Raw genomic sequence first — 72,089 nt, 5'->3', positions numbered from 1 at the left:
AGCTACTCACTGAAATTATGATAAAGCCATCACACATTGACCTTTGAAGCAACACCATTTCCGTCATGAGTGAACGCAGATTATAAGTCAGAATTCACAGCTTGATGTATCTTATACCATCTCTATTTTTAGAGAATTTTTTCTGTGATTTCCCTTGTTTTTTCTTTTGTTTTTGTTGTTGTTGTCTTTTTTTTTGCTATTTGTTTACTAACAGCGTTTTCAAACTTGCTAATTTGTTAGCACAGTGTAGGAAGTTTTTAATTTAAAGTTGAAGTGCTGTAAATAAAATGTAAAGAGAAAAAAAAAAACCTGGCATTTTTGTTTTTTTTTTTAAGGTATTTGAATGCATGTTTTCCATAAACATAGAAAGAACAAAATGCTAACTTTTTTTTTTTTTTGGTGGATCCTGAATATTTTTCCTTTCATTTTTCCCTGGAGAAAGTCTGCATAGACACAGAAATAATACTTTGATTAATTGCAATCTTGTTTTATAAATGTTTTTCAGTTACCAGTGAGTGAAAGCAATGGATACTATTAACAGGAACTAAGGAAGTGGCAAGCCACTCCAGTACTCTTGCCTGGAGAATCCCATGGACGGAGGAGCCTGGTAGGACTGCAGTCCACGGGGTTGAAAAGAGTTGGACACAACTGAGCGACTTCACTTTCACTTTCATACATTAAAGTTTCTTCAAAGTAGACTAGCTTTTGAGTAAAAAGATGTCAAAATCAAATCAGGATACTAGCTGCATCACGGAACAAAGTTATGGATTTGCAGGGTTGGTTCAGCAGCCTGCACATGGCATCACCCGGGCGAGTTTTGTCTGTTTATCCTGCTCTGCCATCTTTATCATGTGGCTCTTGGCCTCATTGCCACATGATGGCTGCTGCACTTCCAGGCATCACACACACATTCCAAGAAGGAAGAAAGGGGTAAAGTGTAAAGAGTTGGCAGAAATATGCCGAGTCTGATCCTCTTGGTACATAGTAAGATGGAGAATCTACCCATTATTATTTTTATGCTTTTTTAAAAAATTTCCTCATATAGATTTGTTCTTATGACTGTTAGTTGCAGTCTGGGGATGTGTGAGAAGAAGGGAATAAAAAAAGGTGGAGTGAACAGTCTGAGGAAGCAAGACACCGAATATACCACGGTCAGGCTCCACTTACATAGACTTGTTTCCTCCTTTTTTTAAAAAAAAAAAAAAATTTATTTATTTAGCTGCCCCTGGTCTTAGCTGTGGCTTGCGGGGTCTAGTTCCCTGACCATGGATGGAACCTGGGCCCCCTGCAGCGGGAATGGAGAATCTTGGCCACTGGGCCACCAGGAAAGTCCCCGTATTTGTCGATCTGGTTGTCCAGGATGATTGGTGTGTGTGCATACACGTGTAAGCCAAGACACATTGATGAGAGGGTAGAAATGTGTAGACGTGGGGGCGACGGTTAATTTTCCCAGTCAACGGAGCTGGATCGTGGCGTACCCAGAGATTCGGGTGACGCTGTTTCTGGGTGAATGGATCAAGAAGCTGTGGTGCATATATACAATGGAGGGGTACTCAGCCATAAACAGGAACACAGCTGAGTCAGTCGTAATGAGGTGGATGGCCCTAGAGCCTGTTAGCCAGGGCGAGTTAAGTCAGAAAGAGAAAGACAGATATCGTACGTTAGCACATGTATATGGAATCTTTCTAGATTCCATATACTGAGAAACCGAAAAGCAGAGACATTACTTTGCCAACTAAGGTCCGTCTAGTCAAGGCTGTGGTTTTCCCTGTGGTCATGTATGGATGTGAGAGTTGGACTGTGAAGAAGGCTGAGCACCGAAGAATTGATGCTTTTGAACTGTGGTGTTGGAGAAGACTCTTGAGAGTCCCTGGGACTGCAAGGAGATCCAACCAGTCCATTCTGAAGGAGATCAACCCTGGGTGTTCTTTGGAAGGAATGATGCTAAAGCTGAAACTCCAGTACTTTGGACACCTCATGCAAAGAAATGACTTATTGGAAAAAACTCTGATGCTGGGAGGGATTGGGGGCAGGAGGAGAAGGGGACAACAGAGGATGAGATGGCTGGATAACATCACCAACTGGATGGACGTGGGTCTGAGTGAACTCCTGGAGTTGGTGATGGACAGGGAGGCCTGGCATGCTGCGATTCATAGGGTCGCAAAGAGTCGGACACGACTGAGCAACTGAACTGACTGAACTGAAGTGACTTAGCATGCACACACATATCTCATGAAATATCCAGGACAGATTTATACTGAAAAAACCATCTTCATTTATCTGAAATTGATGTTTAACCAAGCACCCTGCATTTTGTATATACAGAAGGCAACCCTTGTTGTTGGAAGTCTTGATGTGCTTAAAACGGGTGAAAAGTTCAATCAGCAGCTGTGCAGAGTGCTATGGATGACCTCACAAAGTGCCATGAGGTTACTCTTTTGCCCTCAAGGAGTGTTTGGCCCATGCGATTGGTGGAAATGAAGAAAGAAGTCAGCTCCATGAGTTCATCGAACCAGAGCCTCAGGCTGCTGGGGCTCCTGGATCATGGGGAACAGCACTGCAAGGTAAGCATCCCAGAGGGCTTCCTGGAGGAGGTGGCATTTCAGCTGAATTTTGCAGATGGGGTAACAGCTCAGGGGGAGAAACGAAAGGTGAAGAGGTTGGACGCAGAGCCTGTAGCTTGTCTAGGCTACAGAAAGGACAGAAACAGCTGGGACTGGGGAGAACAGCTAAAGTATCACAGTGACAATTCAGCTGTGAAATCAGTGTCTGGAAGAGCGGGGGAGGGAGCTTTGAGGATGGAGAGAGAAGCCAGAGGAGAGAAATCCTGAAGTGAGGCTTGTGGGAAGCAGGCGGCCGTTTGGGTGCATGAGAGGACGTCACGATGAGGTGTGGGTTTTAAGTGACAGAGGGCGGTTGGAGGAAGAGGGAAGTTTCCCAAGAAAGCTTGGGACGCTGAAGTGTGGACGCTTCCTATTATTCCTAGTGCTGACGTTCTATGGAAAGGAGTTCCATTGACAGACAGCTCACAAATCCAATTTGTTCACAAGTCCAACAAAGTTAGCCAGGGTACCCAACTAACACAATTGGCTACATAGTACGTATTCAAACAAATCAGTTCAGTTCAGATCAGTCGCACCGCTCAGGCGTGTCCAACTCTTTGCGACCCATGAATCGCAGCACGCCAGCCCTCCCTGTCCATCACCAACTCCCGGAGTTCACTTAAACTCACGTCCATCGAGTCCATGATGCCATCCAGCCATCTCATCCTCGGTCGTCCCCTTCTCCTCCTGCCCCCAATCCCTCCCAGCATCAGAGTCTTTTCCAATGAGTCAGCTCTTCCCATCAGGTGGCCAAAGTACTGGAGTTTCAGCTTTAGCATCATTCCTTCCAAAGAATACCCAGGACTGATCTCCTTTAGAATGGACTGGTTGGATCTCCTTTAATAATAATATATACAAATGAAAAACACAATAAACAAAGAAAATGTGTTTAATCTTATAGCACAGTGCCCTGAGAAGTACAGTAGTATCATTTACGTTGTGTTTCCCTGGCGGCAAGGTTCCCCTGCCGAGTCAGAAGGTAAAGAGTTCGCCTGCAGTGCAGGTTCGATCCCTGGGTGGGGAAGATCCCCTGGAGAAGGAAAGGGCAACCCACTCCAGTATTCTTGCCTGGAGAATTCCATGGACCAGGGAGACTGGTGGGCTACAGTCCATGGGGTCGGAAAGAGTCCAACACGACTGAGCGACTTTCACTTTCACCAGAGACATCGCTGCAGCTTTTACACTCACTACCAGACACCTTGTGCTTTGAAATACAGATACTGAACTCCCGTCCCCTACGCAGGACTGTGCAGAAAAGCACACAGAAGCCCAACCCTTGTAGAGGACGCCGCGACAATACATGCTAGATACGTGAACTAAGTTCCAGCATTGGACGTGCAGACACACCTTTGCATCTTTTCAAAGTTCCAAACTTGAAGGTCCGTGTGTACAGGACCGTCCGTGTGTACTGACCGTACTCCCAGGTCAAACGAGGAGCTGGGCTCTCAGAGCCCGTGGTCCTAACATTGTCATCACCCAATCAACCCATAACCTCACTTCTGTCTAAAGACACCTCATTTAATATGAGCTTGATTCCTTGACAGTGAAATCACAGCCAACGTTCGTGCCTGAAGGACACCTTTCTTTTTTTTTTTTTTAAATTAATGTATTTCTCATTGGAGGCTTCCTGCTTTACAACACTGTACTGGTCTCTGCGGTTCATCAGGATGAATCAGCCGGAGGTAGGCATACGTCCCCTCGCTCTTGAACCTCCCTTCCACCTCCCACCTCCCACCTCCACACCACCCCTCTAGGTTGTCACAGAGCTCTGGGTTTGAGCTCCCTGCATGAATAATGCTTTCCTAATGCACATATTTTCGCCAGAAGGCACATCACAGCTGCCTCATGCTTAGAAACATCAGACAACAGCTTAGCAACTATAGTTGGGGACCATCTTGAACAGTGAAATCACTGCAAAAAAGCAGTGCAAAAAGAATTGCAAAAAAAAAAAAAAACCCACTAAAAGCAAAAGAAACGTGCTTCTGAGTCTACTTCGGAAAAGACACTTGTTTGTAACATGAAAGCTGAAACGAAAAGGCCCAGCTTTGTCTCGCTGGACTTCAGCTAGAAACGTGTGTGTGTGTCAGGTTGCGAGAACTTTTCACCACCGTACTCACACCCATACGTGACTGTGAAAGTTACATCGTCTTGACGTTGGGGTCACAGGTCAGTGTTACCAAGGATGAGAACATTTGGCAATGCAGACTCCAGAAACTCATGAGGACCAGCTGGGTTTTGCCTTTAGACCTGGCTCACAAGAGGTGATGGATGGAGATGAAATTCCAGAAGCCCTGACTGTTCGGCGGGCGGTCATTGCTGCCTGTGTAAAGAGAATCACAGGCTGGAAAATCGCAGCGTACGATTTTGCCGAGTGCGTTTCTTTAGGCACGAGCTTCCCTGGTGGCTCAGACGGTAAAGAATCTGCCTGCCAATGCAGGAGACCCAGCTTTGATCCCTGAGTCGGGAAGGTCCCCTGGAGAAGGGAGCGGCAGCCCACTCCGGTATTCTTGCCTGGAGAATCCCATGGACAGAGGAGCCTGGCGGGGCTACAGTCCCCGAGTCGCAAAGCGTCGGACAGGACTGAGTGCCTTTCAGTTTCTTGAGGCTCAGCACATCCGTGGTCTGCCCCAGTGAGGGGCAGAGTCACCCCCGGGCAGAGTTATGCCACTGAGCTCTGGCCAACGCTGAGCCCACCCCTATCCAGATGGCACATCTCTCTTTTGCGTCTCCAGCCTTGCCTCACCCTGCCGGTGGTTCTTCTCCTCGCTTAACCCCGCTCCCTAGCAGTTGACCCCCAGCTGCCTCCCGGGGCTACTGAGCAATCCCCTCAGAGCTCGGGGAGTCCTGTCTCCGCTCCCCTCGGCTCTCACTTCCCCAGGGCCCCTGTGTCCAGTGCCCCTGTGTCCAGGGCCCCTGTGTGACTGGAACACAAGCTTGTGTGCCCGACAAACAGTGAGGCTGAGCACACTGAAACGCCAGCGTCTGCAGTAGAGAAAGGTCTATCGCAGGGCCGCTCAAGGAGATAGGTGTCTCATGCCCCAGACTCCCAACTGGCAAGCTTCTCATTGCGCTGGCTTCTCCTGCAGAGAACAGGCTCAGTAGCTATGGAGCAAGGTTGCCCCGTGGCCTGTGGGATCTTCCCAGAAGTGAAGTGAAAGTTGCTCACTTGTGTCCGACTCTTTGTAACCCCATGGACTTGGTCCATGGAATTCTCCAGGCCAGAATCCTGGAGTGGGTAGCCTATCCTTTCTCCAGGGGATCTTCCCGACCCAGGAATAGAACCAGGGTCTCCCGCATTGCAGGCAGATTCTTAATCAACTGAGCCACCAGGGAATCTCAGCTTCCTGGAATCTTCCCAGACCAGGCATCAAACCCGTGTCCCCTGCATGAACAGGTAGCACTCTTTACCCCTGGGCCACCAGGGAAGCCCAGTGTGAGTCTTGAAGAAGGTCCAGAAATCACATAAAGGACAAGGTGATGAGGTCAGTAAAGGTAGACCAGATTGGAAAGATAGCAGGGAGAAGACTATATGTATCTAACAGCTTTATTCATGCATCCATGCTGCAAATAATCTGTTGAGCACACACAGAACAGAGTTAATTAAAGTGTAGGGAGAAGACGTCACTCACGCCAAGCCGGAGAGAAGAACACAGACGCCACGCTCAATCATGTCAAGCTCCGCAGGAAGGTAGCTGAATCCAGGAAGCGGGAAAGACAGAGAGACAGCCAGCCAGAGAACCAGACCGCATCCCAGATGCACAGGAAGTCAGGACACACTTGGATCTCCCGCTCACATCCGGGCAGAAAGGAGACACCTCGGCTCTGCGTGCAGCTGCTCTGCGTCAGAAGGCGAGAGTGTCCTGAGCCACAGTCACTTTTCCACCTGGCAAGCCTGGGTCTTTTTGCCGGGCCCTGAGTGTGTCTTATGCAATGAATGACTCTCAGTGTGCGTCCTGGGGTCATCAGCCCGGTGAGTCACGTCTGAGTCCTTCCCCGTATTTCCAAAGCTCTGTTTCCTGAGACGAAAGCTACCTTGGGCTCTCCCCTCCTCGCCAGCATCAGCGGAAGTGTTAGTCACTTCAGTGGTGTCTGACTCTTTGCAACCCCATGGACTGTAGCCCCACCAGGCTCCTCTGTCTGTGGGAGTCTCCAGGCAAGAATACTGGAGTGGGTTGCCATTTCCTTCTCCAGGGGACCTTCCCGACCCAGGGGTCGAACCCAGGTCTGCATCGGCAGACAGATTCTTTACTAGCTGGCTGAATTCCCAGAATCAATACCAAGTTCCAGACCCATCCTCTGTCCAGAGCGTGTTCCAGGGCACTCTCCTAAGGATGCGGCTGGCTCTCGTGGGCTGAGCTCTGACCTGAAAAAGGGCAGGGCATCTTGGAACGGTGTTGGGAAGCACCATCTCTGGGAAGGCCATGCCAGTTCTCGTCCCGTTCAGCCAAAGTCTGAGCCGGCACTCTGACCTGGCCGCCATCTGGGTGTCCTTAATGACAACGCCAGATTCTGCCAACCCGGATCCCTCTTGTTGTGGCTTCTTGTGTCCATGAGATGGACTTGCTTTGGTAACAAAATGCTCACCCACACGTGCTAAATTGCCTTTTCTGGGGCCATTGCAATCACATTCGGGGTGATCTCCCTGCCCCACATGGAACCAAAGAGAGGTGGCCAGCTGGTACCACACTGCGTTCCGAATTAGTGGTGTGCTTGCTCCAAGGAGAAATTCCTCCTTCAGGAATGAGTTTTTTCAAACTTTTGTCAAACAACAGCAATTAATATTTTGGAATGATTGTGCTCCCTCTCAAAAACAACAGCCTTGTTTAACTGTGTCTTTGTTGGTGGTGTTCTGACTCTTTGTGACCCCATGGACTGAAGCGCGCCAGGCTTCCCTGTCCATCACCAACTCCCAGAGCTTACTCAGAATCATGTCCATCGAGTCGGTGATGCCATCCAACCATCTCATCCTCTGTCGTCCCCTTACCCAGCATCACGGTCTTTCCAAATGAGTCAGCTCTTCACATCAGGTGGCCAAAGGATTGGAGTTCCAGCTTCAACATCAGTCCTTCCAATGAACACCCAGGACTGATCTCCTTGAGGATGGACTGGTTGGATCTCCCTGCAGTCCAAGAGTCTTCTCCAACACCACAGTTCAAAAGCATCCATTCTTTGTGCTCAGCTTTCTTTATAGTCCAACTCTCACATCCATACATGACCACTGGAAGAACCATAGCTTTGATGGATAGACCTTTGTCGGAAAAGTGATGTCTCTGCTTTTTCATATGCTGTCTAGGTTGGTCATAGCTTTTCTTCCAAGGAGCGAGCATCTTTTAATTTCGTGGCTGCAGTCACCGTCTGCAGTAATTTTGGAGCTGGAGCCCTTGAGTTAGTAATTGCTCACATGTGAGAAAGCCTTTGTAATAAGTCAAGAAAGTCTAACCCCATCCCTTCAAAAATAAAGGTAAGGAATAAAGCTTATGCATGGAAGAAGCCTGCCAATTACAAGAATTTCTAGGGTCAGGAGTACCTATTGGAGTTCAGAGGGAAATGGTTTATATCTGTACTTCCATCATGCTTTTGAGAATTTCTCTGAAAAAATAAAGTTTATGTTTTCCTACTCTTCCTTTCAAAGTAAACAAGTTCCTCCATGATCAAGGCAGGCTACACAAGACTTGAAATCATTGCCTTCAGAACTTCAATTACCAGCCTGTTGAAAATTTTTTGTATAAATGAATAAAAGACCCGTCGCTGTATGTAACCACCTATTTCTAGAACCAGTGCAATGAGAAATACCCTTTGAATTTATTCTGGGAAGTGATTCAGCTTAATGCAGATTACGTCAGGAGAATGAGTTCATATTTGCATAGGTGTTTTGGAAGAGCTGTTCATTTTACAGTTAGATGCTGATAGCCAGAGAGGCCTGATAGAAATAATTAACAGGGACCATATGCCTGTTTGTTTCTCTGCTTTACGGGAAGGCCAAGACACTCTCGTTTTTTTTTTTTTTTTTAAATTAATTAATTTTTTTCTCTTTTTTAACAACAGAAAGATGTTAGGAACTTCACATCTTGGAAAATGTTACGTGATCATTTATGCATTATGAAAAGTCACTTTGTACCTTCCTAGAAAGGTGAGAGAAAACTTCAAGGAAAGTGTCAGTGTATGTTTTATTGAGCTCAATTTGTTCTGTTTTGGATCAGCACCTTACTTGTAATCCATCTGCCCTTATTTATTTATTTTTTTCCCTGCAATGTACTCTGACATATAAATAGGAGCTGGCAAGTCTTTCTTCAGGGCAGGGCCAGAGAGTTGGCATTTTGTGTTTTGCAGGCTATCTGAAAGGCTTCCCTGGTGGCTGAGAAGATTAAAAAACCCACCCGCTACTGCAGAAGACCCGAGTTTGATCCCTGGGTTGGGAAGATCCCCTTGAGAAGGGAATGGCAACCCACTCCAGTGTTCTTGCCTGGAGCATCCCATGGAGAGAGGAGCCTGGTGGGCTACAGGCCACGGTGTCATAAAGAGTCAGACATGACTGAGCGACTAGTGATTTAGCAAAGGCTAAATCTGAGCTCTGTCTTAGCTACTTGTGATGAAGCGTGAAAGCTATACGGAGAATATGGAAACTGACAGGGACCAGATTTCTTGTCAGAGATGTGCCTTTCTCGGTCCATGAAGAGGAGAATGACTCTCATCACTGGAGATAAGATACCGAGATAAGTCTGCACTAACGGCCCTTGCTAAAAATAACCCTCACGTTCTGTGACTTTCCTCAGCATATTTCCTACTCATGTGCCATAATTTATCACCCTTTTGTCAAAACGGAACATAAAGTCCCAAAGTTTAACTCCTTTTTGTGTTCATTCCTATTCTGTGAAGGCCTCCATCTGCATACATGAATCTTCCTACTGTTAAGCTAGCTTTGATCAGTTTAATTCACATGCCTCGATACAGCACCTATAAGGGTAGAGGGAACTTCACTCTTCATCTACCGATCCAGTGGGCACAACCATGTTGTCTTATAGTAAAACTTCATTTACAAAAATAGATGACACACTGGAACTGGCCTCCAGGCTGATCTAAATAGTGAGCATCTGTGTCATCATCCCTCTTCAGTTTTGCGCTGTGTGGGAGGAGAGGAGGCCTGGTGAGTGACTTTATTTTGATGGCACTCTTTTACAGTTAAAATTGGAAGCAGCCTTGCTCTAGTAGGTACTGAACATGCTAAAGTCTGCCCCTGCCTCAAATTGGTCCTCCTTAGATGCAAAAATCCCCACCGCCAGAGTGGAAGTATTTGATCCACTTCCTCCTGACGCGTTGTGACAGGTGGTGATGTTAAAAAGTCATAATCTTTATTGCATGTCTTCCTGAGGAGAGTCAAGCCTCTGTGAGGATGAGGACAGCCTGTTCTATTAACCTCTGTATACTCAAACCCAAGCCCAGGGACTCTGTAAAGAAGACCTTCAAATATTCATCGACCTTGACTCTGGCATTGTGTTTATTAATCTGAACTGCTGTTTTTGCAGACTGAAAGTGCTTCCAGACTATTACTTTCCTAGGGTTCAACCCAAAATCAAAGACAGTTTTGAAATTAAGAAAATGACAACTATCGTGACGTGCATCCCAGCAATCTCGGGAAATGGTTAGAACAGTGTTCTCCAAACTTAAAATTTTTAAGTCCCTTCTTTTATCTGTTTATTTATTTGGCTGCACCGGGACTTTGCTGTGTCATGAGTGATCTTTAGATGCAGCGTGTGGGATCTAAATCCCTGACCAGAGATCAAACCCAGGCCCCTGACATTGGAAGTCTGGAGTCTTAGCCACCAGACCACCAGGGAAGTCCCATTCTCCAAACTTTTGTGCTCACATGCCACCATGGAGAAGCAAGAAAAGCCCCAGGAGTTTATCTGTTTTTTTTTTTTTCAGATTTTTATTTTTAATAATGTGTATAGCATCAAATATAATGTATATCACTTCATGGCAAATAGATGGGGAAACAATGGAAACAAGGACAGACTTTATTTTCTTGGGCTCCAGAATCACTGCAGATGGTGATTGCACCCATGAAATTAAAAGTCACTTGCTCCTTGGAAGAAAAGCTATGACCAACCTAGACAGCATATTAAAAAGCAGAGACAATACTTTGCCAACAAAGGTCCATCTAGTCAAGGCTATGGTTTTTCCAGTGGTCGTGTATGGCTGTGAGATTTGGACTATAAAGAAAGCTGAATGCCGAAGAATTGATGCTTTTGAACTGTGGTGTTGGAGAAGACTCTTGAGAGTCCCTTGGACTGCAAGGAGATCCCATCAGTCCATCCCAAAGGAGATCAGTCCAGAATGTTCATTGGAAGGACTGATGCTGAAGTTGAAACTCCAATCCTCTGGCCACCTGATGTGAAGAACTGACTCATTTGAAAAGACCCCGATGCTGGGAAAGATTGAAGACAGGAAGAGAAGGGGATGACAGAGGATGAGATGGTTGGATGGCATCATTGACTAGATGGACATGAGTTTGAGTAGACTGCGGGACTTGGTGATGGACAGGCAAGCCTGGGGTGCTGCGATTCATGGGGTCGCAAAGAGTCGGACACGACTGAGCAGCTGAAGGACCATACGCGTCAGCCCATGCCCTCCTCTCCAGACACCGTGTACCTTCATGGGGAGAACCATTCACCACTGTGCACGCAGGTGAGGCTTTTAAGTAGCCTTCTTGAAAATTCAGAGTCTCATCCAGAGGAGGGGCTCAGATTTGGTCAGACTTCATTAGAGCCTTTGCTTTTAATTTGAGAGTGTGCTGAGCTGAGCAGGGCATCATGTCTGCAGCTGCACTTTTTGTGGTTGGCTTCAGCTTGGTGTTCTTTGTTAATCAAGGCCAGTCCTGCTGTCTCCTCAGCAATCTTTAGGGCCCTCATGCATTTCGTGAGGGCTGGCTTCACTAACAGCAGGTAGCATCATCACTGAGTTCTCTCATCTGGGTGCCTGTAGCTGGCAAAGGGCTGGAAATAAAGACAAATGAGTCGCACTGCCGTCCCTGACCCAGGGATGTCCCCAGGTCATCTGTGGAACTTCAGGACATTGGGTGCATAATCTGGATTTAAGCCGACAGTAAGCTCCACTTACCTGACTTTCCCGGTGGTTCAGGTGGTTCAATCTGCCTGCAATGCAGGAGTTCAGTTCCGTCCAGTCCAACTGTTCAGCCGTGTCCGACTCTTTGTGACCCCATGAACTGCAGCATGCCAGGGCTCCATGTCCACCAACTCCCAGAGCTTGCTCAAAACTCAAGCCCATTGAGTCAGTGATGCCATCCAACCATCTCATCCTCTGTTGTCCCCTTCTCCTCCTGCCTTCAGTCTTTCCCAGCATCAGGGTCTTTTCCCGTGAGTCTGTTCTTCGCATCAGGTGGCCAAAGTATCAGAGCTTCAGGGCTGATCTCCTTTAGGATGGACTGGTTTGATCTCCTTGCAGTCCAAGGGACTCTCAAGAGTCTTCTCCAACACCACAGTTCAAAGGCATCAATTCTTTAGCGCTCACCTTTCTTTTTGGTCCAGCTCTCACATCCATACATGCAGGAGACCTGGGTTCAATCCCTGGGGGTGGCTAACACTTTTCACTTTCTAAGCTCCACTTAGAACCTACTCGTTAGATACAAAATGGAAATGCTACCATTTCTTCCCATTCACCCCGGAATAGCTTTGCAGACACCCTGAGCTGGGAACACTCAGAAAGCTCCTGGATCAGAGCATATTTATTTATAACTCAAGCAACGACGGAAGTATCATAAACAGAGCATCTCGTGGGAGCAGAGTGTCGGGACTGAATCAACACACCCCCGTCTGCTGGTGAGATGCTACATTCCCAGGTTCCCTGATGAGCAGAGGTGCGTGTGGGCATCCTTTTAACCACTTCAGCTTGAAAGCTGTCCCTTACAGAGACTGGCTTGTGCTGTCTTAAATCATGGAGTGTCAGCGATAGGATGTGGAGTTTATTTACACAAGCTCTGAAGGAGACCGCTGAGCCTGGCGTCGTGGCCCACACGACTCCGCACGTTGTGCAGAGAGTCTCTGATTCCTGAGAAGGGCCCCGTGTCTAGAAAAAGTTGAGGCTCAGCATCTGGACAGACCGGCCAGCTGCAAGCAAGCCATGTCTCAGGCAGATCGAAACCCAACAAGCAAAGTCTTGTTCTGTAGTAATAGGTTCTTCTCTGTTACATGTTAACTCTGTACGAATAACAAAATTACAAAGACTTTATGGCAAAGTACAGAATATTTGAACAGAGCTGAAATGTGTGTAGACTCGTGGCTACTGCACAAATAATGGATTTTATTTTCTGGGTTGGAGGTATGCACTGGTTCCAAGTCCTTCATTCACCCATATAATTTTTTTGCCTATTGATTCATTTCTACGATGGGCATCAGTTTTTTTTTTTGCTAAAAATTCCTTCCTTTATTACAAGAGGTGTCAGTGCTACCCAGGTCGCTCAGATGGTAAAGAATCCCTCTGCCAATACAGGAGACAGAGGTTCGATCCCTGGGTTGGGAAGGTCCCCTGGAGGAGGGCACGGCAACGCACTCCAGTGTCCTTGTCTGGAGAATCCCATGGACAGAGGAGCCCGGCGGGCTGCAGTCCATGGGGTCGCACGACTGAGCATAGTTTATGAGCACGAGGCGTGCAGACTTGTACTTGAGCTCTGCGCTGCCCTCTGCAAGGCTCTGCACGGTTGCGTGGTCTTGGTTTATCGACATGTCTCTCAACAGATGTTCTGGGGTTCCACGGGAAACCTGGCTTCGGCTCTGGACCTCCTTTCAGATGATGTGATATAAACACGGGTGTGCCTGCCCGTGTGGAAATGAAACCAAACTGTCAACTTACAGCAGAGTTGCCTCACGGCCAATTAGTTACGTGGTACAGATGTTTGCGGCAAAGATGTTTGCAGCCAAGAGGCTTGCGCCAAAGATGTTTATGACACAGAAGCTTAAATACATGGTTCTTGTGTTGCTTAGTTACTCAATCGTGTCCAACTCTTTGCGACCCCGTGGACTGTAGCCTGCCACACTCCTCTGTCCATGGAATTTCCCAGGCAAGAATACTGAAGTGGTTTATCATTGCCTTATCTAGGGGATCTTCCCAACCCAGGAATCGAACTAGCTAGCACCTCCCACATTGACGGGCAGATTCTTTACCACTAGCGGCACCTGGGAAGCTTGTAAATACCCGCTGTTGCTGCTGCTGCTAAGTCACTTCAGTTGTGTCCAACTCTGCGCGACCCCATAGACTGCCTGGGATTCCAGGCAAGAACACTGGAGTGGGTTGCCATTTCCTTCTCCAGTGCATGAAAGTGAAAAGTGAAATTGACGTCGCTCAGTCGTGTCCGACTCTTCACGACTCCATGGACTGCAGCCCACCAGGCTCCTCCAGCCACGGGATTTTCCAGGCAAGAGGACTGGAGTGGGGCGCCATCGCCTTCTCCGAGGACCAGGTAATCTGCATCTGCTCAATGAATGAAAGAATTCCATACAGTAAGTGGGAGAGCTGAGACTGCACCTCTAGTCACGTGACATTAGCTGGGGTCCCGTGTTACTTGCAAATTCTCCCTTTATGTCCATCATTTCAAACGAGCTTCTGTTTTCAATTGACTTCTTAAAGGTTCCGGTTCCTCTGGAAATCTCTCATCAATAGAGTGTGTGGACTTGGAGAATGGTTTGTAGCAGACTTAAATGATAGGAGAGCCTAACCATCCCAAGCTACTTGGGAAGTGAAAAGTAAACAAGAAATAGTCATGTGAAAGTGTATTTTACTGTTTCATTAAAAAATAAAATAAAACAAAGCCAGTTAGATATGAAGGGAAGCCGTTTGAACAGTCTTAAATTCTGAGCTGGGCGGTAATTTAAATGATGAAGACATTAAAAAAAACACACACACACCTTAATCATTCAAAATGAATTCTGATCCATCCGTCTCCCGGGAGAAGGCTGAGACCCTGAAATGACACAGTGACAAGCCGAGTTAAACAGAAACCCATCTTCTCAGTCCCGGAAGATGCCCTTGCGTTGGGCTGAACATGGGATACATGTGTGTGTGTGTGTGTGTGTGTGTGTGTGTGTGTGTGTGTGGTTATTATTTCCTGTCACACACTCGGCTCCAGAAGCCAAGCTTCATGGAAGAGAAGGCAAGTGCCACAAGAAAAGTCACCTCCTCACGCGTGATCACCCTGCCTAGTCTTGGCCCAGTGAGGTGGCTCACGGCTCGCTCTCTCCCAAAATGCTACCGTGCGGAGTTCTCTGCAAGCTGTGGTCCTGTCTGCTCACCGCTTTCTTACTTTATCACATGCAGAGCGGGGGCCGTGGGGGTGACGTGATCCCTGGCCGTGCAGAATGGATTTAGACCGTTCTCCGTGATCCAGAGTAGGTGTGACACACCCTTGGGTTTTCATGTAGAAAAGGCCTTTTCCACCTAGTCAGGCATTCAATAGGCGCTTTGCACCATGAAGCTGACCGTGGAAAATTATTTTCAAGATCCTCACACCTCGCCATTCATTACCGTCGCTCCCGGTTCTTGAGACGCCCTGACGAGAGAGAGGGCTGTGATTGAACCAAGAATCAGACGTTGAGTGACAGCTGTGAGCGTTTGGACATTGCCTTGGGCTTCCCTGATAGCTCAGTTGGTAAAGAGTCTGCCTGAAATTCAGGAGACCCCGGTTCGATTCCTGGGTCAGGAAGATCTGCTGGAGAAGGAACAGGCTACCCACTCCAGTATTCTTGGGCTTCCCTGATAGCTCAGCTGGTAAAGAATCCGCCTGCAATGTGGGAGACTTGGGTTCAATCCCTGGGTAGGGAAGCTGCCCTGGCGAAGGGAAAGGCTACCCACTCCAGGACTGTGGCCTGGAGAATCCCATACACTCCATGGGGTAGCAAAGAGTCAGACATGGCTGAGCGACTCTCACTTATTGAGTGATTTAATGCAAAGGACCCCTTGATCTTTAGTGAAAAGCGTACGCTCCAACACCCTGGAGGGAAAATAAGCTCTCTTGTCTCTACCCGCCAGCTCTTCGCACTCTTGGAAGCAGGCCTGGGCTGCTGCTTGTGATAGCTGATTTAAATTATATCTGATGCAACCTTAATTAAAACCCAGGCAGCTCATCCTGCTGAAAAGATTTCTAGCCTCCTCCATCGAGACAAGCTGTGAAATTCGGGCAAACCTACAACAGATGGCTTAGATGGTACTTGAGGGGTGGGAATTCCACACTCTTCATGATAATGGAAGATGGACAGACTCAGGGAGGCGCTAATGTGTTCTCTCATTTACACAACAACGCTGCTCTTTTATTGAAACTGGAGCCATGTAAAATAATACATGCCTGGGGGAAGGATATGGCAGAATCAAGGCAAAACAATAACGGGAAATCCTTTATTGTAGTTAGGTTAAGACTGAAGAGGAAGCGGTGGTTTATCAGTTACTCCATTTAATAACTTTTAAGTTTGAAATCTAACACTCTAGTTCAGTTCAGTCCCTCAGTTGTGTCTGACTCTTTGTGATCGCCTGGACTGCAGCACGCCAGGCCTCCCTGTCCATCACCAACTCCTGGAGTTTGCTCAAACTCATGTCCATTGAGTTGATGATGCCATCCAACCATCTCATCCTCTGTCATTTCCTTCTCCTCCCACCTTCAATCTTTCCCAGCATCAGGGTCTGTTCCAGTGAGTCGGATCTTTTCATCAGGTGGCCAAAGTATTGGAGTTTCAGCTTCAGCATCAGTCCTTCTAATGAACACTCAGGACTGATCTCCTTTAGGATGGACTGGTTGGATCTCCTTGCAGTCCAAGGGACCCCCAAGAGTCTTCTCCAACACCACAGTTCAAAAGCATCAATTCTTCAGTGCTCAGCCTTCTTTATGATCCAACTCTCACATCCATACATGACTGCTGGAAAAACCATAGCTTTAAGCCAGGGGCAGATAACATTCTAAGTTATCTAAGTTAGAGTTAACACCCCAAGCCAGGGGCAGGTAATGTGTTTTTTCGCCACAGTCGACCCAACTGTGGTTTCTCTCCTAGAGAAAAAGTCTGAAACCAGAGAGGGGTCTCTTGTTCCCTTTGCAAGGAGTTTAATTGATTCCCCCCCTCCATCCCGTCCCCCATGACGTTGTTTGATTTCCCTGGTGTAGCTGCTCAGACCATTTTCCGCAGCATCACTTGGAAGCTGGGGGTAGGGGTGGGGTCTCTGACTGGGAGCCCAGGATTTGGGGGCAGCAGGGCTTAAAAACCCTTACTCTTAACAAGCTTCTTTTGTCAAGGAGCTTTGGCCTCGCTCTGAAGGCTGGGCTGAGGAATTCCTTCAGCATCTTTCAGCCCCTGGGACGGGTCCCTCTATTAGGGGCTTCGTGATAGATGCCCGTGGACCTGGCCCACATCAATGGCCCTCATCAGTTGCCCGTGGAGACCTCATCCCCTTTGGCCTCAAAGCCTGCTTTCACAACCATCTTCTCCTTCCCCAGTGACCTCATGGGAAAGCTCTTCACATCGTGGGCCCTCCTCTATCGCGGCACTGCAGACACCTCTCCCACGTTGGGACCCCTAAGATGTGCTTCAGAGACCATTTTTGGTGCTCTAGGCTTTTCATACAGAAATAGCTTCATATTCTTTTGTATGTGTGTGTGTGAGAGTGAATCATTCAGCATCCTGTCCTGTGAAAGAGTACCCAAAGGGACGGGAGTTCAAGTGAATATATGATTGTGTCGGGACTTCACTGCGCAGCTCCGCCCTCTTCAGCACAACTCAGCTTAGAGGGCCCACCGATTAGGATGATCAGGGATTTCAGAGCAAATGGAGAAGGGCATGGCAACTCACTCCGGCATTCTTGCCTGGAGAACCCCATGGACAGAGGAGCCTGGCGTGGCCAGGGGGAGTCCATGGGGTGGCCAGGATGCAGCTGAACACCCAGATAGGCACACACACAGCAGGATAAACGACTCAGGAGCCACGTGCTGTTGAGAAGACATGCACAGTTTTGTAGAGAATAGGCCAGAACACATAGGTACACAGGAGGGTAAGGTTAACCGGCAGTGAAAGCGTTCGTCACGCCGTCCTGACTCTCCGCGACCCCATGTACCATATAGCCCGCCAGGCTCCTCTGTCCATGGGATTCTCAGCATCCTTTCATATCCTTCAGCTATGCCTTCCCAAGGCCTTCCCTGGTGGCTCCGAAGGTAAAGAGTCTGCCTGCAATGCAGGAGACCTGGGTTCGATCCCTGGGTCGGGAAGATTCCCCTGGAGAAGGAAATGGCAGCCCACTCCACTGTTCTTGCCTGGAAAATCCCACAGATGGAGGATCCTGGCAGTCTACAGTCCATGGGGTCAAAGAGAGTCTGACATGACTAAGGTACTTCACTATACGCCTTCCCATACTGCAAACTTTACGGCCAACCTAGACAGCATATTAAAAAGCAGAGACATTACTTTGCCAACAAAGGTCCGTCTAGTCAAAGGTATGGTTTTTCCAGTAGTCATGTATGGATGTGAGAGTTGGACCATAAACAAAGCTGAGCACCAAAGAATTGATGCTTTTGAACTGTGGTGTTGGAGAAGACTCTTGAGAATCCCTTGGACTGCAAGGAAATCCAACCAGTCCATCCTACAGGAAATCAACCCTGAATATTCACTGGAAGGACTGATGCTGAAGCTGAAACTCCAATAATTTGTCTACCTCATGTGAAGAACTGACTCATTGGAAAAGACCCTGATGCTGGGAATGATTGAAAGCAGGAGGAGAGGGGGATGACAGAGGATGAGATGGTTGGATGGCATCATTGGGTCAATGGACATGAGTTTGAGTCCAGGAGTTGGTGATGGCCAGCACTGGAGAAGGAAATGGCAACCCACTCCAGTGTTCTTGCCTGGAGAACCCCAGGGACAGGGGAGCCTGGTGGGCTGCTGTCTATGGGGTCGCACAGAGTTGGACACGACTGAAGTGACTTAGCAGCAGCAGCAGGGAAGCCTGGCATGCTGCAGTCCATGGGGTCGCAAAGAGTCGGACACGACTGAGCGACTGAGCTGATACTGTAAAGCCTGAACTGTGAACAACTACATTTCCCAGACTCCCCTGCAGCTTGGTTAGGGGCACGTGACTTCGACCCACCAATAAGAGGCATTCTTTTAAAGACAGTTATGAACTGAGACGTGGGGAGAAAAACGGTTGTGTCAGGGCGGTCCAGCGGGTGAAGTGGGGTCCTGGGTTCAGTCACACAGGCAGACAGACGCCTGGTCCCCCAGCTGTGGCAGAGCCCACAGTTCCAGGGACAAGGACTGCTTTTGTTAGTTTTGCCTGGGAAGCCTTCCTGGTGGCCCGACTGGTGATTTGTAAACACTTGTTCTGTGTTAATTGTTTGCAGCACAAAAGACCAAGAAGGCTGCCTGTTATCTGCAACTGAGTGCAGCTGACACACTTCCTCAAAATCACGGTTGCATGAATATGTACTGATGTGCAGGGGATGGAGGTTGGGGGCAGTTGCAATTGGTGAACGTCATTTCTTGCCTCCTTTTTATACTGAATTTGCAGCGCTCAAACTGTAGTTCAAGGAACAGGAACTGCTAGGAAGTAAAGAAAGAAAAAAATTTAAAAACTCCAACAATGTATGTTTTGTTGTTTTCCTCCAAGTCTTTGAGTCATAACAGGTATTGACAAGAGAAGGTATTCTTAGATTTGGAGGTTTTAGTTACGGTGTTGACATTCCCGTGTGGTTTCTCAGAGGAAAGGATGCTACAGAATCTTCCGGACAGAAACGTGATGATTATTTCAGCCTCCTGGAAGGAGTTTAGTCACTGGTACCAGCGTACCAAGTGAGCAGACACAGTGGGGGAAAGCAGCCACGTAAAAGGCAATTTACGTGCTAGGAAGAGATGATGGCGCTTGTCTTCCCGTTCAGAATATTTGATTGGCATCTATCTGGATGCATCACCAGGTTGGTACAACTTCACACTTCGCTGGCTGCAGGTAAACACAGCCTCTAGTTTCCTACTTTGAGCATCCCTCCCGGCAGCTGCCTTTGACCCCTACACAGTCATCTGGTGGACATCTATAGTGATAACACAGATGTCTGCCAGACAACCTCTCATCTTCTCAAAATATTTACCTATCTATGGATGGCCTGTTTCCTCTATACTTAGCCTGAAACAGTTTATGGGGAATTTAGCAAGCAATGATCAGTGAACGCTATTAATACCATGAGATAAGGTTCTTGGTTTCTATTTCGGCTAGATACCCATCAGGTAGTTAAGACAACTGGCTTCCATCTCAAGTACATATGATATTTTTAAAACCTTTAATAGAATGCCGCCCCCCCCACAAAAACAAGAAAATTGAGGGAGAAAGCAATGGCGATTTTTTTGTGATGAAAAAAATGCTCAGTGTGAGGGGTAAGAATTCTAACCGTAAAACATTTGAGACGTCGTTGAGCCCAAGATGTTTAAACGTTGGTTTTCTTCTTATTAGTGTTTCGCTTAATGCAAAAACAGCCGTGTATTCTTAGGTGATGTCAGGATTTAATGGAATTTGATGTAATGGCAAGGTACAAGAACAAATTGGTTGCTCCATCCATCTGAGTGACAGGCAGCTTTTGCTGTGCCCCTACAAAGTCCGTAATTGCCTGTTGCCCATGGGTGTTGACAGATTTCTAGTACAGGGTAAGTGTAATAGATGCATGAATTTTTCAGCTCTCAGCACCCTTTTAACATACATAGGATATGACATTATATAATTGCCAATTCATTATTTGATTCCTTTAATGGACTTACTTGGTAAAAAAAAAACAACAAAAAAACCTATAAGCCACTGGAACGTAGAGTTAATGCAATCCTGCTCATGAACTGGAGGTGAACTACTCATATTTTTGATGACAAATACATGGTTTTAGGCCATCAGCGTGTCAACATTTATTGAAGCAAATGTTTGCTTGGTGGCAATCTGCTAAGCTGAAAGGATTAATTTTCCTTAAAAAATAAACACTATTGGCATTTGCCGTTTTGCCACATGACCCTGGAGCTAAAGAAGAAGACTGATCCCCTTGCTATCTATTTTTCAGTGAGGAAAATTCAAGAGAAGATGGCATGATGAAACCTATTTAATATTACATATTAGGGCTTCTCTGGTGGATCAGACAGTAAAGCGTCTGCTTGCAGGGTGAGAGATCCGGGTTCAATCCCTGGGTTTGGAAGATCCCCTGGAGAAGGAAATGGCAACCCACTCCAGTATCGTTGCCTAGAAAATTCCATGGATGGAGGACTCTGGAGAGCTACAGTCCATGGAAGTTGCAAAGAGTCTGAGCGGCTTCACTTCCCTTTTCACTTTTTCATGCTGTGTATAAAATTGGAGAAGGAGCAAGGTCATGGCTACAGAACTGTGTTAACGTGAGGGTTACAAAATCTTAGGCGTCCTGGAGGGCTGAGCAAGCGGGCCGTCAGTCAGTCACCCAGCACAGCGTGCTTTGTTTGTAACTTTCCTGGGATTGATGTTGCAAATCTCGTGTCCAGGGAAAGCTCTGACTCCTGAGATAACAAGGACAGCTGGTCGGTCTGAGCTGGCACATAAACTTCCCTCGGCGGTTCACCAACTGTGAGCAAGCCGCTGAGTCCTCCGAAAGCGAAAGCGTTAATCACTCAGTCATGTCTGGCTCTCTGTGACGCCATGGAATGTAGCCCCGCCAGGCTCCTCTGTCCATGGGATTCTCCAGGCAAGAATACTGGAGTGGGTTGCCATGCCCTCTTCCAGGGGATCTTCCCAACTCGGGGACCGACCTACGTCTTCTGCTTTGGCAGGTAGGTTCTTTACCATCTGAGCCACCAGGGAAGCCCCCTAAATCCTCAGACCAGCTCATCAGAAGGGAGAGCGGCTGACATGGCCTTTGGTGAAGTGCTGCTAAGTGATCTGGACAGGTCCTGTGAATAGCTGGCATCCTTCAGTCCTTACTCCAATCAGGTGCTAAAAAGACTTCCTGTTTCAAAAATATGTTCCCCCTGGCCCAGCCATAACCTTAAGTTTCCACTGCTCTTCTGAGCTTTCATAGATTTTCCGTCTCAGAGACCGTTTTAGCTCAGATTCCCTAGGAGCACAGCCTGGTCGGAGGAGTCAGGCACAAGTGATTTATTGATGGATGTCTCCGAGGAGAAACTTCCCGGGAAATGAGGGGAGCCAGAGGCGCAGGGGGGCAAGGTGGAGGGGGGTGATTGCTGCTAAAGTCGCCTCTGCTCGATCCTTTGCTGAGCTCTGCTGCCCACATTTCTGTGGACTTGCCAGGGTTGCTAAGAGTCAGATACGACTGAGCGACTTCACTTTCACTTTTCCCTTTCATGCATTGGAGAAGGAAATGGCAACCCACTCCAGTGTTCTTGCCTGGAGAATCCCAGGGACGGGGGAGCCTGATGGGCTGCCGTCTATGGGGTCGCACAGAGTCGGACACGACTGAAGCGACTTAGCAGCAGCAGCAGCAGCCCACCTTATTCCATAGGGTAGACCCTAGGACAAAATGAGATTGCTTTTTTAATTGGAGTATAGTTGACTTCCCTGGAGGAGGGCATGGCAACCCGCTCCAGTATTCTTGCCTGGGGAGTCCCATGGACAGAGGAGCCTGGCAGGCTATACAGTCCATGGGGTCGCAGAGAGTCAGACACGACTGAGCGACTTAGCACACATGCCTGGTTGCCTTAACAATGTTTTGTGAGTTTCAGGTTTTCAGCAGTGATTCAGTTACACACGCATGCACTCTCTGTTAGATTCGTTTCCGATACAGGGCGTGATAAGAGTGCTGAGTAGAGCTCTCTGTGCTATAGAATATGTTCTTATTGGTTACTGATTTCGTATACAGTAGTGTACATATGTCGATCTCAATCTCCTAATTTATCCCTCCCATCCTCTGCCCCTGATCTTCATGCTTGTTCTCTACATCTCTGGCTCAATTTCTGTTTTGTAGAGAAGTTCCTTTATCTCCCCCGGCTTTTTTTTTTTTTTTTAGATTTCACATGGATGGTCTATCATATGATACCTGCCTTTCTCTGTCTGACTTCACTTAGTGTGATAATCTCTAGGTCCACCCATGTTGGTGGAAAACGGCATTACGTTCATCTTTTTTATGGCCCGGGAATATTCCACTGTATGTACGCATCACATCTTATTTCTCCATTCCTCTGTTAATGGACGTTTAGGTGGCTTCCCCGTCTTGGCTATCGTAAACAGTGGTGCAGTGAACGCTGGGGTGCCCGCATCCTTTCAAACAGTTGTATAGTCATGGTGAAAGTGAGAGTCACTCAGTCATGTTCAGCTCTTTGCGACCCCATGTCCTATACAGTCCATGGAATTCTCCAGGCCACGATACTGGAGTGGGTTGCCATGCCCTTCTCTGAGTGAGAATGCTAAGTCTGTATTTTTTTTTTCCTATTTGTCAGTCTTCTCCAGGACTGTTCCTCATTTAAACACAAGGAGAGCCAAATCAGTAGTTCAAACATTGCTAGGAAAAGACTTATTTTTGCAGCTGCCATAGATTTTTACAGAGATATTCTTAAGACTACAAACATACCAGAAGACATGAAGTAGGTTTCCTATTTAAAGCAAGCTAATAGGAACAAAAGCGCTTTCTAGAGGCCTGAGAAAAGACTTCGGAGTAGAGAGACATAGAGCGAGCTTTAACACAAGTCTAAACGCTAGGCTGAGTCTCTTCCCTTCCTTAGAGTCTCAGTGACATATACGATGGGAAAAACACTGTCATGAGAAATCCTCTAATGTGTGTGTCTGTGTGTTAGTCTTTCAGCTGTGTCTGACTCCTTGCGACCCCATGGACTGTTAGACCACCAGGCCCCAGGCTCCTCAGTCCATGGGATTCTCCAGGCAAGACTACTGGTGTAGGTTGCCATTCCCTTCTCCAGAGGATCTTCCCAACCAGGGATCGAACCTGGCTCTCTCATATTGCCGGCAGATTCTTTACTATCTGAGCCACCAGGGAAGCCTAATGTTGGTACAATATCAGAATAAGAGGATAGGCGAGACAGCCCATTCATTTAAAATCATATATATATACATTTATGTATCTATTCGTCTGCCATGAGTCTTAGTTGAATCACCCAGAATCTTTGTTGTGGCATGCAGGCTCGGTAGTTGTGGCTCTCAGACTTAATTGCTCCATAGCATGTGAGATCTTACTCCACCGACGAGGGATTGAACCCTTGTCCCCTGCATTACAAGGCAGCTTCTTAACCACTGGACCACCAGGCAAGTCCCTGAAAGCCCATTCATATTCTGACCATAAACGTTGTTTCTGAAAGTCTCTGCTCTGCTGCTGATATGCCTGGGCCTCTGCACATGTCCAGTGAGACCTCCCTCATCAATATGCAGCATGGGGTGCCCTTTGCCAGGCCCCTTGGCTTTGAGAGCTGGGTACACGTCACTGCTTCTAAGAAATCTCTCCTGAGTGTCCGTCCAGAGTAGGTACCGGGGTTCAGGGCATCAGAGCATACGTATGCCGCTTGCTGTGCAGTGGTTAACTGCCCCTGTTGGTCTTCTTGGCACATTTATTTCTTTACTTGTTGCCCACCTCCACCAACAGTCCCACTGCAGCAGCCCTCAGCACTGCCTCCGTCTCCACCGACTTCACCTTCACCAACGACCTCTGCCTTCACCTCCATCACCTCTGCTGCCGCCTCTGATCACACCACCTCCACCACACCTTGTCAGGTGGCATTTTTTTGAACTCTTTTTTTTTTTTTGGTAAGAAATAGCTTCCCCGGCTCTCTGAACCTCGATGGAACTAAGTATCTATGGGGAATGAATTTTCCTTCCTCATTGTTTAAAACACGCTTTTGTGAGACTTCCCTGGAGGTCCAGTTGTTAACGCTGTGTATTTCTGCTATAGGGGACTCCAGTTCGATGCCTGGTCTGGGAACTAAGATGCCACATTCCTGCAAGGTGTGGCCAAAAGATTTTTTTAAAATACGCTTTTGCAAGGGTGCTGTCCTTACGGCACACTGACTTTTTTTTTTTTTAATACAACACTTAAGAATGTTTGAATTTAGTTTTCTAAAATTTTTAAAGTTTATTAATTATGTACTACATATTCTGTGGTAGAAGTGTGGCTAGCATGAAAAAGCAAAAGCATAAATGTTCCTTTGAAAAAATGAACTTTTCTTCCCATCACCGTGGATATTTGTTTTGAAAGAGGGCCTTCCTGGGGGCTCAGCTGGTAAAGAATCCACCTGCAATACAGAACACCTGGGTTCAATCCCTGGGTCAGTAAGATCCCCTGGGAGGAGGGCATGGCAACCCACTCCAGTATTCTGGCCTGGAGAATCCCATGGACAGAGGAGCCGGGCGGCTACAGTCTATGGGGTCACAAGGAGTCAGACTCGACTGAGCGACTGCCGCATTTGACTTCTAGTTACTAATTAACCTCTATCCCCTCAAGGGAAAAAATTGTGGAATGCTTTTTGAGCTAAATCAGCTCCACTGCTTACATATATATATATATATATATATATATATATATATATATATATATATATATATATGTATGTATGTATCTGTTTTTGCTTTTGAGAAATGTGTAAATTTCTTCCATTCTTTGCATTTCTGGCATAATTGAAGTAGCTAAGGGAATTCCCAATCGAATGGCAATTAATTCTTTTCCCTATAAGACAGGTTACACTCTCAGTTAAAATTCAGTGACCCATTCACATAATCTTAAAAAAAAAAAAGTGCCTTTCTGATAGCAGAAGCTTCAGAGAAAATGTCACTAATGGTGAGAACGTTAAGTGTTGAGCGTACTGTTCTACTCCCCAAATTGACACATTTACCAAGTGAACAAAGCTGTGGCAGTCTTTCTTGGCATCTCTTCTCCCATATGTCTATGGGAAGAATCCTCAGATGCAACATTTGCCTGCCTGTGAATGAGAGAGAATTTATAAAAAAACATGCTGAAAAGGATTTTCATGGGAAGGTTGAAGATGGTAGTATATAAATGATTGCTATCAGCAGAAAGCTAGCTGTTTTACTTTAAAAATATTTTAGACTTGTAAAAAAATCATACTAGTTCATGACAATAGCTAGAAAACTGTGATGAGAATGAAAAGGAAATAATAAGTATTAGTTTCCTGTATATTGCGAGTATCCCTGTAGTCTGAAAGGGGCTTCCCTGGTGGCGCTAGGGGTAAAGAACCCAGCTGCCAATGCAGGAGGCGTGAGACTCCGGTTCGATCCCCCGGTCGGGAAGATCCCCTGGAGGAGGAGGGCATGGCAACCCACTCCAGGATTCATGTCTGGAGAATCCCACAGACGGAGGGACTTGGAGGGTTACAGTCCACAGGGGCCGCCAAGAGTCAGACGTGACGGAGGGACTAATACTTTGAACTTTTCAAATGTCAGAGTCACTGGGGATGGGACAGCCTGGGGAATTTGGACTCCCCCCAAAACTCTAGGGTGAAGACCACAGACTTGGCCCCTCCGTGTGTGTGTAGGGGTGTGTGTGTGTGTGTGTGCGCACGCGTGTTCAGTAGTGTCGGTCACTTTGCAAGTCTTGAAGACTCTTGGCTCCTGCACGGAGGTGATCAGTTATGCACCAGCTGTGGGAGAAGTGGAGGCCATAAGCGGATGAATCTCTCTCATCGTCTCGATACTAAAACCCAGAGAGGTGGGGTCCTCAGGGCTCCGGTCCCATGGCAACGTGTATGATGTGCGAACAGGACTGCAGGTTTCAAGTCAGCCGTGATTCTGTCTGTAGAAGATCCCGGGAGAAGCGCTTTGCTTGCCTCAGCGAGAAAGATGGCCTTGTACATTCCTTGTACCTGAGCGTCCCCGTATTTTTGTTTGCTTGCCTTTCTCTCCTGAGGGTTGAACGCTTTGTCACAATAGACCGCATGCCGTTGAAGTAACAACATTATTCCCTCTATGCGAAGGTGTGGGGATAGCCCGGATAAAGATATGCCCCTATATCGGCATGTGGTTAGAAGACACACTGGGGAACAGTGAGACCTGCCTGGGATTGCCCTGATGGTCCAGCAGTTTAGACTCTATGCTACCAACGCAGGGGGTCATGGGTTTGAGCCCTGCTCGGGGAACTAAGATCCCACACGCCGTGTGACATGGCCTAAAAATTAAAAACAAGAAGAAGAAAAGGAACTGCCTGGGTTTCAACTCCAGGATCGACCTTGAGCTGATGGCGTGGACTTGTGCCTCAGCTTCTTGACTACGCACATGGAATGGAATTCATGGCCGCGTCCCGCTGACTCAGCAAAGAGCTGCTGCTGCTGCTAAGTCGCTTCAGTCGTGTCCGACTCTGTGCAACCCCATAGATAGCAGCCCAGCAGGCTCCCCCGTCCCTGGGATTCTCCAGGCAAGAACGGTGGAGTGGGTCGCCATTTCCTTCTCCAATGCATGAGAGTGAAAAGTGAAAGTGAAGTCGCTCAGTCATGTCCGACTCTCAGCAACCCCATGGACTGCAGCCTACTAAGCTCCTCCGTCCATGGGATTTTGCAGGGGAGCATACTGGAGTGGGGTGCCATTGCCTTGTCCCGGCGAAGAGGGTGCTGTGTTAATGTGTGTTCTTGTGTTCAACCCCGGCTGTGTGTATTGCTGTCCACCGCTGGCTCTAACCACAGGAATTAGGGCAGACCCCCGTCCAAGGAGACCGTCTTTACCGTGGAGCCCCGCACCACGGTCACAGGATAAAAATCCCTGGAATGGACCGACTCCCACAGCAAGAGCTGCCATGAGCTTCTGGATCTAAACCGGCCCATTCCCTGACTCCGTATTAGGCAAAATACCCAGTGAACCTTCCACTGTATAGCATCCTAACCGGTCACCTAACGCTGCCATTCCAGCAGGAAATGTCTCTGTATTGAGGCTATAAAAATTAGCTGCTAGCCCACGAAAGGGGTCGGCTCTCCTTTGAGCAGGCCCGCTGTTCTAACAGCATCTCCTACTCTAATAACCTTTATTCTCCTCTCATTCCGCCTCATGTCTGGAAATCCTGTTCCAGCCCGCACACGGACACGACACTTATTTCAGATGCTAGCCACACCATGTGAGTCCGCAGACCACCTGTACCTTGGACCTATCTGCTGTAAATTCAGAGGTTCTCCTGAACCCCTGGTTCTGACATTCACTGGAAAGACAGGTAGCACTCAGGAAAGAACCATATATAGAGTTTTCTTACAAAAGATGCACGCAGGCTGAGGTCTGGGCGTCAACCCAGCACTTCTGAGCCTCTCCCCGTGGAATCAGAACCCTCATCCTGCAAAATGACCACAAGCCAGGGGGCTCCTCTGCGGCCCCGTGTCCAGAACCCTCCCTGAGGTGTGTGTGTCAGTGTTAATTATTTATTTTTAATTAAAGTGCAATTGCTTTTCAATAGTGGCTTCATTTCTGCCATCCATCGACATGAATCAGCCATACGTACATTTATCCCCTCCCTCCTGGGCCTCCCTCCCACCCCATCCCACGTCTCTAGGTTGTCACAGAGCCCTGATTTGAGTCCCTCCCCCCCCCCCGCGCCCCCACCCTGAGTCATACAGCAAAATGGAACACTTACTCACTGAGGTTTTTTTAATGGGGTGGGCACCAGTCAGTGACTGGACACTGGATTGAATTCAGCCTCCACCCCCTTCTTAGTCTCTGGTGGTGGAGCGGCTGGAAGTCCCAGCCTCTTTATCATGTCAATAGTTCATTTTTCTAGTGAGCTGAGTCCTTCCTGAGTCCACGTTGGAGGCTCTGCAGAGTCACCTCATCAGCATAACAAAGACGTCTGTATCACTCAGGAAGTTCCAGGGGGGTTTTCTGGCTCAGGAACCTGGGACCAAGGCCAGGCCAGATGATTTATAGCCTGTGTGTGTCAAGAATAAAGGCCAGCGCAGGCCACGTGCGGGATATACGGCTGCCAGGGTTAGAGGCGACAAGGGGGACAGGTGTCAAGCGACACTTGCCTCTCGTTTGTAAGCCTCCTGAATTTGAAGCGTGCCCAGGTGCATTTAAGCTTCTTCATTCCCGCTGATCTCTCCCGTCAGAAGCAGTTCCAGGAGAGTGAGTTCAGCCCTCCCTGTGCTCCCGCGCACACTTGCCTCTGAAACAAAGTGAAAGTGTGAGTCTCTCAGTCGTGTCCCACTCTTGGCGACCCCGTGGACTGCAGCCCTCCAGGCTCCTCTGTCCATGGGATTCTCCAGGCAGGGATACTGGAGGGGATTGCCATGCCCTCCTCCAGGGGATCTCCCCGACCTAGAGATCGAACCCAGGTCTCCTGCATTGCAGGCAGATTCTTCACCATGCCTCTCTGTTCACTCTGTGCCCGCCCCCACCCACACACCCATTCTTTGGGGGACATTTTTATTCATCACGCTCCCCACTCAAGAATACTCTCTGTGCCCCACAGTGAATGATTGCTGGTTTTTTCTTTTTTAACAAGTGAATCAACGGTTGTTGCATTTCTCTAGGTTTTACCCTTTGGCTTTCACCCTGAGCAGACCTGTACAGAATAGATGGCGCACGTTTGATCATTTCAAATGTCTTTATCTGTAAAGCAGCCAACGGAACCTCATCTCACTTTCCCAGTGACTAGGCAAGGCTTCCTTCTCCCATTGTTTACTACGAAATGCAAACAGAGTTTCATTTAATTTGAATATGTGTCGGAGTCGGAACATCTGACTTCTTAATTGGCTTCTTTAAATCAAAATGTCAGGAAGCAGGTAGAAAATCAAAGCTGGAACAGAAACGTGGGGCCCACAGTGGGGATGTGTGTGTGCTAATCACTCAGTCGTGTCAGACTCCTTGTGACCACGTGGACTGTCGTCCGCCAGGCTCCTCTGTCCATGGGATTCTCCAGGCAAGGATACTGGAGTGGGCAGCCTTTCCCCTCTCCAGGGGATTTTCCCGACCCAGGGATTGAACCCAGGTCTCTCCCATCGCAGGCATATTCTTTACCAGCTGAACCACAAGGGAAGCCCAAGAATACGGAGTGGGTAGCCATTCCCTTCTCCAGGGGATCTTCCTGACTGAAGGATCAAACTCTGGTCTCTCACGTTGAGGGAAGATTCCTTACTGTCTGAGCCACCAGGGAAGCCCCTTACTGGGTATAAATAACGTCTGTTGTGTTTCATGAGACCCCTGACCCATCTTTCCTGAATTATCCCATTTTCCAGACAGGTGTTAAATCTACAAATTGCTGAGAGATGCCACATTCCATATTTAGATCCTGTAGAAGGCGATGGCACCCCACTCCAGTACTCTTGCCTGGAAAAATCCCATGGACGGAGATGCCTGGTGGGCTGCAGTCCATTGGGTCACTAGGAGTCGGACACGACTGAGGGACTAAACTTTCACTTTTCACTTTCATGCCTTGGAGAAGGAAATGGCCACCCACTCCAGTGTTCTTGCCTGGAGAATCCCAGGGACGGGGGAGCCTGGTGGGCTGCCGTCTATAGGGTCACACAGAGTCGGACACGACTGACGTGACTTAGCAGCAGCAGCAGCAGCAGCAGCAGCAGCAGCAGCCTGGTTATTTTAGAGGGCCCTTCCCATGCTCAGCCTCAAGGTGTGAAATTTCATGCTCAGCCTTAAGGTGTGAAAATTCACATGTCCTTGGCTGGCATTGCCAGTCTCTGCCAGTCATTCACTTATGAAGGCAGTTGAGGAGGGCCATGGGTTGCAGTATTAATTCAAGGCTAGCACCATCTGGCAGGTCAACGGAACAGGCTGGTGTGAAGTCCTGGGCACTGATGTCCTGGGCATTTCCTTAGTGTCTGGACTCTAGAGCTGGAAGGGCTCAGGGCTGATAAGTGCCGTTCAACAAGCCTTCGGTGAGGAGCCTGGGGTGGGAGATATGTAAGGAGGTGTTGTACGAGAAAGTGGGGAGTGGGGAGGATTTCATCACGAAGTGCTCTGCACAGAAACTAAACTAACAGATTTGTTACCATGCAAAGTCTTGTTACAGACAAAGAGATTTGTTATAATTGGCTCGCTCGATTAGGGAGGCCGAGGAATCCCGTGGTCTCTTCTCTGCAAGGTGGACACCCAGGAGGACCGAGGCTATAGCTCTAGGTCCAGCCCAAAGGACCGGGACCCTGGAGACCCCACGGTGTGAGTCCAGTCCGAGGGCGGGAGAAGACCCTCCTTCCAGCTCAAACAAGCAAAGTTTCCTCTTGCTCTGTTCGTGGTGGTGGTTCCTCCATTCCTGTCTTCAGCTGGTTATACGAGGCTCACTCACACAGGAGGCCGCTGCGCTTTAATACAGCTCCAGCTCCTGATGACAATTGTTTGTCTCAGCCACGCACCGCCTTCAGAAACGCATCCAGAATCATGTTTGACCAAACATCTCGGTACCCCGTGGCCCGGTCAGGTTGACTCCCAAATCTCACTGGCGGAGCGGGTTCCATCCCTTCTTTAGATCAAGCGGCCTTCTCTCCCCCACTTTGTACCTCTCAGGGCCTGTTCGTTTCTACAGCATCTGTTATGCAGTGGTTGCACTTAATGGTGCTGCGATAGAATTTACAAGTTAGTGACATTATTCTGCGAGTCTTCAGCACATCTTCAGCTCCAAATGGACTCTGAGAGCAGCACGGAAATCATTGAGCTGGATGGCAGGTTCCGTTCCTGGTGGGGAACGGGGCAGGGGGTCCTCCCGCCCAGCTCCTATGTCTGCCAAGGGAGCCAACCGTGCCTTGCCCAGCCTGGACGTCACATCAGCAGCCCAGGAGAGGACCGCCAAGCAGAAAAGATCGTGTCCCGGTCGGCTCACTCACATAGGGGCATGTTAGGTGCTGATTTGCGGACTGGCGCCTACCACGTTGCCCCCCAGGGGCTGGCCAGTGGGAGACCCGGGTCTCAGTGGCTGTCTCTTTATCTTCCCCATCTTCTGCACAGGGTCATGGGGCAGGCCCTCCCAGAGTTGCCCCAGCCTGTTGTTCAGGTTCAGAGGCTCAGTTTGCCATCCTCTGCGTTGTGATTTACCCAGCCCTCCCGAGGGAGCAGAGGACACCAGACGCTTCCTCTGACGGAAGTGGAGAAAGCGGCCAGGCTCTTAAAACGGATGTCCCAGCTTCATTGTCCCACACGCGGTGGCCCAGAGATATCCTCCCACCACTTGGAAACTCTTGTTCAGTCATGTCCAACTCTTTGAGACCCATGGACCGCAGCACACCAGGCTTCCCTGTCCACCACCAACTCCCGGAGCTTGCTCAAACTCATGTCCGTTGAGTCGGTGATGCCATCCAACCATCTCATCCTCTGTCGTCCCCTTCTCCTCCCGCCTTCACTCTTTCCCAGCATCAGGGTTTTTTCCAATGCGTCAGTTCTTCACACCATGTGGAAAAGGTTGATGTTGCTTAAAATAAGGGTGTCGTGGACTTGGAGAGGGTCCCTGGGGGCAGTGTGCCGTTGCTCTGCTGTTTCATGGAGGGACTCGCTCGTGGCTCGGCCAAAGTGTTTTGCGATTTAGAAAAAGGAACTGCTGTCCTGGGGCCCAGCTTTGGGCTTGGTGATGCCGTGGGTGACGCACGCCCGTGACATTTCTTGTTTCCCAGTGCTGACAGGCCAGCTCTCTTCTGACGTCCTCACTGTCCTGACCTGTAACCACACCATACAAGGGCAGTACAGCAGAGCTTTTCATTATACCTGGAACAGGCTTACAAGCGCTCCATGGTTGTAGCGACTATGAAATAACATTTCCAGATAATGTAATCAAGCAGGTTTATTTTATATGCTCTCTCTCTCTCTCCCCTCCTCCCCTCCCTCCCTCAAGGAAACATACAGCAAAATTCTGCCCACACCTTATTTTCGCATCGATAAGACGCTACCTGCTCTGCGTGTACCCTTACTGACACGTCTGCCGTCTTTGGGAATGAGATTCTGAAACCGAGAGAGAAGTAAGGATAACGCCTAATTGCTTTTGCTTCTCTGGAGATGCTCAAAGCAGTGTTAACATCTGGCATTGTATCCTTGCTCCAACAGTGACTGGCTTTTCTGAGAGCAGCTCTTCTTTCCTGATGCTGCAATCCCTCCACCCTCTTCTAGAGATGTTTTAGAATTTAAGACAGGAAGTGATCATCTTTTCACATGAACATGATTTTTATTTTATTTTTTTAATGGATAGGGGTGTGTGAGGGTGTAGGTTCTAGGAAGTATGTTTCCTTAAGGAATGCTAATTTTCTAGGGGAAAGGGTTTCAGATATGTACCTATCTGTATGATTATAGAAACTGAACATGAAAGTCGCTTAGTCGTGTCCGACTCTTTGTGACCCCAGGGACTATGCAGCCCATGGAATTCTCCAGACCAGAATACTGGCGTGGGTAGCCGTTCACTCCTCCAGGGGATCTTCCCAACCCAAGGATGGAACCCAGGTCTCCTGCATTGCAGGCGGATTCTTTACCAGCTGAGCCACCAGGGAAGCCCAAGAATACTGGGGTGGGTAGCCGATCCCTTCTCCAGGGGATGTTCCCAACCCAGGAATTGCACCCAGGCCTCCCTCATGGCAGGTGGATTCTTTACCAGCTGACCCACACACCTAAGTTAGATGCCTAACAAGATTTTATTAAAAATGAGTGAGAACAGTCGATTGCATTTTCCCCCCTTTATCTTTTTCCCTAAAGTGGCTTCGCGTTTTTGTCAGGTGTATATTCACAGGCTTGTTCATTTTATTTTTTCTATGATACGTCTTGCGTGCAGGCACAGTGTTGTTGAGTTAGCCTGATTTTAGTGTTTTTATCTATATCTCCAGAGGCTGACGGTGATGTCAGCTACTTCATTTTAATGGGGTTATTTGGTCAGAGCTAACATACAGGACAAGACATCTTTGGAGAGGCCCTGAAGGAGACCCCTCAATTTTTTTTTTCTCTCCTTCAGGGACGGTGAAGCAAATACATTCTGAGACTCCAAAGTGTTAGGCTGTAAATTGAGAATAATGTTGTTTATAAGGTAAATTCCTGAGACCAGCATTCTCATTTATTTCTCTTGCTCACGTGGGCCTCCTGCTGCTACGTGCTGCCCGCCTGGCCTGAGATTGCAGGTAATTTATCATCTAGATTAATTAAATACTTCTATTCCACGGTTCCCTTTAGGATCTGTGACAAATTGGTGTTGGCTTGAATTTCAATTTTCAGTCTAAAGACAGTAATCCTTTACCCTGGGACATTGTCTGTAATGGCCAAAACCGCAGGCTTCAAACTTGTATGCTCTCCATTTTTTTAAAAAAATTTAATTTTATTGAACTAATAGTTGATTACAATGTGTTTAATTTCTGCTGTACGGCAAAGTGATTCTGTACACATACATATACATATATGTATATCTGTGTCCAGTTCCGTTCAGTCGCTCGGTCGTGTCCGACTCTTTGCGACCCCATGGACTGCAGCACTCCAGGCCTCCCTGCCCATCACCATCTCCCGGAGCTTGCTCAAACTCATGTCCGTGGAGTCAGTGATGCCATGCAACCATCTCATCCTCTGTCGTCCCCTTCTCCTCCCACCTTCAGTCTTTCCCAGCATCAGGTCTTTTCCAATGAGTCAGTTCTTCGCATCAGGTGGCCAAAGTATTGGAGTTTCAGCTTCAACATCAGTCCTTCCAATGCAGCACTGATCTCCTTTAGGATGGACTGGTTGGATCTCCTTGCAGTCCAAGGGACTCTCAAGAGTCTTCTCCAAGACCAGAGTTCAAAAGCATCCATTCTTCGGTGCTCAGCTTTCTTTACGGTCCAACTCTCACATCCATACATGACCACTGGAAAAACCATAGCTTTGACGAGATGGATCTTTGTTGGCAAAGTAATGTCTTTGCTTTTTAATATGCTGTCTAGGTTAGAGATTGCTTTTCTTCCAAGGAGCCAGTCTCTTTTAATCTCATGGCTGCAGTCACCATCTGCAGGGATTCTGGCGCCACTCCTCTCCCAAAATAAAGTCTGTATTTATATATGTGTGTAATATGGTCTTATACTCTTTTCCATTACAGTTTATCACACGATAGTGAATAGAGTTCTCCGTGCTCTGGAGTAGGACGTTGCGACTCAGGCAGCCCATATATACTGTTTTTCATCTCCGAACTGGAAAATTCTCAGTCCTTCCCCCACCCCCACCCCACCTCCCTCCTCCTTGGCAACCACAAATCTGAAAACAGAACAGATATTTTTTAACATGTGACAAGAATTCTTATCTTCTCCTTGGACACAGCGTATCTGAATTTTAGATCCTGTGGTAATTCTTTGAAAAGACTTTGGGTTTAAGCAAAACACTGCTGTGGTTGTTTTATTTTTTTTGGGGGGTGTGTGGCCAGGCACAGCTTGAAAACGATTTCTGTTTCAGACCTTTCCATTACTGTTCCTTGGTCTTGAAAAATAAACTCGCGTCATCCAACGTCAGCTCCCGACAACCTGCCTTTGAGACCGTTGACGGTATTTCAGTGACGTTTTCATGATTTCTGCTGAATACACTGAGCTCTTATCAGAATTTATATGCTATTCGACGATGCCTCTGAAATCATTCATTTTCCTATTTAGCAAAGAGCCTCTGCAACTAGGTACTTAGAATTCAGATCCCCAAAGGGCTTCAGGAAAAGTGGCCACCAAGCTTCCTGTAGAGCGTCTTTATAGTTTCAGGTCCGCACAAGTGGCCTCAAGATGGACAATGACCTCCAACTAGGGAAAGATTAAATTATCATTATTGGGTGAAACCAGACATGGTCTTTGGGCGTAAATTACAGGTGGCAGAGTGGAAAGAATGTGAGCTGGTCCCAAAGCCAGCTGGGGGCAGTTATACTCTCTTTGGATTTCATTTCCTCATCCGTAAGATGACTCACTTCCCTGGTGGTTATTAAAGGGTAAAAAAAAATAATGTATTTAGAGTACTCTGTAGTGTTGGCAACCTCTTAGACATGCAGGAGGTAGGAGCCTTCAACACACGCATTTATTGTCTGGGATTTCGGAGCGTAATAGAGAATTTCAAGGCCAACGTCAGAATATTAGCTTGCATTTGCACCACGAGAGTCTCCAGGCCATTGCTGGATGCCTGGACTCAGTGACTGACGGGAAGTCCTCTGGTGGGAGAGAGCTTGGCAAACGAAACGCGTTACTTGGTATTTTTAAAAAATTTATGTAATAATTGCTTTGCAATGTTGCGTTGGTTTCTGCCACACACCAACGTGAATCAGCCGTAGGGATACATACGTCCCCTCCCTCTTGAACCTCCTTCCCACCTCCCACCCCATCCCGCCCGTCTAGGTTGTCACAGAGCCCCAGGCTGAGCTTCCTGCGTCATACAGCACATTCCCACTGGCTGGCTGTTTTTCAAACAGTAATGTATATGTTCCCGTGTACCTTAGTATTTAAAAGATAGAAAGCGCACCACTGAGAAGGAGGCAATGAAGAAAGCAAACCGTAAACCGAAGAGCTGAAGGCTACAGTAGCTTAGGTTTTCATCATGGTGAGAAGGACAGTCCCATGTGTGCGTGGGAACAGCCTTGGGGAATCACGCAATAACCCTCTGCCCTCATCTGCCAGGAAGGCTTGAGGTACAGGCTGTAGCATGGATGTGATGGATAGAAAGGGGACTAGACACTTACGGGGGAAACTCTCCCAATGGGAGCCCCCCGTTGCCCGCCCCCAAGAGGCACAGTGTGATGAACCATGGACAGCTTGGACTTCAACTTCTTCACTCTCCCGACCAAGACACACTCAGACTCAGACAAGGTGGAAGGTTTGACAAGCACATTTTGCTGGCGAAATAACAAACAGCTCACAAGCAATCCCCAAACAGCGAGATTATCATTTTCTTGCTTCACCTACTAGAAGATTTCAGCCTTCCCCAACAGACTCGTGTTATTTAGCTTGGACGTTTCTATGGTTCAGTTCTCAGGTTTGTGTCCGACTCTTTGTGACCCCGTGGACTGCAGCACACCAGGCTTCCCTATCCCTCACCATCTCCCAGAGTTTGCCCAAGTTCATATCCATTGAGTTGGTGATGCCATCCAACCATCTCATCCTCTGTCGCCCCCTTCTCCTCCCGCCCTCAATCTTTCCCAGCATCAGGGTCTTTTCTAATGAGTTGACTCTTCAGATCAGGTGGCCAAAGGATTGGAGCTTCAGCATCAGTCCTTCCAAAGAGTTATTCAGTCTCGAATGTGTTGTACTGATTTAGTGGCGGTCAGAGTCAGTCGCCGACTGGACTGTCACGAGGATGAAGTGAAAGCAGAAAGTCTGGATGCAGAAGCTGACTGTGTCAGAAGCATTTGGAAACTCTTGAAATATACGTATCTTAACCTACACCCGTGCAACCTGGGCAACTAGACATGTCATCAACGCAGACTCCTACCTCATTCTCCCCTAAGCTTCTCAGAGGTTGTTGGCGTGAGTTGTTCATGTGACTGTTTTAATCCTGGGAAGCAGATGGCAGAGGCTGGAAGCTTTCATCTGCTTGCCTTATTTTGAGCACTCGTCCACGCTTGAAACTGCAGTGCTAAATGGGTTAAGTTGCCTGGATCTTGAACTGTTACTCTAAAGAATGGTAAACATTCTTGGAGGATTTTCTCCTTCCCTACAATTCCATTTTATTTTCTTTCCAAATAATTAAAGAGCCTCTGCAAATACCATCTTGGTGAACAATTCCTCCCGGAGAAGGGGTAGAGAACTAACCTCACAGCTCATTTCCATCCTTGGGATCACGGCTTCCTGGGTAACTCTGGCAGCAAAACGGTGGACGAAACGGTCCTGTCTTTATTTTTATACAAAAGCGTGGTTTAATAAGAACCTGAGCCTGTATGCATGTGTTTAAATTTTGATTATGAATTTACATTTCTATTGTGTTGAGATAATTATAGGGCACATATATATGTATGAGGTATATTGAGTCTTAACAAAGAAATATCCAGAAGGTCTTTAAGCACCCCTATTTACACCTCCCAGCTTGTTCTGCCTGCCTGGGTTGATATATGTACAAACAGCCTTTTCGTGCTTGAACTTGAAAGAAAAATCTCATAGCAGTCGAAGGTCACTTTTGTTCCGTCCAGTTCAGTCACTCAGTCGTGTCCGACTCTTTGCGACCCCGTGAATCGCAGCACGCCAGACCTCCCTGTCCATCACCAACTCCCGGAGTTCGCTCAGACTCACGTCCATCGAGTCCGTGATGCCATCCAGCCATCTCATCCTTGGTCGTCCCCTTTTCCTCCTGCCCCCAATCCCTCCAAGCATCAGGGTCTTTTCAAATGAGTCAACTCTTCGCATCAGGTGGCCAAAGTACTGGAGTTTCAGCTTTAGCATCATTCCTTCCAAAGAATTTCCAGGGCTGATCTCCTTCAGAAAGGACTGGTTGGATCGCCTTGCAGTCCAAGGGACTCTCAAGAGTCTTCTCCAACACCACACTTCAAAAGCATCAATTCTTTGGCGCTCAGCGTTCTTCACAGTCCAACTCTCACATCCATACATGACCACAGGAAAAACCATAGCCTTGACTAGACGGACCTTAGTCGGCAAAGTAATGTCTCTGCTTTTGAATACACTATCTAGGTTGGTCATAACTTTTCTTCCAAGGAGTAAGCGTCTTTTAATTTCATGGCTGCAATCACCATCTGCAGTGATTTTGGAGCCCAAAAAATAAAGTCTGACACTGTTTCCACTGTTTCCCCATCTATTTCCCATGAAGTGATGGGACCAGATGCCATGATCTTCGTTTTCTGAATGTTGAGCTTTAAGCCCACTTTTTCACTCTTTTGTAGTGTATGTCTATATACAGGCACGTAAGTAGGTAGTTGAGATAGAAAGATACATAGGTTGCTGTTGTTTAGTCACCAAGATGGGTCTGACTCTTTGCAACCCCCTGGACTGCAGCACGCCAGGCCTCCCTGTCCTTCACCATCTCCCAGAGTTTGCTCAGACTCACATCCATGAAGTCGGTGGTGCCAACCAACCATCTCATCCTCTGTCGCCCCCTTCTCCTCCTGCCTTCAGTCTCTCCCAGCATCAGGGTCTTTTCCAATGAGCTGAATGAGAGACATAGGTACATACATGAGATGGGTACATAGATGGATAGATAGACGGCATTTGCTGTCCAGATAGATGCACAGATGTTATTCTGTACTTGCCGTCTTATGAAGCAGGGAGAGTTTTGTGGGTTGGGCAGTCCCCTCCCGGGGAGAGATTAGCCCACATAGCCTCCCTTGGGAGAGCTGGCTGAGAGTGGTAGACGCCAGGGCTATTTTCCATCGAGAGCCTCAGACAGGTTTAACGGTACTGTCAACTCCGTCCATATGCTGCGTGTTCACAGAACTGCAGATTCTAGAGCCGCACGAGTCAACGGACCGAGCCCCCGTGAGTTCCCCTCTGCAAGTGCAGGCTTCGAAGGTAGAGGAGAAGATAAATACTGAGGCATCCAGAAGGCGAATGGTGCAGCCAGGATTAGGAAACTGCCTTCCCTGTGTGTGACCGTATGTGCGTGTGTGTGCGTGTGTGTGTGTGTATGTGGCGTGTATGCTCAGGAACCTGATCTGCTGAAAGGAGACATCTGAGTTTTTTCCAGCGGGATAAAACTAGCCTCCTGCTAGGAGGAGGAGCGCCACCGTGCAGCTGTGACTCTTCTGCCGTAAAACATAGATTTATATTCATGTGTCTCCTCCACGGTGCCTGCCTTCTTCCCTCCATCAGAGCGTCCCTGTCACAACTTAGACAGCTGTGTTGACAACCCTGCTGGGGTGGCAGATATTTTTTTTTGCCCCCCCCCCCCCCAAGTCCGCAGGGTATGTTACTTGGCCCTTGACTAGAGGTGAAAGATGTAAGCAAAGGTTGGGAGGATCTCCAGGCTGATAATCCATCCCCTTGGCAACATTTCCAAGCTCACTCTTGTGTGTCACAGAGTACTTGCTTAACTCAATTCACCTCCCACCATCCAAAGTCATGTTGAGACAAGGACATAGAAGTTACAGTTATAGGATTGTATGAGCTTAGTGGTGCCAGGATATATATGGACCAGCTGGGTTTGGATACTGAGATGGCTGATACAAAGGGTTTCTGCCACCTGCATTTCTTTTCCTCATTTACCTTGGTCTGGTCACAGATGGCGAGGACGGAAAGTAGGAATTGGGGGATACACTGCCTGGTACAAGCTTTTATTTGTTTATTTTACAGTAGATTCTTGTTGGCTTTCTGTTCTAAATCCAGCAGTGTGTCCATGTCCATCCCAAACTCCCTGACTATCCCTTCCCCCATCCTTCCCCCTGGGAACCATAAGGTTATTACAGAGTATTGAGCAGAGTTCCCTGTGCTGGACAGCAGGCCCTTGCTGGTTCTCCATGTTAAATACAGCAGTGTGTCCATGTCCATCCAAGACTCCCTGACTACCCCTTCCTCCATCCCTCCCCCTGGGAACCATAAGGTTATTACAGAGTACTGAGCAGAGTTCCCTGTGCTGGTCAGCAGGTCCTTGTTGGTTCTCCATGTTAAATGCAGCAGTGTGTCCATGTCTATCCCAGACTCCCTAACTATCCCTTCCCCCATACTTCCCCCCTGGGAATCATGGTGTTATTATGGAGTATTGAGCAGAGTTCCCTGTGCTGTCCAGCAGGTCCTTATTGGCTATCTATTTTAAATGTAGCAGTTTGTACCTGTCTATCCCAAAGTCCCAATCTGTCTCCCCTATCCCTGTGAAAATGTCCTCTAAGTTTGTGAGTGTTTCTGTTTTGAAATAGTTTCATTTGTATCTTTTTTTTTTAGATTCTGCATTTAACTGGTATCATCCATACGTGTCTTTCTCTGACTGACTCTCTTCACCTATGTGCATGATAAGTGAAAGCTTTTGATCAGGACCAATCGTGGATAAATCTATAAGCAGGTCACTGTTCCATCCTGGCTTTCGGCCCAGGGTAGACGACAGGGCAGACATCCATGACCTCGTGCCCAGGACTTGTGAGTATGCTCCCCTGTCTAGAAAGCGGTGCTTTCTTGATGGGAGTGAATCACAAATATTGAGGTGGGGGATATTATACTGGGTTATCCAGGCGAGTCCAAACCAATCACAGGAATTCTCAGACTGGAGAAGGCTTCCCGCTCGTGGGCAGAATGAGAGGAGATTATGGAAAATGATCTGAAAGAGACAGCGTTCGTGGCTTTGGCGATGGCGGGAGAGGGGAGCTGCAAGCCAGGCAAGGTGGGTGTCCTCTCAAAGCTGGGAAAGGCAGGAAACAGACCCTTTCCGAGGCATCCACAAGAACCGAAGCCCTGCCAACATCTTAATTTTAGTGCCCCGACCCACATCAGCGTTCTGACCTACAGAGCAGTAAAGTGGCAAGTTTGCATTTTTCAGCCTCCAGGTTTGTGGTCATTTCTTACAGCAGCAACAGAAAATTGATACAGGCAGTGGAAGGATAGAGGTGTGTTGAGGAAGCAGTTAAAAACCGTATTATAAATCTGTAACATATTTAGAGGTTATTATTGGATATTCAATGTATATGTATATATGCAGTATAAATACAAACATGCAAAATGATACTTACATAAAATGCAACATTTAAACTTGTATTACTAGAATGTACAAGCTATTTTGTTATATAGAGCTTAGATACTATGCGGTTACGTTAGTGTTAGTAACGGCGTTAGTCACTCACTGTATCTGACTCTTTGTGACCCTGTAGCCCGCCAGGCTCCTCTGTTCATGGGATTTTCCAGGCAGGAGCACTGGAGTGGGTTGCCATTCCCTTCTCCAGGGTATCTTCCCAACCCAGGGATTGGACCTGGGCGTCCTGTGTTACAGGAACGTTCTTTACCATCCGAGTGACCAGGGAAACCCTAGTATGATTGTTACCTAGTTATTGTTACAATTCATGACTGGTGGAATTAGTCTGTATCATGGTGAAGGAGACAGAGAACCTTTCTTTCCACCTTAGGAGAGTCGACACGTTTGTTCTCTCGTGGACAAGAGTCATATTTCTCAGGACATAGCTGCTTCATTGTTGTTGATTACATTTGAACGAGAGTTCTCAGACATCTCTGCTTAGAAATATCCCGTGCTATAATGTGGAACATTACCCTATTCATTTTCCTTTGCTGCCTTAACAAGGAGCCACAAACTTTGGAACTTGCACCGATGTGAGTTTAGTATTTAGAGTTTTCCAGGTTAGCAGTGACACGGCTGGATTCTGTGCTCACGGTGTCACGAGCCTAAATCAAGGTCTTTGCCAGCCAGCTGGCCTCTCATACGAAGATTCTGCAGAATCTTCGTATTCTGTAGAATTCATTCATTCAATAACTCATTCAGCTTAAGTCTGGATTCAGTTCCATGTACCAGTGGAGAGCCATCTCTCTTGGTGCATGCTGACTGTCAGCTGAGGTTGTTCCCCATTTCTGTAGAGCCCAGAATTCCTGGCCTGGGGGTTTTCTTTCTGGTCTTCCAAGTCGGCCAGCACAGGTAGACTGCCTTTCATGCTTCCAGTTTCTCAGACCACCAGTTGCCTCATGCCTTTTTTTAGCTTCATCCTCTGTGTGTAACCTTTTTCCAGTGGTCATGTATGGATGTGAGAGTTGGACTGTAAATAAAGGTGAGTGCCGAAGAATGGATGCTTTTGAACTGTGGTGTTGGAGAAGACTCTTGAGAGTCCCTTGGACTGCAAGGAGATCCAAGCAGTCCATCCTAAAGGAGATCAGTCCTGAATAGTCATTGGAAGGACTGATGCTGAAGCTGAAGCTCTAGTACTTTGGCCCCCTGATGTGAAGAGCTGACTCATTGGAAAAGACCTTGATGCTGGGAAAGATTGAGGGCAGGCGGAGAAGGGGGCAACAGGGGATGAGATGGTTGGATGGCATCACCGACTGGAGGGACATGAGTTTGGGTAAAGTCCGGGAGTTGGTGATGGACAGGGAGGCCTGGCGTGCTGCAGTCCATGGGGTCGCAAAGAGTTGGACACGACTGAGTGACTAAATCGAACTGAACTGCTTGTAACCGCATAAAGCCACATAGTGAATCCACGATGCAATTCCCGTCTGCTGGTTAATGCCATCTTAAGGTTGAAGCTGTCTGCAGGTCCGTCTTGCCACGTGAGGTCTCATGGTCTCACTCTGGGAGATCGAGGCATGGACTCTCTTTGCGGACCGTGGTTTTATCAACATCATGCATGAAACACAGTCTAGAGACCCCGACGAGCCAAGTCATAGGTCACAAAGGCAGCTTCCTCTTCAACCTTTCCCTGCTGGGTTATTTTAGAAAGCAGGTCCTCAGGGCTGTTAGTAAAAGTGTCTGGTTGGCTGCAGAACAAGAAGGAGGCTCTAAATTCAGCTCTAAATCAGAGGGTGCTTGCAGCTTTTCACGCAGCAGGTGGTTGCACCCTGCCCTCCCTCAGAGGGAGCGCCTGTTACTGACTGTATTGGGTCATCGCGACAAATGAAGAGTGAGCCCTCTGTTTTTCTCTTCTTTTGCTTCCCTCCCGGTCTTTGAAAGATAATCTTGATCTGTTTATGGTCTAATTTTCTGTGTACTCCAGTTTTTCTTTTTCTGTGAAGATGTACCCTTACGTAATACTTCTGGCTATCTCCGACAACATTCTTAAAATATAATGCATAATTATAGGATGGGTATATTTACAATTTGGGATTAGATGTTTCTGGGCTCCAAAATGGTCTGTGATTTAATGCTACTTCCCGCCCCCTGCCCCAATGTCTTTCTGGGTACATGTAACTCTATATTGGATAAGGCAGAAACTATTATTTATTGAAAATCTTTGATGGGTCAGGTTTGTGACAGGTGATAGCATCTTATCTTTATAAGAACTTTGCTGCATATACAATTAATATTTCTACTTTACAGGTTAGGAGACTTGAGTTAGAGGTTCAGTTAGGTCCTTTCTCTAGGGCACTGAGCTGTATGTTAGAACTGTGTTCATGAGTGACTCCAAAGAGCCATTTGGTACCTGAACGTCTGTCCGTCAGTCTGTATCCACAGACCCATCTGTCTCCTACCCTCTCTGTCTGCCCCCCTCTCTCTCTGGGTTTATCTGTCCATCTCTGTGTATCACCCATACAGCTATCCACCAATGCTGTAATTATATCTGTCCATTAGAGACGTGCTTCTTACAGAACTGGTTTTGTGTAGTTCCGCGTTACTTTCCTGTGTTTATGTGGTTGTAAAGGCCCCCTTTTACAGTTTGTGACCTAAATACACCTGTGCGTGTATGTCTGCGTATCTGTGTGTGTGTGTCTCTCTGTGTGCTTGTGTTTGTGTCTGTGTCTGTGTGTCTGTGTCTGTGTGTCTGTGTATATGTGTGTCTGCGTATCCCTGTGTGTGTTTGTATCTGTGTGTGACTCTGTGTGTGTGTCTGTCTCTGTGTGTGACTTTGTGTATATGTGTGTGTGTGTTTGTATATGTCTATGCCTGTGTGTGTCTCTGTGTGTGTGTGTTTGTGTGTTTTTGTGTCCCTCTGTGTTTCTGTGTGTCTGTGTATATGTGCATCTGTGTATGTGTATGTGTGTTTATATGCGTGTGTGTGTCTGTGTGTTTCTGTGTGTGTTTGTGTGTCTCTCTCTTTCTGTATGTCTGTGTTTGTGCCTCTGTATGTGTGTCTCTATGTGTGTGTCTGTCTCTGTGTGTGTCTTTGTGTATATGTGTGTGTGTGTTTGTGTATGTCTGTGCCTGTGTGTGTCTGTGTCTCTGTGTGTCTCTGTGTGTGTCTGTGTCTCTGTGTGGGTCTGTGTATGTGTGTGACTGTGTGTGTGTTTGTGTGCTTCTGTGTGTGTCTCTGTGGTTGTGTCTCTGTGTTTGTCTGTGTGTGTCTGTGTGTCTGAGTGTGTGTGTATGTCTGTGTTTGTGTATTTCTGTGTGTCTGTGTGTACGTGTGTGTGTGTGTGTGTCTATGTGTGTGTGTCTGTTTATGTATGTGTCCGCGTATGTATGTGTTTGTGTGTGTCTGTGTGTGTATATGTTTCTGTGTGTTTGTGTGTTTCTCTGTGTATGTTTGTGTGTGTGTCTGCGTGTGTGTCTGTCTTTGTGTGTGGCTATGTGTGTCTGCATATGTGTGTGCCTGTGTGTGTCTCTGTGTGTATGTGTGTTTTTGCGTCTCTCTGTGTGCTAGTCTGTGTATCTGTGTATGTGTGTATCTCTCTGTATGTGCGTGTGTCTGTCTCTCTGTGTGTTTATGTGTGTGTGCCTGTGTGTCTGTCTGTGTGTGTGTGTCTGTCTCTGTGTGTGTCTTTGTGTATATGTGTGTGTGTTTGTGTATGTCTGTGCCTGTGTGTGTCTCTGTATGTCTGCGTGTTTGTGTGTTGGTCTGTGGGTTTGTGTGTCTCTGTGTGTGGGTCTGTGTATGTGTGTGTGTGTGTGTGCCTGTGTCTGTCTCTGTGTGTGTGTGTCTGAGTGTGTGTGTCTGAGTGTGTGTCTGTGTGCCTGTGTCTGTCTCTCTGTGTGTCTGTGTTTGTGTGCATCTATGTGTGTGTGTGTGTGTGTGTGTGTCTGTGTGTGTGTGTGTCTATGTCTGTCTCTGTGTGTGTTAGAGACAGGAGGAGAAGGAGGTCCCAGCTGAGCCCGTCCGCATCTGTCCTCAGCGGGACCCCGGTTCCGCTCGGGCTTGTGCCGGTCCAGTGACCCACGAGCAGTGGGCCGCGGGCACCCGGAGAGCCACCCCAGGGCAGACTCGGGTCCTCAGCCCCTGAGTGCTCCAGGCCGGTCCAGCCCCGAGGCCCGCAGGATGGGGCCGCGCCCCAGCACTCAGCAGCCGTGGGCCCCGCCTAGAGAGGCCGGCGGCTGCTGCTCCTGGACAGACCCGCATCTACAGCCGCACCTCCTGCTGCACTTTCCCTGCGGCTGCCTCTCTGCGCCTCCGGAAACGGCCCGGAGAGACACGGTTCACATCTTATATATCTTGCACAGTGAGCGCTTGCTTCAAGGCCTGGGATTCCCATCACCTCCCATCCCCCAGTCCCCCTCTTTTACCCTAAATGTGGGACCCAGACACTGCTGTTAATAGCTGCTTTAGAGAGACATTGCAAGCCGTCACCGATTTCCCATTCCCTGTTTGACCCGTCGGCCGGCCTGCTATCCCAATGATCGGAGCTTTATCCACCTCTTGAGAGTCTTGTGGACTGGCCGCAGCCCTGCCCTCTGCAGGTTCAGCAGACAGGAGGCTGTGGGGGCTTCCCAGACCATCTTCCATGTGTTTCTCAGCGAATTACGCCTGCTTCTCGGGAAGGAGAGTGTTGAATCGCTCCTGGTGCCTCGTGCATTGGGGTCACATTGCTCTCAGCAGGGCACACTTTCCTTGAACTAGCTGGCATTTTTTTGGATACCCTTTGCTGGTCTGAGCATCACCACAGTTTCTCTTCTCTCTGAGGCCTATTTCCTTTGGTAATTTTCATCACGTTCTAGAGGTTTTGTTAAGTATGACTAGAGGGCTGAGGTCTCCTCTGAAGCTTTTATATTCTTCCAAATGTTTGGACTTGTTTTTTTAGCCCAATTTGAGAGAGGTGGGAGGTCAACCTTGTCTCCCTTCCTACCCAATATCTTGTGTGATTGGCTCTCCTTCTCTCTCCTTGCCAATGAGGGATTGCAAGCATCTCTCCCTGTTTCCTTTGCTTTCTGTCTTTTGTCATATGATGATGTCTTATTTGCTTGTATCTTACAGATTGGAAAGCAGATCCTCCTTTTAAAAATATGATTGTGGTTCTGTTTTTTTTTAAATATATATATATATTTATTTTATATTGGGGAATACTTGATTAACAATGTGGTGATACTTTCAGGCGTTCAGCAAACTGATTCAGTTTATACATATGCATGTATCTATTCAGATTATTGTCCCATTTAGGTTATTACATACTATAAAGCAGAGTTCCCTGTGCTGGACGACAGGGCCTTGCTGGTTCTCCATGTTAAATACAGCAGTGTGTCCATGTCCATCCCAGACTCCCTAACTGTCCCTTCCCCCAATCTTCCCCCTGGGAAACATAAGGTTATTATAGAGTATTGAGCAGAGTTCCCTGTGCTGCCCAGCAGGTCCTCGTTGGTTCTCCATGTTAAACACAGCAGTGTGTCTATGTCTATCCCAGACTCCTTGACTATCCCTTCCCCCATCCTTCCCCTTGGTGACCATAAGGTTATTACAGAGTATTGAGCAGAGTTCCCTGTGCTGTCCAGCAGGTCCTTGTTGGTTCTCCATGTTAAATACAGCAGTGTGTCCATGTCCATCCCAGACTCCCTAACTATCCCTTCCCCCATCCTTCCCGCCTGGTAAGTTCATTCTGTAAGTCTGCGAGTCTGTTTCTGTTTTGTAAACAAGTCATTTTAATTTTTCAAGAATATGATTGCTGTAGATGGCTCTCCCCCCACCCCCCCAAATTCACATGTTGCAATTCTCACCCCCACATGGGATGCTATTAGGAAGCGGGGCTTTTGGGAGGTGATGAAGTCACAGGGGTGGAGCTCGCATGAATGGATTTCCTGCCTTTACAAATGACTCCCAGAGAGCCCCCTGGCCCCTCCCAACACAGCAAGGAGACGTCTGTCTATGAACCAGAAAGCTGGTCCTCACCAGACACGGAATCTCCCAGCATCTTCATCTTGGACTTCCCCGGTCTCTTAACTGTGAGAATGAGATGTCTGTTGTTCACAATCCACCTGCTCTGTGGCCTTTTATTATAGCCGCCCAGACCGACTGAGACAGTCATCGACCCCGTATTACAAACCTACGTGAGCCGTGCTGGGAAGAATGCCTGGCTCCTAACACGTGTCTCAGCCGTGTTAGCTGTTTTCATTACGGTCGATACTGACGTTGTTCAAGATCTCTAACGGCGTGGTTGTCTCTTGCCTCATGCTGTATCCAGTGAGGGCAACTTATATTTTATACACTCATACCTTCATATTTTTTTCTATGAAAAGTTTGGATTTTGGAAGATTTTAGAAGATGGGATTTTAAGTCCAAATTATTATTTTTTGGTATACTTATGTTACAACAAATATACCCATTTGCAGAAACTTAATCATAACATTTAATTCCTTTGGGTAACCATTTTGACACTTTTTTTTTTTAATAAAACATGATGCTTCTCTCGTGTTAATAATTTTGGACCTTGTATCCCATAATTTGGGTTCCCCTGATGACTCAGCGTGTAAAGAATCTGCCTGCCAGTGATGGAGACTCGGGTTTGATCCCTGGGTCGGGAAGATCCCCTGGAGGAGGAAATGGCAACCCACTCCAGTATTCTTGCCTGGAGAATTCCCATGGACAGAGGAGTCTGGGGGGTTACAGCCCATGGGATCCCAAACAGTCGGACACAACTGAGCCCCTGAGCTCAGCAGCACATCTTATAATTTATGCATTCCTGAGTTGTTATTTGGGTTTCATCTCTGATGAAATAAGTGGATTTTATTTGGGGAAACGTATTTGGGCTATTACAAAACGTCTTGAATTTGTAGAAGGCTTTTCTTTTTTGTCTTTCTTTAGGACAAGACTTCTTGGTTGGACAGAAGCGTCTTTGGATATCCATTTTTCTGCTCTAAGAGAAAAAAGGCATTTTGAATCCAGGCTTCCACATGAAATATCTGAGCACCCCATGATTTTGGCCTCTTTGAGATAGCCTCTTTTATTATTTTCTGCCTGAATACTTGACGAATGTTTTCCCTTTATCCCCATTCCAGATTACATCTTGGTCCCAGTGAATCTTCTTAATCTTCACATTGATACTGTGCTTCCTTGTGACTCTCCTTTTTTTTTTTTCCTTCCATACATCCGCAGATTTTGACTTCTTTTCTTAAGTCTTTGAATGAAGAGAGATTTATCTAGACCTGATTCGTGCCAACACGCCGGATCCGTGGCTTTTTCTTGGCCCTGCTGTCTGTCCCCTTCTTCTGGGGGAAGACGTTTAATACTATTTTGGGTTGACATGGCAGAGGTGTGTTTCCTGGCACCAAGAGGCGTTATCTCACACAGTTGATAATCCTGTTTTCTGTGAACATTGTCTTTACCCCGTGACTAGATTTCTTTTTTATTCTCTGGATGAATTATTTCCCTGCTCCCTAAGGGTACTGATGTCAGAGCTCTCCCTACCCCCACCCATGCAGCATCCTGTATCCCAGACTTAGCCTTCCTGGGACCCTCTGAGCTGCTACTGTGCGTAACTATGTGCGATTAGCTGCCCTGTATGTGCGCTTGAGGTTTTGCTACTCTGTATATACAGAGTTTATCGATATACTTACATATATGCACAGAGTGCCCCTGTAAGTGTTCAGTGGCTATGCGCTTAGAGTCTCCTTTACACCTCCTTGCATTCCAGCTGGCCCTGCCTGGTGGTCTGGTTGCAGAGAGGGGAGTCCGGAGAGTGAGTGGGTTGAGAACCATCTTCTTGAATACGACGTTAAATGCCTCCGCAGGGATTCCCTTAGCTCCCCAGTAAAGACAGGAATGAAGTGAGCATCCTTCCTGTCTGATATAGCTTGCATATTTGTTACAGTCCTGCATCCAGTTCTTATAGGTTTTTTTTTTTTTTTTCGCTTCAACTTTGCAATAAAGATCATCTTTTGATGTATATTATAAAGTCAAGTACAGGCTGTCCATTTAAAAGTTCACAGCAAATTTCTTAAGGGTCCAACTTATGATCATCTTCCCTTTGGAAGTAAGTGGAGGTGAAAGTGAAAGTCACTCAGCTGTGTCCAACTCTTTGCAGCCCCATGGACTATATAGTCCATGGAATTCTCCAGGCCAGAACACTGGAGTGGGTAGCCTTTCCCTTCTCCAGGGCATCTTCCCAACCCAGGGATCAAACCCAGGGCTCCCATACAGCAGGCTGATTCTTTACCAGCTGAGCCGCCAGGGAAGCCCAAGAATACTGGAGTGGGTAGCCTGTCCCTTCTCCAGCGGAACTTCCTGGCCCAGGGATTGAACCCAGGTCTTGAACACAAGAGAAGGTGCTAAGCCTACACATGGGAGGGTTTTCAAAGTATTGAGTACTGTTTCTCAGGAGCTCAAGAGAATTTATATGAAAGTGCCAGCAGATGTTTTGGATGAGAAAATGTGTTAGATCAGAAACATTTTTGTAATGATAGTGAGAATTGACTCTATGAGGTTTTTTTTCTTTTTAATTGTTAGTGTGAATTGCACTTGGTTTTCATTAAGTCAAATCAAGTCAGTGTGCTTATCTTGATCACGTGCCCATAGTCCCAGCCACTAGTATCTCCTTTGAGTCTTAGAGAAGGAAATGGCAACCCACTCCAGTATTCTTGCCTCGGGGATCCCACGGACGGAGGAGCCTGGCGGGCTACTGTCCACGGGGTCACAAAGAGTCGGGCAAAACTGAGCACACACACACTGCGAACACACGTCTCAGAAATCCGTAAGTGTGAAGGGGTGGGAGGAGAGGGGATCCTGTCGGGAATTCCAGAACATCTGCAGTCTCAGCCCGGGTATTCCTCCCCTAGATGCCCCACGCATGGGTGATGCTAAGAACTCCCCACTCTGCCTCCCTCAACTCCTCTCCCCTCTACAAGAGTCTCGGTCCAGGAGGAGCCAGAAATGCATCCACCCCTACCCGCAGAGTCCCCCAGGAGAAGAAACAGTGGCCTCTGGTATATCACCCCTGCATCACTGCCTCCTGCTCAGCACCTGACCCACCGCCCTCCCTTGAGAGCCCGGGGACAGCTGTGTGGTAAATACGGGACCACTGAGCTGTCTCTTTCTGCCCTGATTCTCCCCGGCCACCTGGAAGCCGCTGTCCCCCAGGGGTGACGTGTGGTTTTTATACATCTGGGATCAGCAAAGCCTGATGGGAGTTTCCCAGGGTGCTGTGCAGCAGCTCCGAAGCATCTCGTGAGGTCAACTGCCCAGGTTTTCCCCTCTTACCTTCTGGGGTCCATAGATGTTCTGTGCATTAGGGATTGTGAGTCCTGCCTGCATCCTCTTACCAGGGCCTGCTTGAACCCCCTACAACCCCCACTCCAGGGTCCCCTTTGCAGTAACCATATCCACCCTCAGAGTATCCAGGGTCCCCTTTGCAATAACCATCTCCTACCCTCACAGTATCCAGGGTCCCCTTTCTAGTAACCAGCTCCCCACCCACGGAATATCTCTTGAACCTACAGAACTGTGGGTTTTTCAAACATGTTTAGAATTCACGTTGACGTTTACCATTTCACATTAAGAGTTAGTCTCGTAACGCGTATGCCCACAGCGGGCACTGCTTTATTGAAAAGAGTGTGAACGTGATTGCAGACACGCTTCCCATATCATCCTTTTATTCCTCATTTTTACACGACGCTGACACCCGCCCTGGGCTCCCGCCAGCCTTGGCCACCTTGGGGAGGTCGTCCACCTGTGATTGAAGCCCACCTCCGACCCCGTGGGTGTGTCCCCAACTTCCTCTCTGCTCAGACCACTGGACGCTGTGTAAGGATGCTGACCCAGACCTCATCACGAATCAGACCGTGAGACTGACCTCAGGAAGTCCTACTGGTTTAGGCAAGGCTCTTTCACCCACGGCAGCCCACTCTTGTTCTTTACCATATCATTTCCTGTGTGTTCCGTGTTCCCCCCTCTCAAAGTATGACGCGGCTCACAGAGGCATCGAACGTGGTAACAAGTGTGCCTCGTCTGGGACTAAACATGGACAGCGGCTGAAGGAAGAAAACTCTCTTCTAACAGCGAGGAGACCGCACAATCCCCTACCAGACACACATGATTGTCCCTGAGGGCTTGGTTTTCGAAAATAAGTGGATCTAGTGAAATCAGTGAATCCAAGAAGGCTTTTTTTTTTTTTTCGCCAACCATGGTTTTGAGCAAATCCACTGTTCCTTTGCTTCACTCATTCCATGGAGATAGAAAGAGAGAAATGACCGCTGTCAGTCAGCAGCACAAATCTTTGCACTAGGGATGCTGTAAATGGTTCCGGCTGCCTTTCCCCGGCTCGGCGTCCGGGGCAGAGTGAGACAAGGAGGCGCGGTGTGGGAGAAAGACAGAGAGAGGTGATGGTAAGATTCAGGTTGAGGAAACACACAGCCGTGGGAATTGAGCTTTCGTGGCAAGCAGTGAGAGCTTTTCAGAATCCTGTTTCCCTCTTGCATAGGAGACTCATCTTCATGGTCTTAACCGACCTTAGAATGGCATCGGAAGCCTTCCTTTTTCTCCAAAGTCTGCTGAGATTTTCATTCTCTGTTCCTACTGAAGAGATGCCCTTTAAGTGTTGCAATCTTGGGGATCTGAGCACATCGGGTTAATTACTTACAGTAATAGGAATGTCTTTCAGGGAGAAATTTCTTTTTTTTTTTCTTTTTATTTGTACTATAGTTAATTTACAGTGTTGTGTTGGTTTCCACCATGCACCTGTGTGAATCCCCTCCATCTGGAGCCTCCCTGCCCCATCCACCCCTCTAGGTCATCGCAGAGCACCTAGCTGACCGCCCTGTGCTAGACAGAAGCTTCCCACTCGCTGCCTAGTTCACACACGGTATTGTGTATATTAGGCCTTCCCTGGTGGCTCAGCTGGTAAAGAATTTGCCTGCAGTGCAGGAGACCCAGGTGCCATCCCTGGGTTGGAAAGACTCCCCTGGAGAAGGGAAAGGCTCCCCGCTGCAGTATTCTGGCCTGGAGAATTCCACGGACTGTGCAGTCCCTGGGGTCGCAAAGAGTCTCACTGTTTGCATATTTCAGTGCCAGCCTGTCAGTGTTTTTTGTGTTAATTTCAAGGGTACAGCAAAGTGATTCAGTTATACTCACACACAGACACACACATATATACGCACACACACACACATATACACGGACATACACGGACACACTTTTAATTCTTTTCCATTATAGGTTATTCTAAAACGTTGAGTAGAATTTCCCTGGGGCTGTACAGTCATTCCTTGTAACTTGGCAGGAGTTGCTTAGCAAACTCTAGAAACTGCAGAGAGCAAGACAAGAGACAAGGCTGGGATACATTTTGTTCTTGGTTTAATTGAACTTTTGAACTGTCACCACAGCCATCAGAGAAAGTATTACTCACATTTCTTAAATGATAAGGAGATAGAGTTAGAAACAGTGAATTATTTGCACAGACTTCTCAAGTGCTTTATTTAAGCTCACGTACACGCCCCAAAACTGTGTAACTCTAAAGCACATGAATTTATTTTAATTAAAAAAAAATTTGTAACCATACTATCTGGATTCTAGTGGCACCCCACTCCAGTGCTCTTGCCTGGAAGATCCCATGGACGGAGGAGCCTGGTGGGCTGCAGTGCACGGGGTCGCTGGGAGTCCGACACGCCTGAACGACTTCATTTCCACTTTTCACGTTCCTGCATTGGGGAAGGAAATGGCAACCCACTCCAGTGTTCTTGCCTGGAGAATCCCAGGGCCAGAGGAGCCTGGTGGGCTGCCGTCTATGGGGTCGCACAGAGTCGGACACGACTGAAGCCACTTAGCAGCAGCAGCAGCAGATACAAGGCAAGCAAGCAGGCAGGCAGGCATCTTAAAGTCTCATGCATGCCAGCTGCATTCTGGTTTATTCCCAAGGCACATTCATTGTCTAAACACCCAAAGTCCAGTCCTGTGTGGATTCACCAATAAAAATGCTAATGACAGTGCTTTGTATTCCTGTTTTGGTGGGGAAGGCAGTCGGCGGACATTGACAAATTTGGTGTCGTTGGTTTTTAATACACGAACTCCCGTGTGGTGTGGAGGAAATTGGAAAAGCGGAGATTTCGTTCTGTGTCCCAGGAGCCCAGCATGGTTATAAATCCGTTCTGTTCCAGGAGTTGGGGACCTATGGCTGGCAGATAAACACATCTATCGAATCTTAAATGTTTTGGCTGTATCCGTACAGCGGGAGTCTGTCTGCGACTCGAAACAGACCAAAGGAAACTAAAAATAAAATCCTCTAGCCCAGGGTCCCCGTTAAGATAATCTCTGTCGGTTCTTCGGAGAGTTACTCAGCGGGTGCGTTCCAAAGACCTGGGATTTCGAAGCGTTCCAAACAGTCTGAAGGATGCTCTGAAGGGTGGCTGCGGGATACCACGGGGCTACTGTCTGCCTCTGAAACTTCAAGGCTACTGGAGAACAAAGCCTTCTTGGCCTGAGTGGAGATGGTCCATATATAACACAGATTTCGAGACGTCAAGTGGGACCTGGAAGACCAAGAAGCATCCTAGCAGAGTGGGTGTCCGAACACGCGTTCACACACCTGTTCATCTCTCCTGGGTGAGCTGCTCACTGGCTTATGCAGAAAAGATCTTGATGGTTGTGGGCAGATTGAAATACACGTTCCTAAAATAAAACAACTGGGACTTGAGGGGAAAGAAGACACACAGAGAGATTCTTCTTATTTTTGTTTTGTAAGAGATTGATTGGTGCGTTTAATATATATATATATTTTTTTGTCTGTGCTGGGTCTTTGCTGCTGAGTCGGCTTCTTTATTGCGGTGGCTTCTGTTTCCTTTGGGCCGCTGTCTCTAGGCACAAAGGGCTTCAGTGGTTGGGAGTCGTGAGCTCTAGGGCACTCGAGCTTAGTTGCTCCATGCCATGTGAGGTCTTCCTGGATCAGGAATAGAACCCGCATCTCCTGCACTAGAATGGGCTAAGTTGCTTCAGTCGTGTCTGACTGTTTGCAGTTCTGTAGACCGTAGCCCACTAGGCTCCTCTGTCCAGGGGGATTCTCCAGGCAAGAACACTGGAGTGGGTCGCCAAGCCCTCCTCCAGGGGATCTTCCCGACCCAGGGGTCTGCTGCATTGCAGGAAGATTCTTGACCACTAGCACCACCTGAGAAGCCCTCCTGCACTGTAAGGCAGATGCTTAACCACTGGACCATCATTTGGTTTCATTCTGAAATGATGAATAGCCACAACCAAAGATTCAAGTGCAAGCAAAGGCCAGTCCATGGGATGAAGACATGTAAACCCTGCTTTTATGAGAGATTAAGTGGAATAGGGACCTGCAGAAGCGAAAAGCCAGAACTGTGTGTGTGGAAGCAAGCCAGCCGAAGGGACCCCGATGAGTCTCGCCTCTTGATAATCACGGCCGTGCTTAAATCCCTCCGTCTCTGTGTGCAAAGGCCTCCTAGGGACTGCTTCTCAATGGACAGAGTACAGAGAAAAGGTACAGAGATGAGGTTGTTTTTGGTCTTACCCGCTTGGGCTGCTGTAACCAAGTGCCATGGACTGGGAGACGCAGTGGACAGACACAGATTTGTCAAGGTGCTGGAGGCTGGGCAGTCCTCCACCAAGGTCCTGGACACACCTTCTGGCTGTGTCCTCAGATGAGGGAGGGAAAGCAGATTATGCTGTCTCCTCCTCTTCGTGTAAGGGCACTAAACCCATTATGTGGGGCCCCACCCTCATTACATCATCTACCCCATCATGTGCCCCCCAACCCTTACGACTTCATCTAAACGTAATGACCTCACAAAGCCTCCACTTCTGAATATGATCCCATGAGCACTTGGGGCTTCAGTGTGTGAATTTGTAGGTGGGGGCGGCGGTGGGGGGGGGCAGGTAATGCAAACATTCAGGTCCTAACAGTTATCAAAGACCGGGACTCTCTGCTATTAAGAGACTCTGGACTCTCTCTGTTGCACCCCCGGCTTGATGAGTCAGACTGCCATATTGGAGGAGCCCACACCGCAGGTCAGGGAACCAAGCAAAGCCTTCGGCCGACAGCATGTGGAAGCGACAAGGTTCTCCGTCCATCAATTCGTGAGGGGCTGGATCCTTCCAACAGCATCACTTGGGGGTGATGTCCTTCCCACGTGGTTTCTGGGAGAGGACCACAGCGCTGACTCGAAGTTTCCATTTTATCCTGTGAGAGAGCCGTCCCCGCCTCCAAAGGAGAGGACCCAGCAGAGCCTCGATCTGCAGAAACTGGCAACGAACATCATTGTTTCAGGTAACTGCGTGACTTGGCAGGCAAATTTGAGATGACAATCGGATACATATCGGCAGATAATCCATACAACATGGTAGCCCTTTCCAGATACTTCAAGGGCTTCCAGTGATGAAGACGGTTTAGATTTATTCCACTGATTTCCAAGAGCATATCACTGCCAAATGAGTGAATGCTGTAGGGGCTTTGCTCTTGCGTTGATGAGTCCCGCCTGACATTTTTCGACCCCATGGACTGTAGCCCACCAGGCTCCTCTGTCCATGGGTTTCTCCAGGCAAGAACACTGGAGTGGGTTGCCATTCCCTCCTCCAGGGGATCTTCCCAACCCAGGGGTCAAACCCAGGTCCTCTTTGTCTCCTGCATTGCAAAGCAGGTTCTTTACCCACCGAGCCAACTCCTTGTGTAGTTCTCACATATATGGAGAGGCCTAAAATATTCCATTCAAGTCATCTCTTCAAGGCATATCATTCTAAGCACTCCCAGTGAAGGGGTTGTCCATAAGCTCTGAATTCACCCCCACCCCACCACCCTGGAATTATCAGACACCTTGGGGATGGTAACTTGATGGAAGAACTCGGTTCCCCTTGTTTTAAAGAGGGGCTTCCAGGCACCTTCGCTTAAGCCTCGAAGGGTTTGACAGAGTTGTCAGAATTCCCTGGGTTCAGCTCTGTAAGCAGAGCCCTTCAAAGTGACAGGTGCAACGTTTGAGTCTCTCAGTCTCAGGGCGGGAGATTAAAGTGTCTGTGAATGCCCCTCTCACCATCGTTTACAGCTGTGATGCTCACCCAGGAATGCAACTCCGTCTCCTTGGAGGAGCTCCGGGAGGTCACAGGGTCACCCCGGTGCTGTCCCCTGGCAGGGGGGGCCAAGCCCCGGAACCTCTCAGGGTTACGCTTCACACTGTTAGCCTCCACCTTCTCTCCCAACTCCCGTGTTCTGCTCTCTGCTCTGTCTCTCCCCGTGACCTCTTTTCCTGGAACCTCCATCTCCTCTGTTTTAATTCTGATTGCTCCTCGGTCACAACAGCTCAGGGGCTCCTGGCCACTCCGCCTGTACATTCCCACGGAGGGTGTCCATGGACCCTCCTCCTTTTTGCCTTTTCATGCTGTTCATGGGGTTCTGGCAGCACGAATACTGGAGTGGTTTGTGGTTCCCTTGCCCAGTGGATCACGTTCTGTCAGAAGTCTCTGTCGTGACCCATCAGGTCATAGTGTCATCGAGTTATGCAAACCCATTTGCCACAATAAGGCTGTGATCCGTGAAGGGGAAAAGGACACCACTGACGAAAACGTGTATCCACCCCACGCTCCATATTTAATTGGCCTTGTTCTAATATGAAACTGTCCTGAAGGAAATTGGTCCTGAATATTCATTGGAAGTACTGATGCTAAAACTGAAGCTCCAATACTCGGGCCACCTGATGCAAAGAGCTGACTTATTGGAAAAGATCGTAATGCTGGGAAAGATGGAGGGCAGGAAGAGAAGGGGACGACAGAGGATGAGATGGTCGGATGGCATCACCGACTCAATGGACATGAGTTTGAGCAAACTCCAGGAGATGGTGAGGGACAGGGAAGCCAGGTGTGCTGCAGTCCCTGGGGTCTCAGAGAGTCAGACATGACTGAGCATCATCAGCGTCCTCCTTTGTCTGAGCTGGAAGTGGTAAAAGATGAAAATGACAGGCAGAGAGAATGGTTCCCGTGGGAGAAGCTCCCTGGTTTCAGGTCTCTGTGTATCTACTCACGTGGGTCAGTCTGCCCTCCCCAGACGCTGAAGACGCAGAAGTAACTTCATCCATGCAAGTGTCGTGTCAGCCGTACACAGGTAGACACTTCTTTTTCTGAATGTAAAGGTGATTGATTATTTGACCTGGGAGTAAGACAGAGGGGCTCGTAGCTTTGCTGGAAGAGCATCAGGGAGACTTACCAGCACCCTGGCTGAGAGGGGAGTCTAGCCTGGGACTGGGGGAGGCACTTTAGTCCCTGTAGGGTCTAGTGTGGCCCCAAGTTATGGGGTCATCCCATGTCTTGTAGCCTCAATGTCTCTTCATGTCCCTAGTGCTAAACACCCATGTCCAGCAAGTGTCCATCCACTCAGCCACCGACCGCTTGTTCTTAGGGGGCCGCCTCTGAGCAGGTGGGTTCTTTCCCCGCTGCTTGGCAGTGATTAGTTTCCAGGGGTAGCTCTGCAGCCATACTCTCTTTGTAGGTGGGGGAATAGCTCTCGTTCACCTTCGTGACCTTGGACTTGAACTCTGAAAACTCCAGGGTGCTTCAGATACGCTCACAGACTCAATGCACTATTCAAATCGTATGCATATCCCAAGGGATAGGTAAGTTGGCGACTCTATTTTCCTTGCCTTCAACTGGACTAATTCTTAGGAGCCATGTCGAGCTTAACTTAAAAAAAGTGAACACAAACCCGCTTTGGTACCATGGTAGTTATTACAATGCTCCTTTTTTTTTTTTTTTTTGGTGATTTTATGTGAAAGAGAAGGAAAACGGGGACGGACTTAGGCCAAGGCAAGCTCTGTTTCTGATCTCTGGGAGACAGCATCAGCATGTAAGCGTGATGCAGCTCTCTGCGTATAAAGGGTCATTTCGCACAGGCACACATCGTAAGTGCGGAATAGAATTTACACCCCTGCAGGCTTTAATTTCGTATTTATGAAATTTTTATAGGCTCTCTAATAGAGACAATGCCTCGAGTTTTTTGCCAAGGTGTGAAAAATAGTTGGTAGCAGGTGGATGTACCCACCACTGTCCTTCAGATGTGAGAGTAGAGATATAAATATTGGAGACATTTTCTGATGAAAGGCTGAACTCTTGTGGAGGGGTGAATCCCATGCCCTGCTGTGCTACTAGGCACTTTGAAATATATTATCCTATTTAATGCTTGTAAAACCCACTAAGATAGGACGCGGGCTACCCTGATGGCTCAGACAGTAGTGAATCTGCCTACAATGCTGGAGACCTCGGTTTGGTCCCTGGGTGGGGAGGTTCCCCTGCAGAGGGAATGGCTACCCACTTCAGTATTCTTGCCTGGAGAACACCCAGGGACACAGGAGCCTGACGGGCTACAGTCCATGGGATTGCAAAGTGTTGGACAGGACTGAGTGACTTACGCTTTCACAAGGGAGAACTCAATGGCTTTTTCATACACAAGGGACTGAGGCCCAGAGCTGTGGTCGCAGCGCTTATAAGTGATGAGTGTGTTGGAGGCTGGATTCCCTCATGCTGAGAATGTTTCTCTACCAGGCTCATCCTCTCACTTGCGAGGTATCCTGTATATGTATATGTATATGAGAAGGAAATGGCAACCCACTCCAGGAGTCTTGCCTGGAAAATTCCATAGACAGAGGATCCTGGTAGGCTACAGCCCATGGGGTCGCAAAGATTCAGACACGACTGAACACATCAACACACACACACACACACACACACACACACACACACACGGCAACCTGACTTCCTTTTCCTAAATGCACCCGATACCATCTTTTTGGCTTATTCTCCTCGTGAACCTGTTTTTCCACGGTCCACTTCAGCCACTTGTACTTGTCTGCCTTGGGTAACAAATGGTTCCTGGTACCTATTATAGAGACGCATATATTTCCATCTATCTGCATACGAAGCGGGGAGACTCCAGCCAGTCAGAGGGTTCTTCGAATAATCTGCCCTCATGCATCCAGATGAGGACAAATGCTGAGAGCCGGCCAGTGCTGGCCAGCCTCGGAAGTCCCCACTCTGACCTTCGAGCTGGCTGCTGCCCTTCCTCTCAGACGTGACTCCCTTGTTCTTATCCGTAAAGGGAAACGCACGTGTTTGCCCCCACAAGCCCTTACATACCACACTTCCCTTCCAGTGTCGTACGCATTAATCATCCACTGAGTAGAAATGCCAGCAGCCAGGACAATCAAGTTCTCAGCTTTGCCCTTTGCCTTTGTGTGAACGTATACCTGGTTTTTCCTTCTGTCTGGCCTTTTTATCTCCACCACACCTAAAAATGCCTTCCCTGCTGGCTCAGACGGTAAAGAATCTACCCATGAAGCGGGAGACCTGGGTTCCATCCCTGGGTCAGAAAGATCCCCTGGGGAAGGGAAAGGGAACCCACTCCAGTATTCTTGCCTTGAGAATCTCATGGACAGAGGAGCCTGGTGGGCTACCATCCATGGTGTCACAAAGAGTTGGACATGCCTGAGTGAGTAACACACAACCCTCCTAAGAAAGCAAGCACAGAGCCCCAAAGAAGGGGGTCACGCAGCTCTTCCTATGGGTTGCTGAGCTTGACCACCTCGACCCAGTCGTGGAATGACACCGGTGAGGAATTAGCAGGACTACAAAACACAAGGAGGAAGACCTGAAACAAACACACACAAAGGCAATGTCCTTTCCAGATTCCTGAGTAAAAGCGGGACTGGAGCATAACTACAAAGGTGACCTAGCTCAGTTCAGTTCAGCTGCTCAGTCGTGTCTGACTCTTTGAGACCCCATGGACCGCAGCACGCCAGGCCTCCCTGTCCATCACCTACTCCTGGAGTCTACTCAAATTCATGTCCACTGAGCTGGTGATGCCATCCAACCATCTCATCCTCTGTCGTCCCCTTCTCCTCCCACCCACAATCTTTCCCAGCGTCAGGGTCATTTCCAATGATTCAGTTCTTCACAATCAGGTGACCAAAATATTGGAGTTTCAGCTTCAGCATCAGTCCTTCCAAGGAATATTCAGGACTGACTTCCTTTAGGAGGGACTGGTTGGATCTCCTTGCAGTCCAAGGGACTCTCAAGAGTCTTCTCCAACACCACAGTTCAAAAGCATCCATTCTTCAGCGCTCAGCTTTCTTTATAGTCCAACTCTCACATCCATAATGACCACTGGAAAAACCATAGCCTTGACTAGACGGACCTTTGTTGGCAAAGTAATGTCTCTGCTTTAAGATGACCTAGGCTGTTCATCCTTTCTTTGGAAGGACTGATGCTAAAGCTGAAACTCCAGTACTTTGGCCACCTCATGCGAAGAGCTGACTCATTGGAAAACACTCTGATGCTGGGAGGGATTGGGGGCAGGAGGAGAAGGGGACGACAGAGGATGAGATGGCTGGATGGCATCACTGACTCGATTGACGTGCGTCTGAGTGAACTCCAGGAGTTGGTGATGGACAGGGAGGCCTGGCATGCTGTGATTCATGGAGTCGCAAAGAGTCGGATACGACTGAGCGACTGAACTGAACTGAAGCTGTTCAAAATAAAATAGATGCAGAAACTTGCCAGTGGTCCACTTTCCGACAGCTCCTTCTCAGCCTCGGTTGCCTGTCCTGCCTCGTCTACATGCCCAGTAACCTCCGCCGTTGTCAGAGCCTGGCTCTGTGTCTGCTGGTTGACGGTGCATGTCCGCCTACCCTCTGCCTGTCAACAGAACTCTCCCTGCACGCATCCCACGCAGTCTCTGTGGACAGCTCCCACACTGCTCATGGTCCTGCCTGACTAGCATCACCCACTTGCATGCCTTGGATGAACTTCAGCCTCGAGGAGGCCGCCAGTAGGGATCATGGACCTCTCTCTTCTACACATCCATTGCTCCAGGCTCACCCTCCTTCCTTTTGGTCTCCCTGAAGAAAGACACACTCATAGATCCAGTCGTCGTGATACCTGAGGTTCAACTTACACATGCTTCCCTCCCTTTCATCGCTCCCCTCCCTCTCATCGCTCCCCTCTCAGCCTGAAGTCTCCAGTAAAATCCTGCCTGGCTGACTCTCTAGATGCCCCTGGTTTGGGGGTGAAGGCATGGCTGCAAGAAGCTTGGAGAGGGAGACAAACATTCAACAGAAGCAGCAGAGACACTTGGGTGATGATTCATCAGGTTCACGGCTTTCTCTCCCCACTCCTTTCCCTTGGGCAGTGAGGCAGGCAGGAGCAGAAATCAGTCTGTTTCTCCTCTGTCTGTTCAGTGTGGGCGTGAGTTGCTCAGTCGTGTCTGACTCTTTGCAATCCCACAGACTGTGTGTATGTATATATATATGTGGGGGTGTGTATCTGTATATATTTATATATATGTGTGTGTGGGTGCGTATATGTATCTATTTTTGTTGCTGTTTTAATCGCTCAGTCGTGTCTGACTCTTTGTGACCCCATGGGCTGCAGCCCTCCAGGCTCCTCTCTGCCCATGGGATTCACCAGGCAAGAATACTGGAGTGGCTTGCCATGCCCTTCACACTGGGTGGTAAGCGCCCAGGGAGTGTTCACGAAGGGTGACAATGATGCCTGACTGTTGCAGCTGTTGCAGCTTGAGGGCTCTGGAGTGCAGGGTCTATAGCTGTGGCAGAACACGGGCTTAGCTGGGGGCGAGGATCTTCGTGGACTGGGGTTCAAACCCGTGTCCTCTGCACTGGCAGGTCGATTCTTAACTACTGCAACCACCAGGGAAGCCCCGATTCCAGCTTTGCACTCTCTTCCCTGGGAACCTTCCAGCAGAGAGAGAACTTCCGTCCAATGGATAAGTTAAGACGGAGAAGGCCCGTGTATTGTGAGCACACATCAGGTTTTCTGAATGCCCACCCCCTCCCGCCCTGATTACCAGCCATGGTCTGTATACACACGTGGGTACATCCTCCCTGGTGCGTGCTTGAACGCTTCCTGCAGCTCACAGCATCCCTTGACCCTCCTCTATGTGTTGTTAGTTCTGGAGCCTCTGGAATCACATCATCTCTAAAGTCAAAATCACCAATGAAGAAATACGGCATGCGGTGCCGAAGTCAGGAAGGCACCCCCTTGAATGAGTCCTCGCAAGTATCATTAAGGCATCACACACGAAACAACATGAGCCTACTTACCCCTGAGCTATGGCTCTGTGAGACGGTGTGTAGGACTGTGCAGTTTATCTCCTCCACGGATTGCTCCAGGCCATCATCTGAAGGTCTCAGACCACCCCCACCACCAGCTGATTTTGACTTCCATCCTCTTATGTAAATCCCTCAGCCATGTAAAACAGGACTGTGCCTTTTTCTTGCCCAAGGAAGAGATGCCTCAGACTCGGAGACAGGTAAACCTCTGATTAAAATTTTAGCAGTCATCCCATTCCTAAGAGAGCAGGTCAAGATAAACGTGGCTTCCCATGGGACTGTCCTCAAGAGAGGACCACGGTTGCCCTTGTGTGGTCCTTCACCTGCCTGCCTTCTCCCACTTAAACCTGGCTGATGGGCAGAGCAGCTGCTCTGGAGTGATGAGGAGGACTTCCCTGGAGGTCCAGTTATGTAAAGAGCCAATGCAAGGGACACGAGTTTCAGTCCGTGGTCCAGGAACATCCCACAAGCCTCGGGGTAACTCAGCCCTCTCGCCACAAGTACTGAGCTTGTGCTCTGGAGCCCGAGAGCCTCACCCACTGAGCCCGAGGGCCAGAAGTACTGAAGCCGGAGCACCCTCGAGCCCTGGCTTTGCAACAAGACACCACCGCAGTGAGAAGCCTGCACAGCACAATGAAAGAGTAGCCCCCGTCTCAGCACAACTAGAGAAAAGCCTGCAGGAGGCAATGAATACCCAGCGCAGCTACAAATTCTTTAATTAAAAAATAAAAAAAGAAGTGGTGATGAGTTTGGGACCGTGAGGTCCTTTTTCCCTCTCCCTACAGATGCCACCCTTCCTGAGATTCCTGCCAACAGTGATTACTTGTGGATGTCTGGGGGAACTCTGTGTTTCTTTTTCCAGTGGTCACGCATGGATGTGAGAGTTGGACCATAAAGAAAGGTGAACGCCAAAGAATGGATGGTTTTGAACTGTGGTGTTGGAGAAGACTCTTGAGAGTCCCTTGGACTGCAAGGAGATCCAACCAGTCCATCCTAAAGGAGATCAGTCCTGAATATTCCTTGGAAGGACTGATTCTGAGGCTGAAACTCTAACACTTTGGCCACCTGATGCAAAGAGCTGACTCACTGGAAATAACCCTGAGGCTGGGAAGGATTGAAGGCAGGAGGAGAAGGGGACGACAGAGGATGAGATGGTTGGATGGCATCATCGACTCAACGGACATGAGTTTTAATAAACTCTGGGAGTTGGTGATGGACAGGGAGGCTTGGTGTGCTGCAGTCCATGGGGTTGCAGAGTCGGACACGACTGAGGGCCTGAACTGAACTGATGACGACATTTCTTTGCATCAGCTCCCATAGCGAAATGGGTCCTGGTGGGCTGGGCCATCGTGACAGTCTTCTGGGAGATGCCAGTTGTCAGCCTTGTAACAGAGGGCTGACTTTTTAACTCCCTTTGCTTAGGTGCTATCTGGCTCTAAAGGCAGTGTATGTGTGTGTGTGTGTGGCGGTGGGGGGAGGGGTTCTTTGTGAGAATGGCGACCAGTGAAAGAAAGGACACAAGGACATTGTGTATCCTTTTCTTTCTCAGTAAGTGTGGAGTGGGGTTACATTAAATTAGGCTCTGTGTCCTCATTCTCCTATGCTGTGGTTAGTCATTCAGTCGTGTCCAAATCTTTGCAAACGTCCATGGGATTCTCCAGGCCAGAATAATGGAGTGGGTAGCCTTTCCCTTCTCCAGGGGATCTTCCTGACCCAGGGATCGAACCCAGGTCTCCTGCATTGCAGGCAGATTCTTTACCGTCTGAGCCACCAGGGAAGCCCTCCTCTTGGGGCCTCATCCAACAAGGCTCGCAGCCTGGGATCAGATAGCAGGTCTGTGCTGGTTCTGTCTGCCACGTGACCTTCCCATCCATCAACTGCCAGCTTGGAAGGCAGTGGTGGCATGGAGATGGCAGCGTGGAGCCCACTCCCCCCCTCCACTTCCCCTAAAACCCCCCAACACCCCCTGCCCATCCCAGCCATGGGTGGGCAACCAGTGGACTCAGTAGGCAAGGCAAGCACACACTGTGAGTTTAGGTGAGTCTCGGCTGTTAAGGAGAAGGGCACCCTGGTCCTGATCAGAAGCCAGCCTGATTGCCAGGCAGAGCTGCCTGAGCCTTGAGGATCGATCAGCCGCACTTACAGGAGGGTTTGCAGCTGCTGTCCTGGGAGGCTTCGTTAACAGAGGCTGGCTTGCTGAATGAGATGGAATTTAGTGCTGCCAAAATTAATGTGCTGCTGTCTGAGCATCCTTCACCTGATAACACAAAATCAAGTTTATGTGGTAGGAAACAGGACTCCTGTTGAGAGCTGAAACATTTCAGAGGAGAAAAGAAGAGGATGGTTTTAAAGAGTTTGTGGCGGTGAGTCAGATGAACAAATGTTTTGCGTCTCTCCTGATGGCTCAGAGCCAATTTTAAAATGTAACTACTGAATATGACCCTGATGCTGGGGAAGATTTGAGGCGGGAGGAGAAGGGGACGACAGAGGATGAGATGGTTGGATGGCATCACCCACTCGATGGACAGGAGTTTGACCAAGCTCTGGGTGATGGTGAAGGACAAGGAAGCCTGGAGTGCTGCAGTCCATGGGGTCTCAAATAGTTGGACACAGCTGAGCAACTGAACAACAAAATGTGATCTGACAAGAGCTAAATAGTTATGGTGCCTATTTTATTTTCCTGCATTGAGGTTTAGGATATTTTTCCCATTAGATAAAGTGAAAGTGTTAGTTGCTCAGACGGGTCCAACTCTTTGTGACCCCGAGGACTGTAGCCCGCCAGGCTCCTCTGTCCATGGAATTCTCCAGGCAAGAATACTGGAGTGGGTTGCCATGCCCTTCTCCAGGGGATCTTCTCCACCCAGGCATCAAACCCAGGTTTCCCTTATTAGGAATACGGATGGACTACAGCTTGGTAGCCTTGGGAAAGAAGACTCTAAGACATGGAAGTTCAGCATTTAAACCTTAGAGAGGCTGGGTGGGGAGGGTTGTTTCCAAGTGTTGGCTTTGATTAGAATCTGAAGAAGAAATTTTAATAAACTATCTCCTTGTTTCAGATGCCAGACTTGCTTCTGCATCTGCAATGTGTATAGAATACACTCCCTCCCACTGAATTACAGTTCTTCAGTGATGTGAAAGTCGGTCAGTCATGTCCGACTCTTTGTGACCCCGTGGACTATACAGTCCATGGAATTCTCCAGGCCAGAATACTGGAGTGGGTAGCCTTTCCCTTCTCCAGGGATCTTCCCAACCCAGGGATGGAACCCAGGTCTCCCGCATTGCGGGCGGATTCTTTACCAGCTGAGCCACCAGGGAAGCCCAAGAATACTGGAGTGGGTAGCCTTTCTCTTCTCCAGGGGATCTTCCCAAACCAGGGATCGAACCCAGGTCTCCTGCATTGCAGGCAGATTCTTTACTGTCTGAGCCACCAGGGAAGCCCAAGAATACTGGAGTGGGTAGCCTAGCCCCTCTCCAGCGGATCTTCATGACCCAGGAATTGAACCAGGGTCTCCTGAATCGCAGGCATATTTTTTACCAATTGAGTTATGAAGGAAGCCTCTTTTCCATGATAAAAGGTTTTAATTAAGTAACTCCCCTCTGTTTAGATTTCAGAGACTTTACCAAAAAGAAAAAAAGAATCCTTGATCTTCTGTATGGCACTGTTCAAACAGGTTTCTGCTTCATCTTTCTTGAGCAACTAATTAAGAAATTGTTATTCCTAAAATGATGTTAATGGATGTACTATAATTTGTGAATCTTAGTTTTAAAGCCCATTTCTTAAAAATCTTTTATGGAATAGGAATACCACTTTTTTTTAAAATCAGTGTATGTATAATTTATGTCTTTCTTCTCAACACATTTTTAGAAATGAACCACACAGAGTATTATCATGTTTATTCCAAGGCTTGTTTGATGGCCAAATATGGTATTCATCTTGTGATTTAGTAATGTGTTTGAACATCTAGAAATAAAGACCTTTAAAAAAACTTCAGATGGTGTCTTAAATATCTAGAGGTCATTAAATCTTAAAATCTGTATTTATTTATTTTGTAAGTTTATCCAGGTATGTTTTGAACTTTTAAAGACTGAGGTCTATTTGAACCACTGAAACTTATCATCTCACGAATCTACACTTCCTCTAAGTTGTTCAGGTAAATAAAATTAAAATGTAGTGAAGAATCTTCAATGTCAACTAAAAACCTGTTCTTACAGAAACAAGAGTAAAGTTTAGCAGTTAACCACATAGTATGTCTGTGGGTCATCTATTTTACATCTGATTTTAGCCACAAAAAGCGATCACTTGGAGATTGCTCTGTAGTTATACCGAGAAGCCGCAGTCTTGTTGCTGAATCACACTCAGGGCGTCTCACCCCACACAGTATAGCCACTCTCCTCACACCAGGTTGCAGCGAAGGAAAGTCCAATGTTTCCTGCAGGCACCAAGCAAGGAGTCCAGGCACCTGGTGCTTCAAAGAGCCAAATGCCCCAAGGACTCGAAGGGAAAGCTTTTTAGAGACTGGCGGAGGGAAAGGAGTTGCGGAGTGTGTGGTCAGCTCGTGGACATCCTTCTGACTGGCTGGTGGTGAGGGAATCGGGGGCGGGGGTCAACATCGTTAACCTTCTGATTCCGAGGTCCGGGGTCTGTGTGCCGATGGTCAGCATCATAGTCAACTCCTTCTGTCTGGTGGGGGCTTTAGAACCTGCAAAATTGCTCAAAGGGACATTGCTCAGAATATTATCTACAGCCCTTTAGGAGGAAGTAAAGGTCCTTGACTTTGTTCAATGGATAAACTATTAAGTGTTTCATCTTGCTGGACTAATCTTTGGTTTTGCCTTCTCTCTCTTCTCTGACTTACTTTGCTCTTTAGAACTCGGAGAAGGTCTAGGAGGCTCCAGGTTTCCCACAAACGAGAGGTGGTGGACACAAGGGGGGGCGTCTGTCCAGAAGACCTCCCTGAAAGGTCCTCCTTGGCTCCAGTTTCAGCATTTTCATCTTGTTGCTAGTGTAGAGGATGGTGTCGCTGCTTATACCCCTCAGTAATCTGCTGAGGTGTAACACAGCAACGCAAAGCGCAGTGGCTTACGATGGCATGCATTTATTCTCTCAGTCTTGGTGGCTTCAGGAGGCTGAGCTGGGGGTTTCCAGGTCAGGGTATCTCGTGACGTCAGCTAGGACTGCAGTCATGTCAAGGCCTGACTGGGACTAGATGGTCAGCTTGTGAGACGATTCACCTGAGTGGCTGTTGGGCTGGGGGTGACGGTTCTGAACTGTCCGCTGGGAGAAGGTCTCACAACTTTGCCATTCAGCCATCTCCACAGGGCTGCTTGGGTGTCCTTCTGTGATGGCTGCTGGGGATCTTCAGCAGGGAACAACCAAGACAGAGGCCACAATGTGCTGTACGACCTGACCGGGGGAGTTCTGCTCCACCATCGTATAAAGAGTTATGCAAGCCCCCTCTGATACAGGGTAGGGAAGGTCCATATAAGGGTGTGGATAGCAGCATGCACCGGAGAAGGCAATGGCAACCCACTCCAGTACTCTTGCCTGGAGAATCCCATGGACGGAGGAGCCTGGTAGGCTGTAGTCCATGGGGTTGGGAAGAGTTGGACACGACTGAGGGACTTCACTTTGAGTTTTCACTTTCACACATTGGAGAAGGAAATGGCAACGCACTCCGGTACTCTTGCCTGGAGAATCCCATGGACGGAGGAGCCTGGTAGGCTGCAGTCCATGGGGTTGCAAAGAGTTGGACACGACTGAAGTGACTTAGCAGCAGCAGCAGCATGCAGGGATGGTTGGGGTCCGCTTAGAGCTGTTTGATTAGCTGATACTTTGAATTCTCACTCTGCAGCCAAAGATGAGGTTGTTCAGTCACTATGCTGTGTCCGACTCTTTGCAACCCCATGGACTGCAGCACGCCAGGCTCCTCTGTCCTCTACTATCTCCCGGAGCTTGCTCAAACTCATGTCCATTGAGTCGGTGATGCCATCCAACCATCTCATCCTCTATTGTCCCCTTCTCCTCCTGCCCTCAATCTTTCCCAGCATCAGGGTCTTTTCCAGTGAGACCCGTTGGGAAAGACTCATTGGAAAAAAGATGATTTTTCATCTAAATTTCCACTGCATGTGGTCCAGTAAATTCCTTTTATAACTAGGTCCGATCACCAATATGTGCAATTTAGTGTGTTCGATGACCACGATTAAGAAGGTGGGCACTCCAGTAACCTTTACGGAGACTCTAACAGCGATCTCTTCATTTATCATCTTCCTTTTATTTTGGCATAATCCTTTAAAGAATTTTAACAGCTTAGTGTTTTCCTCCGCCACAGTGAATTCCTCATTTGGGTTGAAAATTATTTCCCGAAACCAGCAGAGTTCCAATTGTTTGCATGCAGGGTACCAGAGAGTATACCATCTGTTATATACCCAACAGGGCTGCACAGTGAATATTGGCATCAATCTGGAGGAAATGTCCTTTTTACTGGGCACATCTCACCCATTTACCAGATCTCTGCTTGGTTCCAGAAAACTCGGACGAGGGAAATAACTTCGGAATGATTGAGCGATATGACTTCATGCGCCTTTTAATCTCTCTGTGTGTGAGTTATTTGGTCTTAGATTACAAATATACACACATCAGTATATAATCTAGAAAGAATCGAATGCTCTACTGATTCCGTCAGACATAAAACTACAAAACACAACATGTTTTAAAGCGAATTCTTGACTCGATTCTGCATGCCCTAGGTAGGATCCTTGAGATAATGAATTGGTGGAAAAAGTAACTGAGTAGAAAAATTCGAAAGAAGATGACGGAGGAAGCACTTTGGGGGTGATTTACCGTATTGCCCAGGGAACTTTGGGTCTTTCTTTTTATTAATTCTTCTCCAGCCATGGTTTGATTGCTCTTACGCAGTACTTTTGGGGCTTCCCTGGTGGGTCAGCGGTAAAGAACCTTTCTGCCAGTGCAGGAGATGTGAGTTCGACCCCTGGGTCGGGAAGATCCCCTGGAGTAGGAAATGGCAACCCACTCCAGTATTCTTGCCTGGGAAATCCCGTGGACAGAGGAGCCTGGTGGGCTGCAGTACCAGGGGTCATAAAGAGTCAGACACAACTTGACGATTAAACAAGTAACTGTAGTCCAAAGTAGCAGTCGTCATAAAGGGACCTGCTGATAAAGACTGCTCATCAATACACACACAAGCACATGCTCTCTGAACCTAAACTGCCGTCAGTTTCCATCCCTCAGGCCTGTCTAGTGAGATAAAAATCGTCACATCTGACAACGGCCTTCCCTTCAGGGCTTCTTAGGGTCCACAAGGCTGGTACCCACACGGACAGGAGGACATTGAGTTGGGTTTGCTGTGGTCTCTCCCCAGCACTTAGAACACGTGTTTGCTGCTCATCCAGTATTTATTATTTGATTTTGCAAAATATTTTTTGAATGAGTGAATGAATGAAAAGATTGGGATGGTGATTGCTTTGCCGGGTTCTGTTGGTATCTGCTGTCTAACAGCGCGAATCAGCCATACATATGCATATATATATATATATATATATATATCCCCTTCCTTTTGAGCCTCCCTGCCAGCCCCACGCCACCCCTCTGGGTCATCACAGAGCTGAGCTCTCTGTGCTGTAGAGCAGCTTCCCACTGGCCGTCTGCTTTACACATGGTCATGTATATATGCTCTGCTCTCTCAGTTCTTTCCTCCCTCTCTTTCCCCTGCTGTTCCCACAAGTGTGTTCTCTGTGTCTGCATCTTTATCCCTGCCCTGCAAATAGGTTCATCAGAAATCGAGTATTTATTGAATGAAGGTTTGATTATTTTCCTATGAAGTAAGATATAGTAAAAAAAAATGTAAAAAAGACACACAAACTATGTATAAACTACTTTTTTTTTTTTTTTCATTAGCACAGGCTTCAGGAACAAAACCCTAGTGGTCAAAGCGTGACAGGCATTAGTCTCCTTCAAGATTTACAAATGCAACTTTTCCCAAGCCTCTGATAATAACTAAAAAGATAAACTGCTTGAGTCCAGTGATTAAAATAAGAACAAACAGTTTACCCACACGTATATAAGAAGCTCAAGTATCAAAGACAATTCGTCTTGAGAAGAAAGTCGTTAATGACCGCACTGTTCCATTCTCAGCAAATCAATGATGTTTCAAACCTTGGTCTCTGGTAATTATGCTATAAACACTAAAAAAATAGTGTAAAAGGATTTCAGGGAAAAATACTCACCTGCAGTTGCATGAAGGATTGTGTAGCAGAGGAAAAGTGAATTTCAGCCCGCACCTTCTGAGCTCTCTTCAGAGACGCTTGTGATTATAGAGAAACACACAGAAGTTCACTGCCTGCCTGTCTCGTGTCTACATAGGGGGGTCACCCAGGGGCGACTGAACAGCTCCCCAAGGCAGCTCTGGGGGGAGGCACGGTGGGACATGGCCCTCTTTGGGGAGATGAAATGGTTTTAAGGAGAGATGAGCAGGCCTTAGGAGGCTGGATGAGAAGGGATGATGAAGCGTGTCTGGGTGTGCCCAGGACCACACCTGAGTCCTCATGTCTCTCCTCTACGCTGCAGATGTAGGGGACTCCATCGCTAGGAGCCTCTCCTGTGATGGGCATCAAGCCTGCCTGGCTGATGACACCCCCAGTGCAGGGACAGGTGACCCCTGGGCTCCTCTGACAGGCTGTGTCTTTAGGAGATGAAAGGGGGTTAGAGGGAGCCTCACCCTCATTTGCTGACTCCCACATGCCTAGAGCTCAAAATCATGACACCAAAGGGTGTATTTTGGGGCAGCATGTTCTGAACCCCTACAGTCACACCTTTGGCGTGAATACCTGCGCCAGATTTGGGGTGACATGTTCTGGACCCCTAAGTCACATCTCTGGGGTGATATGTCCCAGAGCCATATAGTCTCATATTTGGGGTAACACATCCTGAGGCCCTTAAGTCACATTTGAGGTGACACGACCTGGCCCCCTAAGTCACATCTTTGGGGTGACATGTCCTGAACCCCTACAGCCACATTTGAGATGACACTTTCTGAGCCCCCTACAGTGACATCTTGGGTTGGCATGTCCTGAGCCCCTTAAGTCACATTTGGGGTGACATGTCCTGAGTCCCCTAAGTCACATCCTGGGATTACACATCCTTAGCCCCCTGAGTCACATTTGGGGTGATGTGTTCTAACCCCCTACAGTCACATCCTGGGATTACACTCCTGAGCCCCCTAGGTCACATCCTGGGATTACACTCCTGAGCCCCCTACAGTCACATCCCAGGATTACAAGTCCTGAGCCCCCTAAGTCACATTTGGGGTGACACGTTCTAACCCCCTGCCGTCACATCCTGGGATCACACTCCTGAGCCCCCTACAGTCACATCCTGGGATTACACTCCTGAGCCCCCTAAGTCACATTTGGGGTGATGTGTCCTGAGCCCCCTAAGTCACATTTGGGGTGACACGTTCTAACCCCCTGCAGTCACATCCTGGGATCATACTCCTGAGCTCCCTAAATCACATCCTGGGATTACACTCCTGAGCCCCCTACAGTCACATCCTGGGATTACACTCCTGAGCCCCCTAAGTCACATTTGGGGTGATGTGTCCTGAGCCCCCTAAGTCACATTTGGAGTGACATGTTCTGCTTCACTTCACTTGCATCCTTTGGATTGGATTTGGTGCAAACGCTACAGCGTCTTAGAAAATAACATTCCACAGCAGAAAAAGCAAAACCCAGTACGACAATGAGACTATGTCATGAGGACCTTCTCTTCAATCAGGAGACGTACAGCACTTATTTCCCCGGCTCTCTGCCGAAGTATAGACTGCT

The sequence above is a fragment of the Ovis canadensis genome, chromosome X, assembly GCF_042477335.2.
Source record: "Ovis canadensis isolate MfBH-ARS-UI-01 breed Bighorn chromosome X, ARS-UI_OviCan_v2, whole genome shotgun sequence".
Classification (NCBI taxonomy): domain Eukaryota; kingdom Metazoa; phylum Chordata; class Mammalia; order Artiodactyla; family Bovidae; genus Ovis; species Ovis canadensis.
The sequence above is the reverse complement of the archived record's forward strand: the minus strand, read 5'-3'. Positions refer to the sequence as shown.